Source organism: Quercus suber, unplaced genomic scaffold (genome assembly GCF_002906115.3).
Source record: "Quercus suber isolate HL8 unplaced genomic scaffold, Cork oak 2.0 scaffold_249, whole genome shotgun sequence".
NCBI lineage: Eukaryota > Viridiplantae > Streptophyta > Magnoliopsida > Fagales > Fagaceae > Quercus > Quercus suber.
This window is the reverse complement of record NW_027069705.1, coordinates 567082-639170: the sequence shown is the minus strand read 5'-3', so window position 1 is coordinate 639170 and position 72089 is coordinate 567082. Positions and strand designations below refer to the sequence as shown.

The 72089-nt window shown below is 35.1% G+C and overlaps 4 protein-coding genes and 1 pseudogene across 7 annotated transcripts in view; 3 read left to right on the top strand and 2 right to left on the bottom strand.

The window, feature by feature from the left end:
* Positions 1–11919: 11919 nt before the first annotated feature.
* Positions 11920–12399, bottom strand: LOC136070652 (glycine-rich RNA-binding protein RZ1A-like). Its single transcript, XM_065780880.1, has 2 exons — positions 12303–12399; positions 11920–12257 (listed from the first exon to the last, which is right to left on the bottom strand). Exons 1-2 carry the CDS (start codon positions 12397–12399, stop codon positions 11920–11922), a joined length of 435 nt encoding a protein of 144 aa, XP_065636952.1.
* Positions 12400–24413: 12014 nt separating this feature from the next.
* Positions 24414–27305, top strand: LOC112035104 (probable nucleoredoxin 2; annotated as a pseudogene).
* A 6197-nt stretch (positions 27306–33502) lies between these two features.
* On the bottom strand, positions 33503–37790 carry LOC112035105 (NEP1-interacting protein 1). Of its 4 annotated transcripts, none has more exons than XM_065780863.1 (5): positions 37006–37790; positions 35026–35204; positions 34836–34925; positions 34572–34742; positions 33503–34451 (listed from the first exon to the last, which is right to left on the bottom strand). In XM_065780863.1, the coding sequence occupies exons 2-5, from the start codon at positions 35191–35193 to the stop codon at positions 34329–34331; spliced, it is 552 nt and encodes a 183-aa protein (XP_065636935.1). In that variant the 5' UTR covers positions 35194–35204; positions 37006–37790; the 3' UTR covers positions 33503–34328. The 4 variants fall into 4 exon arrangements, with proteins under 4 accessions (XP_065636935.1, XP_065636936.1, XP_065636933.1 ...); XM_065780864.1 differs by lacking the exon at positions 37006–37790 and adding an exon at positions 35551–36016 and having other exon boundaries at positions 34577–34742; XM_065780861.1 differs by lacking the exon at positions 37006–37790 and adding an exon at positions 35551–36012.
* Positions 37791–46573: 8783 nt separating this feature from the next.
* On the top strand, positions 46574–46969 carry LOC112017738 (uncharacterized). The gene has a single exon (XM_024050194.1). It carries the CDS (start codon positions 46574–46576, stop codon positions 46967–46969), a length of 396 nt encoding a protein of 131 aa, XP_023905962.1.
* A 24197-nt stretch (positions 46970–71166) lies between these two features.
* Positions 71167–72089, top strand: part of LOC111988197 (calcium-dependent protein kinase 6) — a 1180-nt gene continuing 257 nt past the window's right edge. Inside the window, exons 1-2 of the mRNA XM_024019978.1 lie at positions 71167–71388; positions 71920–72089. The exon at positions 71920–72089 is cut by the window's right edge and continues 98 nt beyond it. Of these exons, the coding sequence (XP_023875746.1) occupies positions 71167–71388; positions 71920–72089 (392 nt within the window). The remainder of the gene's footprint in view (positions 71389–71919) is intronic.

The following is a 72089-nucleotide window of genomic DNA, read 5'->3' as shown; positions in this document are numbered from 1 at the left end:
CTGAGTAGGGGCCAGGCGAAAATGCCTAAGGTAATTGAGGGTCACCGGCCTCATAGGGATTCTCATCCCTCCTTCTACGAAGAAGCAACTATCGGGATCACAACTTCACCCTCTCTCCTTCTAAGGTACCACTCACCCTCTTCACAGTACTTTAAATTCACATTGTTGGGTATTCCATAGTCAACAATGAATTTGTTCATCATCTCGTCGGACTCGACCAACTTCCTAAACTTACCCATTCCCAAAGACAACCAAAAGTTCCAAAAAGAAAAGGAAGAGTGAAATCAGGAAATTTGGGGTCGCTAGAAAAAGAGACTTACAGAAATATGACGATACTCTTCAGGTGGTGTGCAAGTCGAACCAGATTCAAACTATATGCGTCAATAATTGTAAGCGCGAAAATGATGAAACCAGGCGGTTCAAACAGGTATTTATACTCCCCCCCTAGGTTCCCCAAATGTAACCGCTTGCTCATAAAAGCAAAAGATCATGCCGTTGAAAGTGGGAAACGTGGTGCCGCCAAAATTTAATGTGGGCGCCCACTAAGTTTTGAAACGCTAAAAACGCGCATCGGGCAGTCAAAAGCCGCCAGCATCAGTACAAACCGAAGCGGGGCAATTCGTTCAAATGACTAGCAGGTACCTCAACCCTCCTCCGTCAGGAGCGGACGTGCAGCAGAGTTTTGAGGGGCTATTGTGGGGCCCATGGGCCTGATGCCTCGGCCCATCATGTAGCAGGCCGAGGCCCAGGCGAGGAGCACAGGCTATTCAGGGCCAAGGTGAGGGAAAGCCTTTTTTTCCAATCCACACCGAGGACCACCTTATCATCGGCCTGACGAAGGTGATTTTGGGAGAGACTAACCCCAAAGTAAGCTGTCATTCTCACATTTAATGCATTCAACTAACTCCCCCTGGCCGCATTAATGGGGAGGTAACCCTTGGCAGGATTAACATTGATCAGAGTGAACCACTTGAGTACCGATAAGGCCTCTGATGGGACGGACGGCCAGAAAAGAAAGCAAATAGATGATCAACAGATGGAAGGAAGGGATAGAAAGATGAAAACTATAAAAGAAAAGTGCTAGTAAAGTAAAGAAGGGGGGGGGGAGAAAAAAAGGGAGAACAATAAGGCCTCCTCGGCCACAGGCCGAGGAGCATCCCCCCATTGGTAAAGAAACTCTTAGCATTTTTCTTTTTTATGAGAAAGTTCATGTTGGTGATCGACGGCCAGCACCTAAACCTTTCACCCCACTCTCTATAAATGTATTGTTTGGGCTTATTGGGCTGAAAACCCATCACTCAGGGTCAACCCAAATTGAGTCCTTACAGTAACTTTTGTAACGCTTAGTGCTTCCAAAATTTTCATGTTGGATTTGATATTTCACATGTGATGCACACAACATGTAAATCAGCTTGAGATAATCCAAGATACATACTGCATGGCTACAACTAATAATTCGCACATAGGTACGTAGCAATTATTGTTGTACGCTCCTATTGAGCCACATCATCGGCCACATCACTATTTATATCTTTATTTTTTGCTGACTTGATTTGGAGAAAAATCATATTATAATATGTCCTATTTTGTGTTGTTGTCAAGTTTTAGTTTATTTGGAAAAGAACAAGATAATCTGGACAATATAATGAAGAATAGTTTGTGCAGTTGAAGAAAATGGTCTTTGTGTAGTTTCCTTTCACTATTTGTAAATATTTTGTTTAACAAATTAGTAGCAAATTATTATTTCTTTGTTATATGATGTTCCTAGATACTAGAGTAATTGTTTTAAGTGTTTACGAATATTTGATATTACACTTCATCTTCCTTATCTCATTGGTGTATTTTTAAAGATTTTTAAGAAAAAAAATTCAATTTTGTATTTAAAATTTTGTATTTATCTATTTATTATTCACATATTGGATTAGATTATGGCAATATTTACACAACACTTCTTCTTTTTGTCAAAAATTTTTCTCTACATTTTCCTCCGTTGGAATTGTAGTCTCGATTTATTGATTTATTTTTACATTTTTATTTATTTATTTATTTTAATATTATTAACAAAAGAAATTTTAAAATCATTACATATAAAGCTACAACCAGCACTTTTGCTTAGAATCAACCACCTATTTATATTGTGTAACTTCAAAACCTTATTAAAAATTTTAAATTTGATTGTGCATTTGATATTTGGCCTGATTACATCACATTTGATACGTTTTACATATTGGGAAGGAGTTTGATTATGATGTGAGTTTTATTTTTCCCTTTATCTTTTATTTTAAATTGTAGATTTGTTGAGTTTTATTAATTTTTAGATATATTTTTTGGTGTTTTTGGTGTGTATGGTAGAAGAAATTGGGTTTGAGAATTTTCTTTTTAAACCTAAAAGAATAATTTCTAAATTTTATATACCTTTTAATGATATACAAATTGTTATAAATAAGTTTTATAAAAAAAAAAAATGAATATTTTCGCTAACTTACCTTTTGAATTTCTGGGAAAAATTGTATTGTTTTCATTTTGATACAACAAAAACTATATATTACTTTAGTGATTTTTCCTATATCAAATGAAAATATGATTATAAAATATGTTATTCTTAATTGAATTAGTCCAATTTTCCCAAAAAAAAAAAACTTAATGAGACCTCCCTAAAAGGATTATCATGCGCAACGCGCGGGGCCGTGACTAGTGGGATATAATAGAAGGAAACTTTTTAGATATTTCCTCATTTCACATTCGTGGTAGATTTTATCATGAATTTAATTATTGGACCACACTATAAATATGAGAAAAGAGAACACTAATCTCGGTGTTCCAAGAACATCTAGGAGTTACTTATAATAGAAATATTAATTACATGGTAAACTAGCATAAAAGAAGAGAGAAAAAGTTTACAAATAAAAAGGAGAGAGAATTATGCAAGCCAGGACATATTGTGAAGGCTAAATAAAAAGATTCAACCAAAGGACAAAAAAGAAAAAGTTTTGGAATGCCACTCAACGAGAGATGATCCAATGGTTAACAGTTTGACCTGCTGATGATCTTATGGTTAAGCAGCCAACCTGGCAATGGAATACCTACAAAACATAAAGATCAGCTTTGGTAGAATTGGCCCAAGCTCTCTGATACTTAAGTTGGCGGTGATCTTACTAGAGCAAGCATTATTTCTTAATACCTATCTCTGATCGAGAGAAACTAAATCATAGACTTGCTTATCAGTGGCGGAGCCAGGAATTTAGGTCAGGGGGGGCAAGATTAAAAGACAAGATTGGAAGTAAAAAATTAATCTAAAAAAATTAATCGGTATTAATAACAAAATAAGTAAACAACTATATGATTACGTAATTGTTATACAGAATCTAACATAAAATGTAAACTTAAATTTATTTTTTCACATCTAGCTTANCTGTTTTTTCTTTGATGGCATTCCTTAGTTCGTCCATTTCCCTCCTCATTTCCCGAAGAGTTTCTGAATTCTGCTCGGCAGGAGTGTTTAGCCTTCGATGGTCACTTCTTCCGTTGCTATCTCCCTCATTTTCCTGGTTACCCCTCGAACGATTTTCCTCCTGCTGAAGCCTCAGCCTCATTTCTTGGTTTTGCCCGGTCAGTTCTTCAACTGTGGCTGCAAGGGTTTGTACTTGCTGAGCTAGAGCCGTAGAATCTTGATTGGACTCCATCCCAGAGAAAATAAAAACAAGGAACTACTATTTCGAGTTTGAACAAGAAAATGTCGTTCCCCACAGACGGCGCCAAACTGATGAAGTGTGACTTCGTCAGTCAATGAATGCGACCAGAGACGATCTTAAACCTCGTACAAGACCGTTTCCTGAAGGATGGTCACCGGTGTGGTGCCTGCCACAACGTCTCCGATGCTAAAGTTAGTGTCAAGAATTATATGAGAGCAAAACAACCAAATAGCATCAATGTAAGAGAATGTTCATACCTCTCTCGTGGGGGGATGTGAGGGATTTATATATGTTGTTGCAGTTTTTAGCCGTTGGGTGATTTATGGTGCTTTAACTTCCCTCTGCGTAACGCCTGCTGGCATTATTAAGTGGCTTTAAGTTGGTCCCAACGGTCTGTTCGTCTGGATGTGTAACCGCCCCTGTCATTTACTGATGGTAATGATGGAGGAGCTTTCCTCGTCATTAACGTGTGTTCTCGTCACTAAAGACTTTCCTCGTCGTCAGCCTTACCTCTTGCAGGATCTACTTCGTCAGTCCCATCAATGGTCATACTCATCCCTTGGGTTGTGTTCGGAGCCCGAGTCTACCTAGATGTTGAATTATAACTTCATTCAATGGTCATCAAATTGCTCAAATGGTAAGGATGACTGAGCTATATTCCTGTATTTTGAATGTTGTAAAATCTTCCATGTCATGTATGGTTGTTCAAACCACCATATCGTGATGAACAATCTAAAATGGTTTGAATTCGTTTTAATTAATTATTTAATTTTAAGAGGAAATTGCAAATTTAATTCTTTAAGTTTGGTATCATTTTTACTTTGCCTCTTAAAGTTGAAATTTTTTATATTTAAACTTCTAACATTATATTAGTTTATGATTAAGACGCCTAATGTTGTATAATCTTTTTATTTTAAAAAAACAATTTTTTATAGTTCTCACTATAATCTTTATCATCTATACTCACTACAATAGATAAATTTGGGACTATATTTAAGACTTTTTTGGGGACAGAAAGTGTAGTAATGCACTAAAATCGCTGCGACAATATGGGGTGTGTGATGAGAGATATTGCTTCCTTCGTGGAGCTCCTCACCCTTAAAAGTAGGGCATGGAAATTTTTGGCAATGGAAAGGAGGCTTTCTTTCTTTCAAGGCACGCAAATGGAGAATATAGACTCATATAGTACTTGCTCCTCGACCGGTGTATAAAACGTTTTCCGCAATTGTGTAGAACAAATCGTTGTCCAATTGAGACCACGCACGCAGCCATGATCACGTGATAAAATCTGCAAAGAGTAAGTGATGTATTGAACTTTTTAAATCACAAAAGTGCATGCATGTGTGAATGTGTTCAAGGGCAGAAAAGAATAAAAGTGGTGTTAAAATAACAAGAAAATTGAGGATTATTCTTCACTCCCTCTGTTGAGTGCTGTTTGATTTTAGAATTCGATGAACACCAAAAATAATATAGATATACTCTCTTTTTTTTTTTTTTTTTTGGTTGAGGAAATATAGATATACTGTTAGTCTTTGACTATCAAAATTTTTTATTCCTTTTAGAGATGGGTCCTTTAATATACGTCTTAAATTAAAAAAAAGAAGAAGAAAGAAATTAAAAGAAAAAAAAAAGGTCAATTGAAAAATATACCCCAAATTTTGGAGGTGTTTGAATTTTACACCTTAAAGTTTTAGAATTTGGATTTTACCTCCTGAAGTTTGAAAGTGTTTAGATTTTACACCTTAATGTTATTTTACACCCCAAAATTCTAAAACTTCAGGTTGTAAAATCTAAACAATCCCAAACTTTAAGGAGTAAAATTCAAACATCCTTAAAATATTGGGGATAAAATACAAATTTCGAAACATCTGGGTGTAAAATCCAAATACCTCCAAACTTTAGGAAGTAAAATACAAATTTAGAAACTTCAGTGTATAAAATTTAAACATTTCCAAACATTAAAGGAATAATTTGCAATTTATCAAAAAAACGAGAAAAGAAAAGAGCGTCAGTGTGCTTGTCTCACTAACATGTGGCCTAGAGTCTACATATTAGTGAGACGTAAATCTCTTGTGCTCGGCCCGTACAAGATTTTTGCCATTTTCCTTATTCACACAATGATTACGTGAGCTTGTCTTGTTTAATACAATCCATTACCATTACTATTATCTATGTGGCTTTAATTAAGGTGGTAGGACATATGTGTTCTCACTTGTTAAGAACATATGTCACTTATTTATGTAAATTAGCTAATCCTTTGACAAAACGCACTCTACTTGTAATTGGGTAGTTCTAGGTGTTTTTAATACTTCAAGAAACAAGATTTCAAGATCAAGTGTTGAAGTCATCAAGTCTGTCCAAGAAAAATCAAGCTGAAGTGCAAATTCATTAAAGCTCGACACCTGCTCGATAGCTACCTCAACACCTGCTATCTGTCGAGATTTATAAAATCAGTTTTTCTGATTTGATTTCCTTGGGATCTGTGAATATGCTTTTGGGCCTTCTTTTCTCCAAACCCTAAACATATAAAAGGATTGTTTTAAGAGCCGTCAAGATGTGCACAAGTTCCAAAAGTATTAAGCAATCTTTGTTCAAGCAAATTGTGATAAAAAACGAAGTTTTTGACCTAGTTCATCTTCTTTAAAGAAGTTGCTGTGTATTTTGCACCAAAGGGTTTTATGACCAAACATCTTCCTGATCTTCATCGTGTAGGATGAACTGAAGAACTTTGCAGCCAACCTCTCCTTCTAAGTTGGTGTTTGAAGTCGCGTACTGGGATCCGCGCATTGGTTAGTCACGTACTTGGGAGCCGTGCATCAAAGGTGGGAACTGTCACTACAGATCAAGTCCAATTGGATATTGGGGTAAGAGTTCAACTGTAGGTTGGTAAGGTAGTTGGGATTCCTTTACTTATAACCGCTTGATTTGATAATAGTGGAGTTTCGGGAGTGGTGACCTGAAAATCACTCGGTGGGTTTTTACCGCGAGATTTTTCCCCATTCGTAAACAAATCACCGTGTCATTTAATTTTCGCTGCATATTTAGTTTATTGGTGATTTGTTTGTGCTTCCACGCGTTTGCATGATTAATTGATTAATTAATAATTTGGCTAATTAATTAATTGGTATAATCACAAGGGGTTATTCAGATTATGGCCTATCATAAGGGACTAAAAAAATTATGTGAAATCTTAACGGGTCCATTCACTCCATCACTTTTTATGGGTTTTTTAATGTAAATCCTACCATTAAAATCAAATTAAACCATCATGTAAAACACATGTAAAACTAAAGTTAAAAATGCTTCTCTTTGAGACAAAACATAACCAAACACTGCATAGCCCAGACTGTTTCTCTGTGCCTCTCTCTCTCTTCTTAGCAAAAGCATCTAGCTCTGAGCAAAAGGAGATAGAAGAATGATGCCTAGGACCATCCAAAAGGCAAAAGCAAAGCACAAATAGAGAGAAAAAAAAAAAAAAAAACAAACAAAGGCAACGTAGAGCAGTTGAAATCAACTTATGCTCTTTCAACTAAATTGAAGATTATAAAATTCTCAAAAGCACTACATGATGGAAAATGGAAGAAGAAAATGATAAACTAAAAACAAAGGGAAAACAGAGTTGGACTAAAATTCTACTACTTCATTGATAAGGAAATGGCCATAATATAGGCTAAAAACAAATGGTTACAAACACAAAAATAGGCACCACTAACATCATGCTAAACAACTCCTACAAACTAGGCAACAAACAGAAACAAACTATTGAACTCCTGAAGACTAGGACAACCCAAATCAACACATTCTAACGTGCTGCTACTAATTTATTCAACAATCCCTCCCTTAAATTGATGTTCCACACATAACATCAGTTTAATAAGACTCAAACTTTGAATCGCCATCCCTCAGATAAAGTCCTTTGAACTGCAAACACCAAGTAGCTCCCTGAGCTTCTGAAATGCTAGAAATTTGAAAGGCTTTGTTAGAATATCAACAATCTGATCTTCACTTTTGCAGTAAACTAGATTAATAACTCCATCATTCATGAGATTCCTCAAGAAATGATACTTCACATCTATATGCTTGCTTCAACCATGTAGAATAGGATTCTTTGAGAGCTTTATTGCTGAACTGTTATCATAATAAATAAGAGTAGACCCATCTTCTTTGAACTGCAGCTCTTCAAGAATCTTCTTCAACCAAATAGCTTGACAAGTACAAGTTGTTGCTGCAACAAATTCAGCTTCAGTGGTTGACAATGTGAGGATTGGCTACTTTTTTGATGACCATGAAATAGCTCTTGTTCCCAACATGAAAACATACCTAGATGTGCTTTTTCGATCATCAGAATCTCCTGCATAATCACTATCTGTAAAGCCAAACAAATATGACTTTTCTCCCTTTTTGAAGAACAACCCAAACTCCTTAGTACCTTGCAAGTGCCTAAGAATTCTTTTTGAGCCAAAAGATGTATCTCTGTTGGACACTCCATGTATCTACTAATGACACTAATAGCATGCATTATATCAAGCCTTGTTGCAATCAAATTCATTAAGGTCCTCACAATCTGCTTGTAAAGTACTGTTAACCTTCTTTCCTCCATCATCCTTTTTTAGATTCAAACCAAACTTAGACAGTGTATTCACAGGATTACAATCCTTCATCTGAAACCTGTCCAAGATTTCTCCCACAAACTTCTTTTGAGAAATAAGAATGCCAATAGAGGACTGCAACACCTCTATGCCAAGAAAGTAATGCATCATGCGAAGATTAGACATTTCAAATTTAGCCATCATGGATTTCTTAAAGCTTTCAAACATGGCTGTATTACTTCCAGTATAGATTAGATCATCTACATATAAGCAAACAATGAGCATTTTCCCCCCATCCTCAACTTTTATGAAAAGTGTATGTTCAAAAGGACATTTTTGAAATCCTTCCTTCAAAAAATAAGTTTCTATACGATTTTACCAAGCCTGTGGGGCTTGTTTTAATCCATATAGAGCCTTCTTTAGTCTATACACTTTATGCTCATTTCCAGATTTCACATAACCAGGAGGTTTATCGATAAATACCAATTCCTTCAAATCTCCATAGAGGAACGTCGACTTCACGTCCAGCTGGAAGATAGGCCATGAGTTATGAGCTGCTAATGCAATCACCAATCTAATTGTGTCATGCCTTGCAATTGGAGCAAAGGCTTCTTTCTAATCAACACTGAACTCTTGCCTATAGCCCTTTGCCACCAAGCGTGCTTTGTACTTGTTGACTTCACCATTCTCCTTCAACTTTGTCTTATATACCCACTTCACACCAATTGTTTTGTGCCCTTCTGGAAGATCAGATAACTCCCAAGTGTCATTCTTTTTTATGGTTGCAATTTCAGCATCCATAGCCTTCCGCCATTTTGATTCTTTGACAGCACTTTCAAACACTGCAGGATCACAATATGAAAGTTGAGCAAAATGAGTGAGTGGGTCTTTAGATTGATCAATTCCGGTTACCTCATAATCTGACACCCATGCTGGCCTCCTTCGAACACGATTAGAATGTGATTCAGTTGCTGCTTTTGGTGTTATTGGAATGACTTCAGAGGCTATAGAAGTTTCATTTTGAGGATTCTCAAATTAGTTGCTAGAGCAAGGTGTTGCTACGGCTGGTGTGCTTCATCACCATCTTCTCCATCAAAACTAGTTGGAATTGGCTCTCCAATTACATTTTTGATCCATTCCCAGATTTGATCTTCATCAAAAACAACGTCTTGACTGATAAGTATTTTCTTATTGTTAGGATTGTAAAGCTTATAAGCTTTTGACTGATCACTAACACCAAGAAAAATACATTTTTCTCCTTTGTCATCCAACTTCTTCCTTTTCTAGATCTAGAATATGGGCATATGCAACACACCTAAAAATTTTGAAGTGATCAATAGCTGGTTTCGGTTTGCTCCATGCTTCCTCTGGTGTCATATTTTGAATAGCAAGTGTGGGACTTCTGTTCAATATATGAGTGCTCCAGTTAACTACTTCAGGCCAAAAGCTCTTTAGAATGCAACTCCTTATTAATAGACTTCACACCATATTTAAAATAGTACGATTCTTCCTTTCACAAACACCATTATGTTTGGGCGTGTAAGTTGCTATAAGCTGCCTCTTTATTCCATGAGTCTCACAGAAACTTGCAAATTCATGTGAATTATATTCTCCACCACGATTCGTGTGAATAATTTTTATGGGATTGCCAACTTCTTTCTTAACCAGCGCTTTATAGCTTTTAAAGACTAGAAAGGCTTTAGACGTCTCTTGCAAAAAAGAAACCCAGCTTTTGTGACTAAAATCATTAATGAAGGTAAGTATATATCTCTTACCTCCATTAGAGCATGGAGTTATTGGCCTGCAAATGTCGGAATGAACAAGCTCCAGTGCAGCCTTCTTCCTCCATGACTTCCCTTGCGGGAATTGATTACGATGTTGTTTGCTAACAACACATTCTTCACAAACTTTAGAAGGAGTTATAATTTGAGGAAGACCATTCACCATATTCTTTTGTCGTAAAGTTTTCAACCCGCTAAAGCTAAGATGCCCATAGCGAAAATGCCATAATCATTCCTTCTCTCCCAATCTTGCAAAAAGACATGAGTGAGTGGTGTCATGGAGATACAATGGAAACATTTTATTGGCTGTCATGTTGACTTGAGCTATCAAGCCCAACTTCTCATCTTCTGCAGACTCCATTTTTGATAGAGATTCCATATCCCTTTTCTTGTAGCTGACCAACACTGAGTAAATTTGTTCTCAAATCTGGAACAAAGAGAACATTAGAAATAGTTTGAATAGAATTTCTGTTGGTTTGAATTGTGTCAGAGACGTTTTTGCGACAAGGGCCGAAAATGCGGGAACGGCCTAAATCTCCCCTTGGGTTCTTTAGAAGTGTTTATTGTGGAGAATCAAGCCCAAAATTCTAAATGTATAATGAGCAAAAGGCTAATGGTGCTTTGACAAGAGAGAATCAAAATACTAATAACAAAAGTGTAGAAAAAGTATAAAAACATAACAGGTCAGAAACTTCAACCCACAGTCACCGAGAAGAGGAAATTGAGAGAGGTTGTGAGGAAGAGAGGGAAGGTTCTCCTGTACCCATATTTCCACCCCTAAGGTTTAGAATTGTGAGAATGTCTCTTGGCTTAGTGGGTTTTTCCTTTCGAGTTTCAGCTCTATAGCGAAAACGTGGTTCAACTGGTCTGAAACTTTAACCTACAGTAAGCGAGAAGAGGAAATTGAGAGAGGTTGTAAGGAAGAGAGGGAAGGTTCTCCTGTACCCATATTTCCACCCCTAAGGTTCAGAATTGTGAGATTGGTGACTGGCTGAATGGGCTTTTGCTCTGACGTTTTAGGTATGTAGGTAGAACGTGGTTAGTTGATTTTGAATCTAATTGAAGCCTTTTGTATTGAACTTGAGGTGATCTAAGTTACTGTTTTTGATCAATAGAAGAGGCTTTGAACCCTAAGGTATGAATTAACAAAGTTATGGTTAGATTTGATTTAATTGGGTAAGAGGGATGCCTTGCTTTTTGCATAATTTGGGAAATAAAGTAGTCTAAATTCATGGGCTGATGTTTCCTAGACATGGCAGGTTCTTGGAGATTGCATTTGGTTGTTGTAACAGACTAGGCTAGCCACTTAGGGTCAGCTACGTGTTTTAGGCAAAAAATGGTATAGCAAAAAAGTTGGGCCACAGTCACCCAGAGCATAAAAGCTGTTTTGGGGTGGAAATTTCGGGTACAAGACCTCCTCCATAAGCCAGAGTTGCTACTAGTGTCCCCTGCCCACTTGGTAGCATGCATGGGCTGGGCTCATGTAAAAGGTCTGAAAGGAACTGACCTATACCCTCCAAATCACACTTTCTTAATTTCCCCTAATAAGTCGTATGGGCTTGGGCCATGTTTAAAATAATAAAATATAATATAATACATAAATTGAGCCCACAAGGAAGTTGGGCTTGGTTGAATCAGGCTCGTAGAAAATGTGTCGCAAAAATGGGTATCAACAAATTGCTACCTTCCCTTTTCCCATAACAAAGACTGTAGAGCAATCACCGAACTTCACAACATCACGAAAAGCTTCATCCAATTCAAAGAATACAGACTTCTCTCCACTCATATGGTTGCTACTGGCAGTGTCTAAGTACCACAAGAATTTCTTGTGGGTTTCCTCCTTGCCGTGACAAACCATCAACAAAGACACTTCTTCTTCCTTCTAGCAAAATTGGACTGCTTTCCACCATCTCTCCTTAGATTAGTATGGCACTCTGACTTGTAGTGGCCAAATTTGTGACACTTGTAGCATTCAACTCTTGATTTGTCTGCTGACTTTGACTTGGAAGGTGTTGAATGAATGTTGTTGTTGTCGTGGCCTTTTCCTCTCCCTTGAGAATCAGAATCTTCAAATTTCTGATTTGAGTGTCTACCATCATAGCCGCCTTGCCTCTGCCTCTTCCTCGTCCTTGACCTGCTCCTTTTGATGTCGAGGCTTGTAACGGTTGCTCCTCCTTGTCTTGCCGATTCATTTTCTGCTCATGACCCAATAAAGAACTACAATTCATCAATGGACATACTGTCAGTGTCTTTAGATTCCTCAATCAAACAAACAACATAGTTGAATTTTGTTGTCATCGAACGAAGAATCTTATCAATGATAGTGACATCTGCCATTTTGTCGCTATGGATTCTCATCTTATTTGCAATTGCCATCATCCTGGGGAAGTAATCTGACATGGATTCTCCAGACTTCATGTGTAAAGTTTCGAAATTGCCTTGAAGTGCATGAAGCTATGCCCTTTTTGCCTTTGCTGTCCTCTTATACTTCTTCTTCATAAAATCCCAGATCTGGTTGGAAGTTTCTTTACAAAGAATGGTTTCCAAGATGGAAAGATCAATTGCCTAGAAGAGATAATTCTTTGCTTTGAGATCCTTCAACTTTTTCCCTTCAAGCTCCACCTTCTGTGCATCTGTCAGCACAACACTGAGCATACTCCAGAAACAAAAACTATCCAATATTCTTTGGACCTCAAAACATTCTCCATGAGCATGCTCCAAACAGAAACAAACTAGGCAACAAATTCTATGACAACCCAAATCAACACATTCTAATGTGTTGCTACTAATTTATTCAACACTACAAGCTAAAAATCTCTCTCTCTCTGAGACCTTCCTCTGTTTTTCTCAATGGGAAATTGCTTTAAGAAATCTCATGACATCCCAATCTCCTTAGGCTCCTCCGACGATACACCACCTCCACAACAATTTCCAAAGAGTACCCAAGGAAGGTTTAGCCCAACTCCATCAGAAAGGGCCACTCTTTCTTCCTCTTCCTCTTCGTCATTCCCAGTAGAGCCTACTTCTCTTGAAGATGAACTTGGAAAAATTCTTAGTAAACCTTACGTTGATATCAACTCACTCTATGTTGTTGAAAAAGAACTGGGTAGAGGTCAGTTTGGGGTTACTTATCTTTGTACAAAGAGAGCCACAAGACGAAAATACGCGTGCAAGTCCATTTCAAGGTGAAAGCTTGTGAATTCTAAAGATATTGAGGATGTGAAGAGGGAAATTCTGATACTGCAGCACTTAACAGGGCACCCCAATATTGTGTGTTGGTGCAAAATACAATAATAATGGAATTAACACAACAAGAAAATGAATAGTACTTGTGAATATTATTTATTTAAAGAGAAAAATTACACAATATTATTTAAACTAATGCGCGACACTCGTTCTTTTTAAGGAGATTCAAGCTCTTGGTTGACTAAACTTTGTAACTGGTGCAGACATTCTTTGACTTATCTTCCCCAGGATACAACAGTCCAATAAGTGTCGTATGGAAGAACTAGGGGTGTTTGTGGTGCGGTGCGGTTTTCGGCAATTTTTAGCACCGCACTTTGTGGTGCGGTTTAGCTAAAACCATAACTGCATCGCACCTTATTTTTGCGATCACATGTGTGGTACTATGTATAAGATTCGGTTTGAAATCAGTATATTTTTCAAATTTTGGGCTTTTCCTTACCTAGTCCAAAACTAATTTTCCTCTTTTTTTTGGGTCAAGTTTTAAATTATTGAGCTAGTTTTTCTTTATTTTGGGTTGACTGTTCTAGTCAACACTTGTTAGGATTATCAATTTTTTTTTTTTGAAACTAAGGTTATTAAATTATTAATAATATATTTAATATTAAAAATAAATAAAAATATTTATATATAGAAAGGGTGCGGTGCGGTGCTGTTTTCTTATTATAAAACAGCAAACCGCATTGCATCATGCGGTGTGGTGCGGTGCGATGTGGTTATGTCATTTTGCGGGCAGTTTTGGTGCGATTTTTGTGATTTGTGCGGTTTGGTGAACACTCCTAGCTAGAACAATCTCTGCACAAAGTATTGAAGCACAAAGCTCCACCATAAAGAACACCATTCTTTGCCAAAAACCTTTCTAATTTTTTAGTGTATAAATAACTCCACCATTCACCTCCCCCTTGCGCATGTATCTAACTCAATATCTGAGACAATTCATATTAACCCATTAATCACCACAATTAAAAAGAACAAAATAGTCTCTCTCCTTTTCAATGTGAGATTAAACATTCTCACTAACTTCTCATCTTCCATGTTCACTCTCACGTCTTTACCTTTATGTTGTAATATTTATTCATTTTAATTAATTAATATTAAAATGCTCCAACATTGTGGAATTCAAGGGTGCTTACGAGGATAAGCAAAATCTGCATTTGGTCATGGAATTGTGCACTGGTGGTGAGCTTTTCGACCGGAGCATCAATAAAGGGAACTTTTCAGAGCGTGAAGCTACTTCGATTGGTAGGCAGATTGTGAATGTGGTTCATGTGTGTCATTTTATAGGGGTGATGCATAGGGACTTGAAGCCTGAGAGTTTCTTGATGGTTAGTTAATGATGATCATTCTCCCATTAAAGCTGTAGATTTTGGTCTCTTTGTCTTCATTGAAGAAGGTTAGTTATATAGTTTGTTCACTTTGTTGGACTATTTCTATTATTCTAGCAATTGGGCTGCCTTCTATTGCTTCATTTGGTTCGATTTTTAATAATCAACTAGCTGCGAACCCGCGCGTTGCGCATGATAATTATTTTTATGGTGGTTTTATTATTATTATTATTATTATTATTATTATTACAATTTAAACTAATCTAATAATGAGTAATTTATTTCGTAATTATATTTTTATATATTATAGGAACAATCCAAAACACCAAAAAAATGTAAACTAAAAAAAATTAATAAAACTTAACAATGATTAATTGAACCAATATTATGATAAAATTTTGTTTTTGATAATCTATTAAGGTTATTTTCTTTGTAGAAATTATAATTTCGGCAACCCAAAACATATTATCAAATAAACAATTATTAGCAAAATCTAAGAATTAAATTTCTATACATGCATTGTTATAAAATAATAATAATTAAAATAAAATTGCAAAAGTTAAAATTTGTCACCTATCCGATTATTTTCGTTAGGCTAATCTTTGCTTTTCTTTAAATGAATGGCATTAAGAGTACTTTGTCTACCATAAAGGATTAGAGAATAGACAAAAATTAGTAAAATCTCATAGTTTAACATCTAATTTGAGCATTATAAAAAATCATGATATGTAACAAAATAAATACCAAATTATCCAAATGATGCTATGTAACATTTAACAATCAAAGAGAATAATAATAATAAAAAACAAACAATTTAAAAAACAAAACTAAATCGCATTAACCCAAAATATAGTTTTAAAGAATATAAAAAATTATCAACCTAAAGTAGAGATGCAAGAAAAAAAAAATCCACCAAAAAATTTAGAGAGAGAGAGGGAGAGAGAGAGAACCATTTTTTTTTTTTTTTTGTGAGAGAAAACTATGCATAGAATAGAAGAGATAGTGACAAATTTATAGTAAGAGGGTGTGAATAAGAAGAGACAAAAATAAAGAAAGATGAAGGGAAAGAGGAAGAATGATATTAATGTAGAGGGTAGTGGGGAGATAAAAAGGTAAGAGAGGGAGAAAGATTGAAGAAGTAGTGAGGAGATGAAATGGTAAGGGAGAGAGAAAGGTTGGAGAAGTGTAAATATTAAAAAAATAAATGTTAAAAACAATTATAGGAAAATTGGAGGGAAAAAAAAAATCCCTAAAGTGTAAGGCTCATACAAATCCCTAAAGTTGAACTGAAAAGGCTTTGGATTGGGCTTGATAGTGGAACTAAATAAATAAGAGTTGAGTTGGATTAATTATACAGATTTATTATAGAGTGATAGTGGAAGTAAATAAATAAGTAAGTAGTGAGTTGGATTTATTATAGGGTGATAGTGGAAGTTGATGGCCCCGTGGCCATTTGCTCAATGGGGCCTAGATATCTTAGGTCATTTTCCCATTGGAACCAGACAGATGAAATTCTTGATGGTAGGGATAGACTATTTCACCAAATGGTTGGAAGCAGAACCTTTAGCGAGTATCACGCAGTAGAATCTAAAGAACTTCGTCTGGAAGAATATCTTGTGTAGGTTTGGGGTGCCTAGAGTGTTAGTGTCTGATAACGGACTACAATTTGACAATACCCTTTTTAGGGACTTCTGTGAACACTTTGGAATTCAAAATCACTATTCCTCACCCGCCTACCCACAAGCAAATGGTCAAGCTGAAGTTACAAACCGATCATTGTTGAAAATCATCAAGACTCGGCTTGAAGGGGCAAAGGGAGTATAGTCGGATGAGCTACCTAGTGTTTTATGGGCGTATAGAATGACAGTAAGAACCCCTACGGGGAAAACTCCTTTCAAGTTAGCTTATGGGAGTGAGGCAGTTATACCTGTGGAAGTGCACACGGCCAGCTACATGGTGACGATGTATCAAGATAAAGATAATGAGGAACAACTCCGTGTAAACCTTGATCTGATAGACGAGGTAAAGACGGACGCAGAACAAAGGATGGCAAAGTACAAGAACCTCATGGCTAGACCGTATGATGCAATGGTGAAGCCAAGACGATTCAACATAGGTGACCTTGTCCTGAAAATAGTTTCTTTAGCAACCAAGAACCCAGCTCATGTGAAATTGGGACCTAATTGGGAGGGACTCTACAGAGTTATTAACTGGAAGAGACAAGGATGCTACTATTTGGAGGCCATGAACGGGAGGAAATTGGAACATCCTTAGAATGTTGAACACCTAAGGATGTATTACCAGTAGTGCCAACCTGGATGATCGTTATCCTGGACGAGCCTGTTTATCCCTATAAGGAGCTCGTTTATCTATATATCTTCAATATTATTCTATAATGTTATTTATTACTATTATGATGTTGTTATGGACAAAGTTATGAATTTGCTTGTATTTGTTTAACTCTTTAAAAGGCACCAGATCATGAGCATGTGCCTCATCTGTGAACAATATTTATGCTATGTACATAACGTTTGTATGAATTTCTGATTTCCATACTACTTTTGTTCAAATTAACCCATAAGAAGGCTGAAAAGCCCAAGATGAGAAAATTCTCTGTACGTGGAGAATTAACGTCAATAAGCTTTCCTAAAAGTAAAGCAAAGTATGCTCGTCCAAGTGAAGGACGAGGTAAAACTCTAGCTTCACTGAATGACAGTAAGTTCAGAGGATATCCGTTCATATAACGGACGAGGTAAAGTGTAATGCACGTCCAACCTATGGACGAGGAAATGCATGAGCACGTTTGTTAAGATGCCTGTTGACATAATTCATTTTGTGGACGAGGGTGAGGTTGTCTTATTTTCATAAAAGGTGAAAACCAGCTAAGTTTAAGGATGAGTAATGCTGACAATCACCATTTCACAAAGATGATGTTATACTTTGCAAAATTCTAAGTATGACAAGAAAATGCGTGGCATTGCCCCTATGGATGAGTAAAAATTCAACAATATATCAAAAAGAAATCTCATCCATACAATAATAGAAAAGAAAATCCACTATTTAAGGGCAGACAACCAATGTCCAAACACCCTAACAAAAATAATTGTTCAGTAGCTCGTCCTAAAAACCGTGGACGAGTTTAATGTACTTGAGTTACATTTAAAAAAAAAAAAGAAAAAAGAAGAAGAAAAGAGTACAACTTAAATCTCATCTTTAAGGAGGGGCATTGTCCTTAGGTTCGTCCTGGGGAGGTAGGGTGCTAGCGTCATCTTCAATGTTAACGTTTTCTGAGCTTGTCTGGATGAGGGAACTTGTGGTAGCACCAAGATTGAGTTTTATGGAACTAAAGTCAAGGTTAGGGAAATTCTCAATGGCATCTAGCCTGAAGTCTTCAAACCCAGCTGCATAATTCCTGTCCAGCATATCAGTAAATTGCTTGGACGCCTGAAATTCTACAACTGCGTCTCCCTTGGCCTTCTCAAGAAGGGCACTCAGTTCGTTGTTCCTCTTTTAGAGGCCTTCAAGACGAGTATCCTTCTCAAGGATGTCACTCCTTAGCCCTTCATTAAGATTCCTCAGCTTCTTTGCCTCGTCCGTAGCTTTAGCAACCACCTCAGCCCATTTCTTGTTCTTGTCCTTCCCCTCTTTAATCCTCTTCTCCAACAAAACCTTCATCTTGTCTAGATCAGTTACCTACCTAGACGTAGCAATAAACTTGGACATTGCCTACAAGGGTTAAAATTTGGTTAGAACCAAACAAATACATATTCTAGTGGTTGATAAAGACGAGACGAAAAATGTCTACTTACTTGGAAAAGATCATGAACACCAGAGTGCTCAAAATCCTTTAGGGACATATTGTAACAGGCTGCCATGTCCACGCCAGTCACTGCTACTGTAAACCTCTCCTAAGCAAGGTTCTTATTCCCAAGAAGGTGCTGAGGAACCTCTTTCAAAGGGTGAGATGAGGAGGGTGTGTGAACTATGGACGGGGTCTTCTTAGACAGAGGATCCTTAGGCTTTGAGCTAAGTATTTGCACTGGGGCTATGGATTAGGGATGAGAGGAGTAGGTTGAACGTCTTGATGGTTGGACGACTTACTTTTCTTCTCCCTACTGTGCCTACTTGGGAGATCACCCAAATCAACCCTCGACGATATATTTTTCCGTTTTTTGCCTGCCGATGGACGAGTCTAAGGATGCACTCCCTGCTTAGTTACCTCGTCCATCACCCCCTTGTTTTTGTTTTCTTTCATCGTTGCCATTCCTAAAAGTAAGGACGTCAATTAATAAATAAAAAAAAAAGAAAAAGAAGAAAGAAAGAGAAAGCTTACGTTTATGGGTTGTAGCCTCGTGTGCAAGAGCTTCAACAGAAGGCTCAGGACGTAAACCCCAAATGGCAAGACATTGAAGACTTACTAGGGAATGGAATGCACTATTAGTGTACAGACGAACCTTCTGGACGCGTTCAATGTAAAGCCTACTTAAATGAGGTTGTCTGGCACCTGTAAAAAAAAAAAGAGAGAAGAAGGAGTGCTTAGAGTTAGAATTTTTAAACAATTGCAAATAAGAATGAAGACAATGAATAACAAAGATAGGACGAGCATACCTTCAGGACGAAGGTTCCCTAACTCCCCTGTGTAGGGAGGAAATACAAGGGATTGGTTAATTTCAGAGGGCTTGTAGCAATAAAGGAACTCGTCCACAGTAAGAGGACAGTTCCCCTCAAACACCTCCCTCCATAAAACTTGCATGGAGACGACTAACCTCCATGCGTTAGGATTAAATTGACAAACTCCTAAACCTAGCCTAGTCAACAGCTCCCTAGCAAAAGTATTCAGAGGTAACCTAAGATCCCCTAGAAGATAGGCCTTGTAAATACCTATTCCAAGACGAGGCTAACAACACCACTCTCCTTCAAAAACCAACCTAGGGTTAAGCTCGTCTGGGATTTGGTACCATTTCTTAAGTAAATTTAACTTACTATAAACTACCTCATCCTCGTCTTGATTAGTGGACGAGGGAGCACTCGTGCCAGCCTTAGAGCCTGACTAAGATCTCGTCCTAATCTCTTCCCGAAAAACTTCTAAGGGAATTCCAGGGATGCTAAACTCATACTCATCCGTAGTGTTCCCTTCACTACTGCTATCACTATCACTATCACTAGAACCACTAAAACTACTAGGATCTTTATCCTCGTCTATAGCCTTATCCACACTATCACTGGATGAGGAAAGCACAACCTCAGACATTTTAAAAGAAAACTTAACTAAGGACGAAGATAAGGAAAATACCTGGATCTAGAACGAGGGAAGGTTATAGATGTAGGAAGCTTCTAGACAAAGATCTAGGACAAGGAAGGATGAAGAAGGAAATTTCAGAAATGGGGAGGGTAACGGAAGTGTTCTACTATTTATAGGTAGCAAACCCTGGCACCTGAAGCGACGTAACCAATCAACAAAAGACACGTGGCATGATCCTTGGTTAGATCAATCGACGTGATTTTTCACCAATGAGCTCATAACACGTGGCATATCAATTCACAGATGAAGACATACACGTCCTACATTTCCTTGGATGACCTATGGATAAGGGGGCAATTGATGGGACTACAAACACTCCAGATTCGTCCATGAGGCTCGTCCACACAACAGAGCATGCCCGTTAAAATGCTTGTCCAGGAAGAGATCGTCATGGTAGTGTCCTGGCTAATCTCATCCTAAAGAGCACGTCTTGGACAAGCTCGTCTTGGGAAAGATCATAACTCTCCACTGTGAACCGTTGCCAGCAACGGTTAGAGAAAATAAAGCCAAGCAATATAACCTCCATGACAGTTACGGAAGTTATCTCCAAGTTTTCTGGACTCCGTAACAAAGGGGGAAGTTACATAAAAAATAACTGTTTATACACACTATATAAGCATTCTACGAGAAGGTAAATGTATTCATTTCTTCCTTCCAATATACTTGGAATTGCACAAAATACTGACTTTGCTATCGGAGGTTTCTTGGCCGGCCTCCATCGGTCTCCTCTAATTTTCTTGTTTGTTTTTTCAGAATTCGCCAACAGCCTTTAGATTGTTAGCACCCGAGACTTTCAGCCTACTGATTTTTGAGGAATTATCAAAAGTAAATAAATAAGTAGTAGGCTGCATTTATAGGGCTGAAAATTGTAAAAACCATTTTAAAATTGTAGGACAAATTATAATTTTTTTTAAAAATGACGTGGCAGTTGATGTAGCGCAACGTGAGAGTAGAAGAATTAAACGCCACGCTTCAGCTTTTAGTAATATATATAAATAGATTCTGCAAAATGAGTGTTTTTTGTTTGTTTGCATATTCCTTATCCATGGTTTATCTGTAAATTTGTTGGGGGTGCTTTCATTAATTTTTAATAATGGGTTAGCTTGACAAAGTCAATATTGAAAGACACTAGTCAACCACGTAAACGGGTCTTAAACTTTTAATAATTAAAATGAGAAGGTTACAATCTACAATTTGTTTGTTCTATTTATTCTTATATTTGGTAATCCATGTCATTTATACCCAGCCTCTTATACCAAACTGCCAAGTATAATAGCTGTTTTTAATTCCCTGCAAGCTTTCATTTGCCAACAGATCCAACTATCCAAGGGTCATTGACACAGTAATTTGAATGCATTGATGAAGTGAAACTAAGTGATCAAACTGCCTCTTCTAAAAAATAAAAAAGTTATCGAACTACCATGCAACAAACAATTATTTTTATTTTTGTGTTCTCTTTTTTGATAATATAATATTTACATGGCGGATTGAATAATTTGATTTTGGTTCTCTTCGTAAATGAGAGGATGCAATACCACTAAGTTATAAGACTTTTTTTTTACTGTGTTACACATTTTCCTGGTTGGATAGGATCAAATTTTTCCACAGTTATATCCAGGGTTGGCTCAATGAATTTAGGGGCCCTAGGCGAAAGCTTTAAACGAGGCCTTTTATTATATCTAATTATAAATTTATATATTTTTTTCAATTAAAATTTATTTTTCTTGCTTTTTGAGAGGCAAAATTACTAATTAAAATTTTGCATTCGAGTTCCGTTAACATTTCATTTTCAATTGATAATATTGCTAATCTACTTAATCTTTCTTGTGACATAGTTGATCTTAAATAGGATTTTATTAATTTTAATTTTGAAAAACTTCTTTCTGCGGAAGCAACTGTAACATGTATAGTTAGTAATATTCTGAAAGTAATACATGCATTTGGAAAGGATTCTAGCCTCTTTAAAATTTATATTAATACAAAGTAAATTATTCTAAATTTATAATTTTGTTATCAATATTCTTTTTTTTACGTAGCAGTAAACCATTTTTTTTAGCAAAATGTATAGGACTCAACTAAATTGGATGATTGGATTTAGATCCACTAAGAAGTAAGACCAGCCCACTAGCAAAATGGGTAGGACTCAACTTGATAGTTGATCCACTAAGACTAAGACCCTTGGGCTTGCCTACTATCCCTCCATCACAATGGCTCCATCCCACTAAATTTGATTTCTTTAAAAAAAAATTAATTAAAAAAAAAACCGTGTAGCACTAGGATCACTGGATCAAAAACGTGTAGGGCTAGATCTCACTTATCAATACAGTACTTTAACTTCCATCCACATCCACTAAATTTGACTTCTTAAAAAAAAAAAAAAAAAACAAAATTAAGTGCCAAGTGGGTCCATTTGGATCATTGACCATTCTAGAAAAATCTAAAGAAATAAAAATGTAAGAGAACAAACTAAATCTGACTTCTTAAAAAAAAGAAAAAAAATTAAGTGCCAAGTGGGTCTATTCAGACCATTGACCATTCTATAACATTCTAGAGAAATCTAAAGATATAAAAATGTAAGAGAACAAACAAAAAAAGAGTGAGGTGTAAAGCAATGCCAGTAAAGAGAAAGAGTACAAAAACAACCAAACTCAAGTTAAGCAAAAAAGAAAGAACAAAAACCTAGTAGGGCCAGCACTCCAGCAGCAAACAATGAAGAAGACGAAAGAGGCAAAGGAAGAAAAAACAAAAAACAATCTTGAAATGAAGCTCTGTGAACACACCAAGTCTATTGCCAACACCAATTGATGAGTAAGCCAACTAAAAAGAGTTTTTTTTTTTTTTAGAATCAAGATGGAGAGAGTCAGAGAGTGAGTGTTTTTTTCTTCTTTCTTTTTTCTGCCTTTTCTTATTTGTCTCTTCTTTCTGCATTTTTTAATATTTTTTTCTGTAAGCTAAAGATTTCTGACGTTTGTAATCTTTCCTTCTGCAAGCTAAAGATTTGGCGATGGCCTGATGGGATTAGCCTTCATGTTATATTGTCACTTTAGCTTTCTTCTCTGTGAGGAACGGGCTTCTGTGAGAAACGGGCCTTCATGGCCTGATGGGATTTGGTGATGGCCATTTGTTTTTTTTTTTTTTTTTTTTGGTGAGAAACGAGCCTTTATGGCCTAATGGGATTTGGTGATGGCTGTTTGTAATTTTTTTTTTTTAGATGAGAAAGCAATATTATATAATATATTATTAGTATTTGGGGCCCTCTTATAGGTGGGGGCCTTAGGCGGTGGCCTAAATGGCCTATAGCTTCAGTCGGCACTAGTTATATCAAAGATATCTTTCTGGTTGTTGTCTTGATATTTTTGTGCAAAGCTGATAATTATTAAAAAAAAATGTATTAAAAAAATTCTATAGTTGAGAATAGGGAAATTTGAAATTTTGAATTTTTGATATCTCTGTTGGAAGCACTATAAGATTTTAGTTAGATTGCAAAAATTAGAAAAGCATTATTGAACTGTACTTTATTTGTACGCCCATATCAAATTCACCAGTAGTTTGTTGATGTCTACACAATGAGCATTATTCAGTTGTTAGGACAAAAGATAAATTTTCTAAAATATATAGTATCTTCTGTTTTCAACATATGACTGCATTGATTAATATAAATATATATAAAATATTTTAGAATTAAATTCAATACAAACTATGTATTTTTTAACTTAATTTAAAATTTTAAGATAAAAAATAGCTTCTTAACATATTTACTATATTAGTGTTAACAGGCTAGGTAAAGGATTTGAATCTTTTCAATAACTAGCATATTGTTTGTTGTTATCAGAAAATATTTAAGTACTTCGAAGTAAAGTAAAATGGCGTTCGCTCCTCTTACATTCATGATGGATCTTACTATGAATTTAATATGATTTTACCATAAATGTAAGAGGAAAGAACACCATTCATCATGCTCTAGAAATACTTAAAAATTACTCGTCTTCATTTTCTTTTGGGGGGGGGAAGATGTTTGAGGGCCAAAGTGTTTGTTTTGTTCACTCAACCGTGAAAAGAAAGAAAATATTATTAGTACTTGCCTTTCTAAGGTTTTTTTTTTTTTTTTTAAGTATATTTTTTTTAAAATCTCTATATATATATATATATATATGTATATGTATATTGTATATGTGTGTGTTATATATATATATATATATATATTTTAAATTACAAGTGTAGTTAAAGCATATTTGATTGTATTGTAACATTAAGCCATTGACTTTTAGGTTCAATTCATCTCTCACGTATTGTTTTGTTGCTATTGTTGTTGCTACTTTTTTATTTTTATTTTTTTATATACCATTTTTGGATGCTCTAATGATATCGACATCTTAAAAAGCTAATGCATAGTAACTATTTTTTGAAGAATAAAATTGAAAAAAAAAAGATAAAACAAATGAGGGTTGGGTTTGAGAAATTACCAAGATGAATGAATAGAAATGGATAGAAGGAATATTGTTTATGGTACATGGTATACAATTAGCAAATATACGAATTTTTCTGAAATTTTTTTGTCTTTTTTAAAACTTTATCTTTTTTTTTTTTTTTTTTTTTCAGTTTTATAAGTATTGTTTGGTGTCTTCTGACATTTTTTTTTGTCTTTTTTGCGCTGGTGCTTGTTAACATTTTCCATTATTCAATATGAAATTTGTGTCATCTGCACATTTATTAATTAAAGCATAAATGAAAACCAATCCTAATTAAGTAAAAAGGCACATGCATCTATATATACTATGTATGGAAGAACAGGCCACAAAAGAGGACAGAAAGGAAGATATTCCTTTTTGAGTTGGACGTTACAGTACGAAAAAGAAATGGGGAAGTGGACTTTATCATTATGATTTATGGGGTCACACACTGAAAAGAATGTGAAAGAGAGAGAGAAAAAAAAATGAGTTCTCACATCTCAATTCAAATCAACTTCTTTCTCAAAAAAAAAAAAAAAAAAAAAAAAATCAAATCAACTTTACTCCATATTTTGGATTGTGTTAGATATATCATATAAGGCTCAAATATAAAAATATATTACAAATTTTATTCTATAATTACTAAATATTGATGTATTAACTTTTAAACTCTAGAGGGTTTGTTGTGTGTAGTTCAATATACTACATCTTCCCTTAAAAGTTACTATAATTTTTTAGTGAAGTTGTGGTGTGTATTCATGTTAGAATCATTTTCCTTCTCTCTTATGTGTTGGTGCGTGCGTGCATGTGTGTTTGTTTTCTATTAAAAAAAAAAAAAATCTTTTAAACTGTTGAAAAATAATTATCAAATATATTTATTAAGTTAGCTTACAACTTACCTTTTTTTTTTTTTTTTTAAACATATTTCTCTGGCTCTTGATTGATTTTTTACTGGTACTCTTCGTGGTGTAGGTGAAAGTATCTGATCTTGAAGGCAAGGTTGTAGGGCTCTACTTCTCAGCCAATTGGTACCCGCCATGCAGAAACTTCACCCCAGTCCTAGTTGATATGTACGAGCAAATTAAGACCAAGGGGTCTAATTTTGAAATTGTGTATGTGTCATCGGATGAAGACTTGAATGCCTTCAACAACTATCATGCATTGATGCCTGGGCTGGCTATTCCATTCTCTGATTTGGAGACTAAGAAAGCATTGAACAGGAAATTTGATATCGAAGGTATTCCTTGCTTAGTCATTTTGCAACCTAACAATAATAAAGATGATGCAACATTGCATGAAGGTGTCGAACTCGTTTATCAATGCGGGGTCCGAGTCTTTCCGTTTACTAAACAGAGGTTGGAGAATTTGCTGGAGGAAGAAAGGAAGAAGCATGAGAGGCAGACCCTTACCAATTTAATAACTAACCACGATAGAGACTATCTTCTGGGTCATCCCAGTCCTAAACAGGTGAGTCACTGCACTACCTAACTCAAATTAGACTCTGAATCACGGTTGAGACAGCTCAATTTTGATGTTTTGCTAGTGTCCAAAATCATAAAACCATAAATTTTTTTTTTCTCTCTTAGAGAAACTTGTTTGAGATACGTAATTTGGACGATGGGATATGGTCACACACATTTAATTGGTTGGCAAACACGTCTCAATAGTCATATATTAACATGTGTGTAAAGATTTTGGGATCTTGGAAATGGTTCCATTAAGTTTTGTTAGCTTTATACAATCCTGTAATTGGTTGATCTTATCTGTTCACCAAATTTTCTCTCCTAACCGGTATTTGATGCTGCCTGTACGACCTATACAGTTAGGGCTACGTTGATTTCACGGTAGTGTATATAGTCACCAATTGCGGGGTGAAGGGGCTTCTTTATGTGGTTGCGCATTAATAAAGAGTCAAAATGAGCATAGAGGCTCATGAATGTTTCTCTGTTGTGCAGGTACCTGTTGCTTCATTGGTAGGTAAAACAGTTGGGACTGTACTTCTCTGCCCAATGGTGCGTTCCATGTGTTAAGTTTATTCCGAGGTTAATCTCCATCTACCAGAAGATTAAGCAAATGCTGGTAGAAAATGGAGATCATGAGGACTTCGAAATAGTGTTCGTGTCAAATGATCGCAACCAAGAGTCATTCGACTCCTATTTTAATACCATGCCTTGGCTAGCTTTGCCTTTTGGAGACCCAACTGTGAAGGAGCTTGCTAAGCATTTTGATCTACGCGGGATCCCTTGTTTGATAATTATAGGCCCTCATGGTAAAACTGTGACCAAACAAGGTAGGAACTTGATAAACTTGTACCAAGAAAATGCATACCCTTTCACTGAAGCCAAAGTGGAGTTGCTAGAGAAACAAATGGATGAAGAGGCTAAGAGCCTTCCAAGATCGGTGTACCATCCAAGGCATCGCCACGAGCTCAATTTGGTGTCTTAAGGCAATGGAGGAGGGCCTTTTATATGTCGTGATTGCGATGAACAAGGGTGTGGTTGGGCTTACCAGTGTCTGGAATGTGGGTACGAGGTGCACCCAAAATGTGTGACAATTGCAAATAGCGCCTCTACTGGGCAATAGTCGATTGGCAGTGCTCGTGTTAATGCTAATTACTTGGATGCTACATGTTTGTGCCTTGAAATTTAAATTATGTGGTTCTGTGTGCGGATTTAGAATATTGGGATTGGGTATCCTTTAGATCATCTATATATCTAATACAAGTTCCAACGCGGATCTTTTATCTATGGTTGCAATGATTTTGGGTAAAAGCCAAAGCCCACTGGGCTACTATGCAATGTGTCTAGTGTTCGGTTATCCAGAGGGAGCTCCAGCAAGCTGTAATTAACCAATGAATGAGAACTATGAATTGATGACTTCATTTGGTGGCAATTTATTAATTAATCTTACCATTTGCTATCACAATTAATCTTAGTTTACAGATGAGAATAAAGAGATTTTTGCTCAAAAATACAATATTGATAAAGAATTCACACACACACATACACACATATATGCACTACCAAGATCTTACCGTCTCACTCTCAATGTGCTCTAAGGTAGTAAACTTTGAGTTTATCAGATTCTCAAATAGCAGTATCCTCCAGGCCAAGTTAGGGATATATACCCGAACCACTATGTTTCCTATCCATCAAAATTCCAAACCAAATTACGGTTAGATTTTGATTTACTCAAAATTTTAAAAGCAATACATTGATACTCTTATCTTGCTTTAACATCACAATGCATTGATCCAATCAAAGAATTGATATGTGAAGAAGCATGCAAAGAAGACTACTCACACACAATATTATGATCCTATCCTAACTATGCCATCCGCTCATAGTTTCCTACGTCAAAGGCTTCTTCTAGCTAGGACTTCATATACTTTTAGGAACTCTTGAGCTTTTGGGACCATTGCAGTCCATATATAGTCATTATTTTCATAAAAAGGAGTATTTGTATCAATACTGTTGGAAGTAAAACTATGTCAATTGACATTGCTCTGCATTTGCCACTATCCTCTAATTCATCCTCGCGGACACGACTATTATACCTCTAGGTTTTGTTGAGAAACCAGTTACATTTATTTATTATGGTTGATTTGGAGGCACTCTTCAACCAAGTTTTATTTCGCCATAATATTCACTCATCTTTTACTCTTTCAATCACATTAGGTAATTCTTCTTGGCATGTGACTTCTAATTCCTCCACTATCTCTCACAAATCTGTGGTCTCTAATATTCCTTTTATTCATATTGCTAATGGATTCACCATGTGTATCACCCACTCAAAATATATCATTATTCCACAAATGTCACTTCATGACACATTTCTTTTTCCTAATCTTTCTCACAACTTACTCTTTGTTGGTCAAGGATCCAGATCAGAACCATGTAATTGTGAAAGGAAAAAGTTGAGAAGGAAAAATGGTAAAAAAGTTAAAAGTTTTGACCCAAGAATTGAGATTAAAAATAAGTATTTTAACTTTTAATCTTAGCCATCAAAAATGATATTGCATGGCTATTGCACTATATCTCAATCCGTCTGTCAATTATGTGAACTTGGAAGCACTCTCAACGTTTCTCAAAATGATTGCAATGTGTAGGATTCTCACAGAGAAGATCATTTGGATAGGGCGTTAAGTATGATGTTTGTTTGAACTTTGCTCCTTTCACCTTCTATGCCACTTCTCGCTGCTACTGTTACTTTGGCCTTTGTGTCTTTACAATTATGGCGCACTCTTATCAAAAAAAAAAAAAATTTATGGCGCACTTCAGATTAGGTTACGCTACATTGTCTTGTATTCAGCTTTTAATTTCTTGTCGTCATTTAGGGCCTGTCATGTCCTAGATTTTTCATTATATTGCTTGTCAATTTGGAAAACAAACTGTATTATCCTTTAATGACAGTGAATCTTTTTTCATATGCTCCATTTGATTTTATCCATTCTAATGTTTTGGGGCCTTCTCCTGTCTTCACTATGCAGACTCACGGTATTTTGTTGTGTTTGTGGATGACAATTCTCGTTATACACGAATTTATATTATGAATCATAAATATGAAATTCATGATATTTATAAAAATTTTACAAAACTGGTTGATACACATTTTTCTAATTCGGTCAAAATCTTTCATTCTTTTAACATGTATAATGTTTTGTGGGCTTTAGGCCTAGTTAGGTTACCTGTATAGTACACATATTTACTTGTATTGCACACATATACCTCCTATATAAAAGGCACCTATGTACGTTCTTTTATGATGAAATACAGTACAATTACATTCAGTATTTCTAACATGGTATCAGAGCCACTGCTCTGACATTTTCTTAGCAATCTTGTCCTTATTGGTGTGACTCCATTCTCAACATCGCTTCCGCCATCACAGCAACCGCCGCAACCTCTCGCCGTTGAACCTCCGACGTCTTCCAGCCGTCGTCTTTGGGTTCCGGACCTGCAGCCGTTGTTGTTGAGGAGTTTCACGCTACAAAGACCACTGTTGTTGCATCACTGTCGCAATATTGCTTTGATTACGTTTGTGAAGGTACCACAGAGATCGTCTTGCACCGATCTACACACTCGTGGAAGCCTCGAAGCCATCGGACACTGCACGCACCCCCACGCGTCGCTCAAAGTTCTGCGTCGCAATGCATACGCTCCACGTGCCTCCCACGTGCCATTGCACAACTGGGTTCCTCCTCACGCGCTCCCACACCCCGCATCTATAGTGCCACGTGCCCTCACGCACTCTCACGTGCCTTGACTGCTCTCTCACGCGCGCCACGCGTTTCACGCGCGAAATTTGCTCTTCCACATTAGCCCTAGCTGACATCAGCGCCTTGTCATCTGCTGATGTCGTCTCATAGTCAGCCTGTTTACGTCATCTGTTGACTTTGACACCGTTGACCGTTGACTTCCAAAATTGACTTTGACTAGGTTGACCGTTGACTTTTTTGAGTTGACTTTTGCAGTTCAGGTGCTCCTTACCCAGTTTTTCGCGTAGATTTCATTTTTGCAGTCCATTTTTGCATATTTTGCTACTAAATGAAGAATAAGGACATGTCTTCTTCTTATTGCAATAATTGTTGCCACCAATCCATCAAACGTTTTTGCAAATTTTGCAAACATTTTGGTCACAATATTGAGACTTGCTATCATCTCAACAAATTAGTTGTTTCAATTTCTCTTGCTACTGTTGCTAACACTGAGAGTGTCCAACCAATGGCTCCTGTCTCTGCACAGTCTCAGTCTTCTGGATCTACTTTCACCATTTTCAGAGATGACCTTATAAATATCATCGCCAATGTCATTCGTATGGTTGGTAATGCATCTTATTCCTCTTCTCTCTCAGCTTTATCTGGTATGTTTCCTACATCTTGGCTTATGGATTCTGCTTGTTGCAATCACATGACACCTCACTTGTCCTTATTTTCTGAACTTAAACCTACACCACACCCTGTTAATATTCGCACAGCAAATGGTTCCACAATGTCTACTCATAATATAGGTTCCGTTTCGACCTCCAACCTTTCAATTCCTGGGGTCTTTAATGTTTCTAACCTTTCTTGCAATTTATTCTCTGTGGACAATTAGCTGAGTTGGGTTATCGCATTATCTTTGATTATTCTGGGTGTGTTGCGTAGGATTCAAGGACGGGACAGAAGCTTGGGACCGGTCCCAGAGTTAGGCATATGTTTCCCGTGAACAACCTTCGTCTTCCACTTGTTGCTCCTGTTTCTGTTGTTGCAGCTGCTGTAGTTTCTTCCACTCCTTCCTTTGCACTTTGGCATGCTCGACTTGGTCACGCATCTTCCTCTCGGGTACAACAATTGGCTTTTAGAGGTTTGTTAGGTTCAATGTCTACAGAAAATTTTGATTGTGTTTCATGTCAGTTAGGAAAACAACCAGCTTTGCCTTTCAATACTAGTGAATCAATATCCACTGATATCTTTGACCTTATTCATTCTGATGATTGGGGGCCGTCCTCTGTCTCTAGTATTGGTGGGTCTAGATATTTTGTTGTCTTTGTTGATGATTACTCTCGCTATAGCTGGATTTTTAATATGGAACATCGTTTTGAATTATTGGAAGTATATTCTAATTTTGCAAAAATGGTTGAAACTCAATTTTCTAGATGCATCAAAATTTTTCAATCTGATAATGCTTTTGAAAATACTCAATATGCTTTCCGAGTTATTTTGCATTCCTATGGCATTGTTCATCAACTAACTTGTCCAGGTACCTCTCAGCAAAATGGTAGAGCCAAACGAAAACTTCGTCATATTCTTGACACTGTTTGTGCTTTCCTTCTCTCTGCCAAAGTTCCTGCTCCTTTTTGGGGTGAAGTTGCTCATCATGCTGTTCATACTATTAATCGCATTCCGAGTCCTGTTATCCAAAATCAAACTCTATATGAGCGCCTTTTTGGGTCACCTTCAAACTATCACTACCTTCGTTCCTTCAGTTCTGCTTGTTTCGTCCTTCTTTAGCCACATGAACATAACAAACTTGAGCCTCGGTCAAGGCTTTGTTATTTTCTTGGCTATGGCGAAACTCAAAAGGTGTATAGGTGTTATGATCCTGTCTCTCATCGTCTTCGTATCTCCCGCAATGTTGTGTTTTGGGAACATCGCTTTTTTGTCGAGCTCTCTCATTTCAGTGCTTCCCTGTCTTCCTCCTCTGTCTTAGATCTTTTTCCAAATGAGGCACATATTCCTTCTATAGCTGCTCCTGATCCTCTTGTAGTTGCTCCTGATTCTGTTGCTGTAGACTTCTTTGTCCAACCACCAGATATCACTGATCCTTTTCCTAGTTCACCCTTTAATGAATAGGTGGAAGATGAACAGGTTGAAGACAAGTTAGCCAACCCCAATTTTGAGTTTGGGTCTCCTGCTCCTGGTCCTGCTTCGCTTGAAGATCTTGCACAAGACATCCCACCTCGTCACTTAACTCGGGTAAGATCTATTCCTACACATTTACTTGACTATCATTGTTACATTGCCATTGCTACACTACATGAGCCCCACACCTATCGTGAGGCTTCCACTGACCCTTTATGGCAGATTGCAACGAAAGAAGAACTTAATGCATTATCTAAAAACCATACTTGGGATTTGGTGACACTTTCTCCTGGAAAATCTGTGGTTGGTTGTAAGTGGATCTATAAGATTAAGACTCGCTTTGATGGGTCCATTGAGCGCTACAAAGCTTGTCTTGTTGCAAAAGGTTTTACACAAGAGTATGGGATTGATTATGAAGAGACCTTTGCTCTGGTTGCTCATGTCTTATCTGTTCGTGCCCTCTTAGTTGTTGCTGCTACCAGTAAATGGGACCTTTTTCAGATGGATGTCAAAAATGCATTCCTTAATGGGGATTTAGTGAAGAAGTGTATATGCAACCTTCTCCTAGTCTCTTTGTTGACTCAAACAAGGTTTGTCACCTTCGACGTGCACTTTATGGCCTTAAACAAGCTCCACGAGCTTGGTTTGCCAAATTCAGCTATACCATCTCTCGCTTGGGTTACATGGCCAATCATTATGATTCTGCCTTATTTCTTCGTCGCACTGACAAAAGAACTATTTTACTTCTCCTATATGTGAATGATATGATCATAACTGGTGATGACCTCAGTGGCATTCAAGAACTCAAGGCTTTTTTCAGTCAGCAGTTTGAGATGAAAGATCTTGAACATCTCAGCTACTTCTTGGGTCTTGAAATCACTCATTCTATAGATGGACTTTATATTACTCAAGCCAAGTATGCCTCTGAACTCTTGTCTCGAGCTGGACTTACTGGTAGTAAGACTGTTGACACTCCAGTTGAGTTTAATGCACATTTAACTCCCTCAGGGGGGAAACCATTGTCTAATCCCTCTCTTTACAGATGCTTGGTTGGCAGCTTAGTTTATCTCACTGTCATTCGTCCAGACATTTCCTATGCTGTTCACCAGGTGAGCCAGTATCTATCTGCACCACGATCGACTCACTATGCTACTGTTCTGTGCAGTCTTCGATACCTAAAGGGCACTCTCTTCCATGGTCTTTTCTACTCTGCTCAGTCTCCTCTTATTCTCCGTGCATTTTTTTGATGCTGATTGGGCAGGAGGTCCTACTGATCGCAGGTCCACCACTGGTTATTGCTTTCTTCTTAGTTCTTCTCTAATTTCTTGGCGAAGTAAGAAACAAACTCATGTGGCTAGCTCCAGTACTGAAGCAGAATATCGTGCCCTTGCTGATACCACATTTGAGCTCCTTTGACTACGATGGCTTTTTAAAGACTTAGGTGTTTCTATATTCTCTGCTACTCCTCTTTATTGTGACAGCTAGAGTGCTATTCATATTGCTCACAATGATGTCTTTCATGAACGGACTAAACATATCGAGATCGATTGTCATTTTATTCGTTTTCATCTTGTCCATGGTGCTCTCAAGCTGATCTTAGTCTCCTCTAAAAATCAACTTGTAGATATCTTCATCAAGTCACATCCTAAGGAACACCTTCGTACTTTGATTGACAACCTCAAGCTGGTTTCACATTCACCTTGAGTTTGAGGGGGGCTGTTAACGTATATAATGTATTATAGGCTTTAGGTCTAGTTAGGTTACTTGTATAGTACACATATTTACTTGTACTGCACACATATGCCTCCTATATAAAAGTCACCTATGTACATTATTTTATGATGAAATACAGTACAATTACATTCAGTATTTCTAACACATTCTAATATTGCCATGAAATAAAAAGCAATTGATTTGTTAATCTCTTCAGTGCTTATAGGACCTTGTCTCATTACGTTGGTCTTGCTACATCCCAGCAAAATGGTCGAGCCAAGCTTAAGCATCAACAAAGCCTTAATTATGTTCACGCTCTGCTCATTTGGGGCGAACCGTCCCTAACTGCAGTGAATGCAGTCTATACCTTGAATTGCATCCCTTCATCTATTCTTGATATGAAGTCTTTCGAATGAGCGTCTATAATATGCCTCAATTCCAAATTATTCTATGCTGAAAGTCTTTGGTTGTGCATGTTTCGTTCTTCATCGACATCATTCCAGTCGCTTGAATTGGCATGAACAGTGCTTCATATCTTCCCTGGTGAGCTTCTCCACCACAGTGTCCCTTTGATTTTTTCACAATGACAAGGCTTATGTTACCCCGTCTGTTCATCTCAATCTTTGTCTAGTTTCTGCGGTGACGTGTGGGATTTGTCTTTGATTTGAGAATCCACAAGCGACTGACTCTTTTGTATAATAACTTATATTTTGTTCCCTTATGTTTGTTGACTTGTAGCTCTTCTTTGAAACACGTGAGAATCAATACAGAAGAAACGTGCAGGCTTCCAGTAAAGTGCTCATATATTTTATCAATATTCTTTTTGTCCTTCCTGACTTGAACCAATGTGGAATCATGAATGTGAATATTGTGGAATTATCAATTGGTGTGAGTTATATTTCCCTTCTGCACAAGGGACAAGAGCTATGCCCCACAAGCCACTTATCTATACATTGCAGATGAAAAATGTGGTGACAAGGTGGCAAGCTACGAGCCATTTCCTCCAGCTGAAAGTCCTAACAAACAGTAAGAACATTGAACAGAGTGAGTCAAGGTGAAGTTTTTAATAAACTAATGAGTATTTTCTTGGAAGATTAAAATAGATGGTAATAATAATAGAGCTAAAGGCATGAAACCTGACGGCAAATTGAGCAGGATGTTCCATTCCCTGAAGAATCTAAGATGTGTTTATATGTGATTTGGAACCTGGGGATCTTCTCATCTGAATATCTTGATAACCCCATGGTGGTTCTCATTGGGACCTCCTCAGAAGTTGTAATGGAAGCATGTACCTGATCAGTCACATTCTGATTTGAAAAGGGAAGAGAAAAATTCGGGAATGGGATTTGTACTATAGTTTAAGACATCTATAATTCTTTAATTTGCGAATAATCTCTTACCTGTCTTTGCATTTGCACTGCGCTTGGCATGGTTGGTGTAGATGGTTCTACGACGGGTCTTCCACTCAAAAGTTTTGCGATTATGTCAATCTACAAACGCACTGATGATTAGAATGTATTTTACAGAGTCCAAGTTATAAGAATGAAGTGACTAATGAACCAATGGCGATATGGGAAGCTATTGACTTACCAAGGAGAGGAAAAACCTTGAACTACTAATATTAGAATTCCATAGATCAAGTATAATTCTGAAAAGCTCAATGGAGAAAATGCCACCCTTGATCGCTCCAACCGCAGTCCCATGGAACACGTTTCTCTTTGTTTTTATGGCAATTAAAGCTCCGATCATGGCCCCCATTTCTGCACCAACTATAAACAGGAATTCTGTGATTTTTAGCTATACACAATGTACAATCTATTCAATTATTACCTCAATTTTTTTACATGTACATGTACAATACTTTAAAAATGACATTTTCTAAGATAAAACTATAACACAATAGTAAAAAGTAGATGCCCATTAATAAAATCAACTCTGAATATACCAATATGAAGTTATGAACCCATTGGAATGACTTAGAATTCATTAAAAAACTTTAAAGCTTGTTAATATGAATGCAAAAACCGAGTGTATTCCTGGGATTTTATTTATACAACTTGGTTGTACACTCAAATGGAACAAAATTACAAAATGCCTCATAAAAAATTTACTAACCCAATGCAAATAAGAAATTGAAAATCACACAGAAGAGGATGCATAAAACTGCAGAAACTGCGGAGCAGCACAACTCCTCCATATCAATTTGGCAAATATCTAGTCTAGAAAACAGGAAGAAGAAGAAGTAGAAGAAGAGGGCAAGTATAATTCCTTATGCTCGCAAAATATATCAAAATTAGGCTCAAATAGCTGCTACTTTATGTAAACTTGCAAAGCTATATTACTACTCTACGTGCCAAGAACTTTCACGCCAAGAAGTAAGAAGTTGTCTAAAGTTGGAAAATAGGGTTTGAACGAGGAAATTCCATTCCACGTGAGAAAAAAGAACTCGCCGCCACAGAAATCAACGTGTAGTAGTGTCTGCTTGGTTTCTAATCCAGTCAAAGTCGTCTAAACTCCAAAGGAAAATACGAGATTAATTACCAACTATCAAAGAAAAGTAAATTCTATTCATTCCCCTATATGTGGTTTTTTTTTTAAATCACAATTGAGATTTGTTAATGAACAAGATCAAATTAATTAATTTATACTTATAAAAAGACCTCAAAATTTTCTAATATCATGCGACTACGTAACCTCTCCTAGCTGCTAGCACTAATACTACCTGCTACCTGTAGTCATCGGTCTTTTGAAATTATAAAGTTACTGTGTGTACAGTTATATACTATTTTCAGTTTCAATCACTAATGTAAACTGATAGTGACAGATACTAAACTTTGAATAATTAATTTTATTTAACTACTAAAAGGACTTTGTTAGTTGTTTCACCCTCCTCAGATCCCTTTAATTCTAAGATAATTGTTGTCTATAGGTCTCACCTATTGATTTTTTTTTTTTTGTGGTAAATAATCTCAACTATTAAACTTAAGGGCTATATCTTAGGATTTCTACTTAAATTTAATCATTTGGTTATATTTATTAATATATTTGTCCATAAACTCCATACAAGTACAACCCACATTGTTAATCAGATTGCAAAACTTAGAGGGCGTTTAGTTTGTTGTGATGTGCCTTTAGTGTGATGTACATTACAATGATGTAACATTAATATTTTTGATTTATTTTATTTTTTTCTAACATTGCCATATTCTAAAATTACAAATATATTACATTACCTTAATTTTATCACATTTTTAAACAATGTGTTCTTGTATTGAAATTACGTTAATGTAAGATTACAATAATGTTATATTACGGTGTAATGTCACAGTGAACTAAGCGCTCCCTTAGACCACATAAAAATTGTATCTAATTAAGCTTTGTGTTTACCAAATTTTTGGTCAACGTCCTTGGGAGGATAGGAACTAATCTACAATTACAAGTCCATGTCATTTGAAGAACATTTAACACATTAACAACAACCAAAAAGAAAGAAAAGTAAACAAAAATAATTAGGCAAACATTACAACTTCTCAGTAAAGGTGCATAAATGGATCAAGAAAAGTTACTAACCTACTGCAAAGAAGATAGTGAAGATCACATTAAAGATTTTGCATATAAGTGCATAAAGTATGTTGCAGCAGAACTCCCGTACACTTTCGCCAGAGACCTAAAATGGGAAGGAAGAAACAGGATAGGTGCAAATGCCCATTGTAATGATGGGGGGATTATATTCTATCAAACTAGGCTCAAACAGTTCTTTTCTGAAAGTGAAAAATGTAGTAAAATAGCGGAAGCTCAAATTACTCAGATTGATTGAGAAAATATTTTAGGCTTTAAAAAGATCTTAAAACAAATAATAGGAGCGAATAGAATCAACTCAAAAGAAAAGAAAAAAGAAGAATAACACATGAGCACCAAAATTTACGTGGTTTGAAATTTTTTTGTCCAAATTCCACTATAACAAATTTGGAAGAATACGTATAGATGACTGAGGACCCAAATCACAAATACACACTTTTTTACAAACACAAAGATTAGAGATTGCACCGTCAACACCCTCAAAGAGATTTCTCTCTAACCAAACCAACAAACCAAAAGTTCACAAATAACGAATACAATACCAAAGGCATGAATCAAAGAGAGAACTACAAAACGAATTTGCACCGAATTACAAAAGCCTCAGCACTGCCAAAGAGAACTCGCAGCTAGCTGCAACTCTCTAACAAAACCAAAGAGCAAAGCCAAGTCGTACCCTCTCACAAATTAATCTGCCCGAGACTTTTTATATATAAGTGCTTGGTTAATTAGCTACATGTAAATCCAAAAACCAAGTAGTTGAGAGAGTCTGAATTGCAATAAGCTTGGAAAGCAAAGTCAAAGCATCTCCACTGAAATTCCGGGAAAAGCCCATGTGGCTTTTTTATTTTATTTTTTCAAATTGCATGCGGTAAAAAAGAAAAGGGTATTTCCTCTGCGGTTCATACCTTGTAGTCAACTTTGCTCCATGGCCCATTAGACATCAACCTTACCAAATACCAACCCTTAATTAATTACGTATTAATTTAACATACACAAAAAAAGAATTATGAAAATGATCGATTGTGCGTGATTTGCATGCTCATCTATTCTACCCAAAAAAAAAAAAAAAGACTAATTAGTTTATTTTTGTGGTTGATCTTTAATGTATAATTCTACGCAATTGACAAACATTGGATCTATAAAGTTCTACGAATACTACTTAACAGATAAAATAAATCCAAATGACCTGGATGTGATTGTTAGAAAATTCATACTCTCTCTAATCTCATATAGACTGTGCGGGGAAAAAATATTGATAAATTCCTTTCACGCAATAATACTTTGGAAAGAGTGAGAACAAAAGTTTGAAAATCTATATATATCTAAAAGCTAAAGCATAGCAATTATTGTTGCTATGCTCCTATTGAGCCACATCATTGGCCACGTCACTATTTATTTATTTATTTATTTTTGGTATACCAACTCTATTAATATTCTATTGCAAAATTAATTCTTTGTGGCCAACATGATGCACTACACTTTACCATAAACTCTATTGTCTATATTCAAAGCTCCTTTCAACATTGGGTGTTAGTTTTAATGTAAATAGCATGGGATACAATGTGGTCTTTTGCACTACCACCATAAGTTAATTAAAATTTCTTTTATATCTTAAAGAAAAGAAAATACAACTATAATCACTTCTACTATGATACATATCATTTCTTCTTAAAGAGAAAATGATTATAATCACTATTTTTTCATTTTCAAGGAGCTGTTAATTCCGTATTAATGTAAAAATGGTCTTTTGATAGATTTTCTCTTTTGTGTCCCATTACTACTCAATTCAATGAGCATAAAATGCTCAGATGACGGTTTATAACTTTATGGCCATACATTTCTGTCCTTTGGTCTAACGTTTTAATACATGGATCTTATCTTTTTACAGCTCATGTAATTAAGTTCTAAAATTTATTTTGATATCAGGTATCAAATGAAAAGGCTGTCCGTGAACTTTTTATATAACTGGTGTAAGTAATGGGATGAGATACAGATTTTTCAATCTCTAAGCCATTTACATAGTTTACACTTTGACAATCAACTTTCAGCTTTTATAAACGTGTGATCATTTCTTCTTCTTCAATCATTTCCTTTGTAATTTAATATTATACCAAAATGTTTTCTTTGCTATATGTAAACAAACAACACCAATCTGGTGTGGTGCCATTGCAAATGATGCCTTCAAGTGTGAGAGAGCAACAATGTTTAGTGACTTCAAAGGTGACAATAACAACTTGGAGAAGGATGCCCCAAGTGTTGAAGAGAGCCTTGCCATAGGAAGGATGCCGATGTCAAGGGTGATGACATTTCTTTTTATATTAACATATTCTTTCTTTACGTAGATTTCATGCTTGATGAGAGCTATACACTGAGTAGGTTCTTCATTCCCACTGGCAATGGTTTCCAATAAAATAAAATAAAATAAAATCTCTAATTTGTATAATACACCTATTACATTTTGTTGGTAGTATTCGAATTGGGACCATGTTTGACATTAGCAGTAATTTATGTCTTTTTTTTCCCTTTTTTTTTTTTTGTATTTTATTTGTTACCATAAGTTGAACAGTTGTTTTTTTGCTTTTGTTTGTATTAATTCTGTCTTGCAATAAGAAATTAGAAATATAAGAAACCAAAAAATTTATTTTTTGGCATATGTTTTTTCATATTTTAGGGTAGGGACGGACCCACTAAGGGGCTGAAGGGGGCCATGCCCCCCCCCCCCCCCCCAAATTTTTTGAAAAATTTAAATAGTATATAGGATGAACAAAAAAATCTCCAATTCACCAATATCATAATTCAATCATTCATAATAAAAAAAATCTCATAGAAAAAAAAAATTCCCTTACAGGGGTTACAACAATTTATATGACTTTTTTAATTGATTTATAAACTATGGGAAAGTGAATTACAATATTTATATTTTTTTTTCAAAAGATAAAATGCCAAAATTCTTTTAGAAGCCAATATTGATGACGTAGCATTGCCAACTCTTAATTTTGATATCTCAATTTTTTTAAATCCTCAAACAAAGTGAAAAACTTTATTAATGTGATTTTTAGTTGCATCCAAAAGTATGTGATTATCATATTGGTGAGTTGGTCAACATGATAAAATCAACATATTAATTCCGATTACCCAAAATCTGGAGATCTGAAGTCCTCTTCTTCTTCAAAAAAGGTTAGAATATCATGTTATAACTTTCAATTTTTTTGGTTCATATTATATCCTTCTTGATTGAAATATTTAGGTAATAAAATGCAATTTTTTATCTACCATGATTTTTTTTTTTTAATAAACCATGTCACATGAAATTTTTTTGGTTCATGCTTTGGCCCCCCTTAGGTTCAAATCCTGGTTCCATCCCTATTTTAGGGCAATTTTTTCTATGATATGTCCAAATAATAAAACAAAGTAAAACTCAATTGTCTTCCTTCTTTCTTGGCCATCATGCTCTTTACCCTTTTTTCTGTTTTGTATATTGTAACTTTTGTAATGCTTGGTGCTTCCTAAATTTTCATGTTGGATTTGATATTTCATATGTGATGCACACGACATGTAAATCAGCTTGAGATAATCCAAGATACGTATTGCATGGCTACAACTAATAAAACTCAATTGTCTTCCTTCTTCCTTGGCCATCATGCTTTTTACCCTTTTTTCTATTTTGTATATTGTAACTTTTGTAACACTTGGTGCTTCCAAAATTTTCATGTTGGATTTGATATTTCATATGTGATGCACACGACATGTAAATCAGCTTGAGATTATCCAAGATACATAATGCATGGCTACAACTAATAATTCGCGCATAGGTACGTAGCAATTATTGTTGTACGCTCCTATTGAGCCACATCATCGGCCACGTCACTATTTATTTATTTATTTTTTGCTGACTTGATTTGCAGAAAAATCATATTATAATATGTCCTATTTTGTGTTGTTGTCAAGTTTTAGTTTATTTGGAAAAGAACAAGATAATCTGGACAATATAGTGAAGAACATTTTGTGCAGTTGAAGAAAATGGTCTTTGTGTAGTTTCCTTTCACTATTTGTAAATATTTTGTTTAACAAATTAGTAGCGAATTATTATTTCTTTGTTATATGATGTTCCTAGATACTAGAGTAATTGTTTTAAGTGTTTACAAATATCTGATATTACACTTCATCTTCCTTATCTCATTGGTGTATTTTTAAAGATTTTTAAGAAAAAAAAATTCAATTTTGTATTTAAAATTATTTATTTATCTATTTATTATTCACATATTGGATTAGATTATGACAATATTTACACAACACTTCTTCTTTTTGTCAAAATTTTTCTCTACATTTTCCTCCGTTGGAATTGTAGTCTCGGTTTACTGATTTATTTTTACATTTTTATTTATTTATTTTAATATTATTAACAAAATAAATTTTAAAATCATTACATATAAAGCTACAACCAGCACTTTTGCTTAGAATCAACCACCTATTAATATTGTGTAACTTCAAACCTTATTAAAAATTTTAAATTTGATTGTGCATTTGATATTTGGCCTGATTACATCACATTTGATACGTTTTACATATTGGGAAGGAGTTTGATTATGATGTGAGTTTTATTTTTCCCTTTATCTTTTATTTTAAATTGTAGATTTGTTGAGTTTTATTAATTTTTAGATATATTTTTTGGTGTTTTTGGTGTGTATGGTAGAAGAAATTGGGTTTGAGAATTTTCTTTTTAAACCTAAAAGAATAATTTCTAAATTTTTTATACTTTTTAATGATATACAAAATGTTATAAATAAGTTTTATAAAAAAATGAATATTTTCACTAATTTACCTTTTGAATTTCTGGGAAAAATTGTATTGTTTTCATTTTGATACAACAAAAACTATATATTACTCTTGTGATTTTTCCTATATCAAATGAAAATATGATTATAAAATATGTTATTCTTAATTAAATTAGTCCAATTTTCCCAAAAAAAAAAAAAAAAATTTAATGAGACCTCCCTAAAAGGATTATCACGCGCAACGCGCGGGGCCGCGATTAGTATTCATTAAAAAATGCATTCAATAGTTTGTTGAAATCTACCTATCATATTCATTGTCACATCAAATTATAAAAGTTATGAAGACTACCACGCACCCTTGGTGCAATGATTACTCCACAAGTATAAGTTCTTGTGGGGTGTGGAGGACAATGGTCGAGATTTAAGTCTCTAGAAAAGAGTTTCACACACATATACACTTAGATTAGGTTAGAGTAGTAGAACTTTTATCTTGTATAAAAATAATTAAATAAATAAAAGTTATGTAGTAAAATTTATAGTATTTTTAACATTTTCCTATTTGAATTACTTATGATTAGTAACACGTCTATTTGTATGACCTATTTATTTAAATTTGTCTTATCTCTATCTCTAGCATTACTTAATTCTTTGAGCCTTCTTAATAGTGAAAAAAAAAAATGTAAACTAAAATGTTTTAATATCTCCCAAAAATATTTATATATAAAAAAAAAAAAAAAATTGTCCTAAATTTGGGGCCTACTCTAGTAAGGAGGCCCTAGGCAATGGCCTAAACCTAGGGCCTTCCCTGTATGCTCAATTCTTATTGGATTTATTAAGGAACACAAATGACTGAGCCCGAGTTCATATTCGGTATTGATAAATTATAAGGGGTTTTTCCCCCTGTGGGTGGGTGTCATAAACTCTTCAAATGGCTAACTAGAATATGGATCACATGTAGCCCAGTATGTTCATTGTATTGCACATGAAAGGACGGGGAACTTACTGTAATCTTTTACTAATGAGAGTAAAATTAGTCTATCATTTTACCTTAAAAAATACAAATAGACGGTGCAATGGGTCTAATAAATAGGCTTTGACATAAAATATTCTAACACATATTATGTTCTAACAAATATATACGTAATGGGTTCAAACACAAATAGACTTTGATGTGAAATTTTCTAACATATTGAGCCCGTTTGGATAAGCGTTTGCACCACGCAAACACACATTTTTGAATCAAAACGCAAAATTTCCATCATTTGGCATTGCGATTTTTCGATTTGGAAATGAAATACAGTCGAACTTTTTCAAAACCACAATTTTAAAAACTCATCACAATCCAAATTTGAAGGGTGTCAATACCTAAAATATCCTCAAAATTTTGCTTAATGACGAAATTATTGTTTAATGACAACTTGTACCTGCTACTTCTCGTTGTTCTCTATGCAAGTTGCAGAACAACATCACAACAAAGCTCCAATGGTAGCTAAGACACACTGGGTAGAGGCTTCTAGACCTAGTGTACCCAAATTGCATGTAGCATTATATATTGGAAGTAGAAAGAAGACGCACTGGCAGAGCCTCAATTGCACCATCTGCAAGCTCAATCACCACAAATAGAGAATGCCATTGCTGCAAGCTATTTCTTTCTCCCTCTCCCGTTAGTTTTTCACTACGTTATTTGTGATTTGGGTTTCAACTTTTCAACTCTATTTTGTTTTTGTGGTTTAGAATAGATGGTGGGCCTGATTTGGGAAAGTTATATTATTATTGAGTGGTGAACAGCTATAGTGATGGGGTAACTATAATTTGACTAAAATTATTTTATGAGTGTACTTTGGTGTTAGAGTTGTGTCCTATTTTGGTAATTTACGCTCAAACAATCATTTTAGACAAATATAGATCAAATCCGTAGTTGACAATAAAAAACTTCTTTCTCAATGTTCTCATAAGTTTTGCCAAACACATAGAAATGGTTTTAAAAATTGTTTTTTAAAAATGCACATTTTAAAAATGCTCATTTTTAAAAACGCACTTTTTAAAATAGCTTATCCAAACAAACCCATTATATTCTAACAAATTCAAGTCCTTGTAAGGCATTATTAGACATGGCCTCTTGTGGCACTGATAAAAACACCTGCCAGTATGGTTATAATTCATAAGGAGACCAATCATTCGATTACGATGATGTTGGTGTTGAAACCTTAACCATTGGCTCAACTACTAGCCATCAAGTCACAAACTCACAATGCCAAAGATTGTGTTTGGGTGTGGGCACAATAATGATGGTACATTTGGTGAGGCAGGATCAGGGATAATTGGCCTAGGAGGGGGCCCTCTTTCTCTAGCCTCTCAACTAAACAAGTCTATCGGTGGAAAATTTTCTTATTGTTTAGTTCCCACAAAGAATTCAAATGTTACAAGCAAGATTAATTTTGGTAGCAATGGCTTGGTTTCTGTTACAAGCTTAAAGAGCATGTTGTGACAACGCAATACATCACAGTTCATATTTTTAACTACTACTTTACGTGGTTACTTTCAAGAGTTTTAATCAGATTCAAAGAGTTCTTGATACCTTAGGAAAATTTCAACAACAAATTACTCAAATTGAACTTGATTTCTATCTTTTAATTTGTAAAAACAAATTGACTTACATTTCTACCTTATTTTTTAACAACACTAAATAGTAGTTTATAAGGGAAAAAAATGTGAACTCTGAACCAATTCAGGTGTACTACTTGCCTTCTAATGGCTGTCTTTCAATGGTAGCATTTTAAATCATAACCATCTTCTTCCCAAAAAACTTGCTCAGAAATGGTAAAACGGAAAACACATGGAAAAACATATCAAGCTTCCTCTGTGATGTTGCTCCAATTTCCATCCATGACCACAAAAAAAATTTATATTTACATTACAAAATGAATATAGGATAAAACAAAGAGTATAGAATTTTTGGAAAATTTGAAAAAAAAAAGGAAAAGAAAATGTCATAAACACACCATTGATGACATTAAATTAAAGCAAAAGCAAATGAGTAGTTGTAACCAAAACTATGGCTGCGCTGCTACTAATAGCTAAGGTTCTTAGTAGAAAAACAAATCAAAAAACCAAAATGTATTGTTTCATCATAATTAACAACATAGGTCCTTAAACATTTATATTCTAAGCTACTTGGACTCAATATGTATCTCAATTCCACCAAGCAAAGCTCATTTTGTGATTCTCTTTAGCCACGTGTACCTAAAGTAGAAAAAAAAGGTATAAATAAATTTGAAACATGAGATATATTATTACAATCAAAGTTTTTTTTTTTTTTTTTATTTTATAAAAGGGACTAAAAAAATGTAATGAAAAAACTCAGTTTATGCTAAATCATCAATATTATTGTCATCAAATGTTGTCATGTTTTCTTCATCTTAGTAATCACTTCCTTCGCCATTATATTGTTTACAAGTAAGACAATTATGACCATAACCCCCACAAAGTTGACAAGATTGTCTTTTTGTTGTAGCATGAGCTTCCTCTGTGATGTTGCTTCTATTTCCATCAAGGTTTAAACATAGATGCAATAGAATAAATATTAGTGATAGAGAACGATAAAAGCAAAGTCTAAAATCAGTGTAACAAAGTCTAATATCAGCGATTCACATGAGAAAATAAATTAAACAAATTTCACAATTTATGCTGCCACATAATTCAACCCTCCTCCAATTAAACATTTCTTATTCAGTCTTTACTCACTATCAGAAGGATAATCTCAATTAACAATAAGATTTACTAGAGGTGCTCAAGAAAAAATAAGTGTTGTTACAAGGTAAAAAAAAAAAAAAATACATGAGTGTCAATGATTCAACTTGGTTCTCTTTCTAGGGCAGGAACCTTGTCTCTCCAAGTTCCTTGAGCTGTTTCTCTATATGGTAGACAACAGATTCAAGGATCCAAAATCATGCTTGGAACTGGAATTTTAATTTCCTCTGATCTCCCACAAGCCATCAAGGATAGTATTAGAGCGACTCCTATTCAAATTTTTAACCCAGGGGAAGATTCAATTATTTGGTCTGAGTCTAAGGATGGTGAGTTCTCAACAAACTCTGCTTATCACTTAGCCAACCCGAAACAACCTTCAGATAACTCCTTTCAAGGATCCTGGATCTGGAAAATTGATATGCTCCCAAAAATTGTACACTTCATGTGGCTTTGCCACCACAATAGCATTCTGGTAAGAGGAGTTTTGGCTTCAAAGGGTATTAATTGCTCTGCACACAATGCCCCGTATGTAATGATCAGGAGGAGACAATAATTCACACTCTAAGGGATTGCAACTTTGCTCACATGTTCTGGGACAAGATCCGTGTGCCCCCAATACTCAAATATACTTTCAATACAAGTCTGGTTGACTGGTTCAAAGCTAACTGTCAAAGCAACACTGCCCATCATTCTGCTATACCGTGAAGTATACTGTTTCCCTTCGCGGTTTGGTTCCTTTGGAAGCGTAGGAACAAGGTTTGTTTTGGCAATACCCCTTTCAATCTTGTTCTCCATAAGTCGTGTTTCAATCAGGCCTTGGAGTACTTTTATGGAGTGGGGAAAATCAGAAGCCAAAACCTGAGGGTGACAATTCCTATAAGGTGGTTAAAACCTCCTATGAATTGGCTAAAGCTTAATACGGATGGGGTGTCGCTTAGGAATCCAGGAAAGGCTGGTGGGGTGGTGTTATCAAAGATAGTGCAGGAAGATGGGTGAAGGGATTTTCATGTTCTATAGGGCTTGCAACGAGTGTGATGGCCAAATGTTGGGCTCTTAGAGATGGACTAAGCCTGGCAACCCAGTTGGGTATTCAAAATATTGTAGTCAAACTCGATGCCAAAACTATTGTTGATATATTGCAATCTAACCAAGAGACTAACAACTCCTTCTCTCCTCTACTTATTGACTGCAGATTACTCCTAAGGAATTTTCTTCAAAGCAGGGTGAGACATGTTTTTGGAGAATCAAACTTCTATGCTGATGCCTTGGCTAGAAGGGGTGTGTCACAACCTGAGGGTTTTGCTGTATTTGATAATCCTCCTTCGGATGATGTTAACACTTTTGTAAACTCAGATATGTATGGTTTGTACTATGGCAGACTCACAACTGCTACTACTGCTACTTTGGCCATTTGGCTAGTTAATCTTTAATGAAGTTCCTTTTAACCCAAAAAAAGAAGAAAAGAAAGAAAAAAAGAAAAAAAGAAGACAACAGATTCAGCTTGGTTCTTTGTGTCAATGGCACCTCTCTTCTCCTTGTAATCCTTTGCAAACCTCTCTGCTTCATTAACCATCCTTTGCATTTGCATATTTTGACACATTTAGCTTTGTTCCTTTTCATCTTTTGACCTAATGCTGCAAACTGAAATAAAGATAAAACATTTATCCAAACCCTATATATTTTAACAGACCTCATAATCATTAGGAAAATTTATAATGGTAATGCCTTGCTTCTTCCCTGTGCCATTGTCAACCGCAGTGATCGAAAGAATACCATTCAAATTAATGCAAAACTTCACTTCAATTTAAGGAACCCCACAAGGTGCAGGTGGGATACCATCCAAATGGAAGCTGCGAAGATATCTGTTGTCCCTAACAAATTCTCTCTCTCCTTGGAAAACATTAATATCAACACTAGTCTACCCATCTGTGGCTGTGGAGAACACCTCTGACTTGGACGTCGGCAAAGTAGTATTTCTTGGGATGATCTTTGTCATTACACTACCCAGTGTTTCAAGACCTAGTGACAATGGTGAAACATCCAACACGATAGCGCACTGAAAATAAATTGTCACACATGAATCAAACAAACAACAGAGTTATTTACACAATATCAACTAGAATTTAACAATCCAGCCCACACCTAACCAAAGTTTACCATATCCAAAACCTCAAAACTATCATTTAAGTTTTTTTCCCTTTTCATCTCCTTCTCCTACATTTACTAACCAACCAAGCATAGCCCAAAAACAATAACTTCAATAAGAACCCATTACCAAAAACTAGAAACCAAAGCACAAATACAGCATTCATAAACCAAATACCGTCATATTAAACCAATACAAATTAATTAATTAATAAAGCTCTCGCTTTAACAAAGACAAAAACTTTTAACAAACCCATTACTAAAAGAGTAGTTCTAGGACCACAAATTATTCCACAACTATTTTGCCACAACTCTAACGGGGCAGATTGTTAGTGGTTAACTATCACTTACACATAGACCCACCATTTTTTTCTTTACTAATCACAGTCTGCCACGTCACAGTTGTGGCAAGAAGTTGTGAAAAATTACGTCGTCCTCGACATTTCTTTACCAAAAACACAAATCCAAACAAAACCCATCACCTGATTTCTAAATTCTAAAATGTCACAATTTCCGAAAGGTAAAAACTTTCACAAACCCATTACCCAAAACACAAAACCAAAACCCAACCGAGAACCCCAATTCTAATTTCCTTCCTCTCTCAACATAATTTCAATTTTCAATGTCACAAATCACAATTTCCAAAAAAAAAAAAAAAAAAAAAAAAAATCAATTGGCTTCGGTTTCTCTAAAGCGTTTTTCTTTGGACACAAAATGACAGGGTTTTACCTGAAGCTAAGAGCGAAGAGCGTGGTGTTGAGAGTAGTGAACGAGAAAGTGGATGGGATTGATTTAGGGGCGACAAATTTGGCCATGGAAGGAGGGAAGCCTAACGCCGAGTTTTTCTAAATATGTTAAAGAATGATGGTCTAGTGACGAGTTTGTTGTCTGATGCGCATCTTATGCTTGAGGAGATTTGAGCACTGGTATGAGGGAATTGAAATTATGAATTTTGTTTTTGTTTTGTGTTTTTTGGTAATGGGTTTGTCAAATTTTTTGTTTTTTGGTNGTTGGTGATCGACGGCCAGCACCTAAACCTTTCACCCCACTCTCTATAAATGTATTGTTTGGGCTTATTGGGCTGAAAACCCATCACTCAGGGTCAACCCAAATTGAGTCCTTACAGTAACTTTTGTAACGCTTAGTGCTTCCAAAATTTTCATGTTGGATTTGATATTTCACATGTGATGCACACAACATGTAAATCAGCTTGAGATAATCCAAGATACATACTGCATGGCTACAACTAATAATTCGCACATAGGTACGTAGCAATTATTGTTGTACGCTCCTATTGAGCCACATCATCGGCCACATCACTATTTATATCTTTATTTTTTGCTGACTTGATTTGGAGAAAAATCATATTATAATATGTCCTATTTTGTGTTGTTGTCAAGTTTTAGTTTATTTGGAAAAGAACAAGATAATCTGGACAATATAATGAAGAATAGTTTGTGCAGTTGAAGAAAATGGTCTTTGTGTAGTTTCCTTTCACTATTTGTAAATATTTTGTTTAACAAATTAGTAGCAAATTATTATTTCTTTGTTATATGATGTTCCTAGATACTAGAGTAATTGTTTTAAGTGTTTACGAATATTTGATATTACACTTCATCTTCCTTATCTCATTGGTGTATTTTTAAAGATTTTTAAGAAAAAAAAATTCAATTTTGTATTTAAAATTTTGTATTTATCTATTTATTATTCACATATTGGATTAGATTATGGCAATATTTACACAACACTTCTTCTTTTTGTCAAAAAATTTTCTCTACATTTTCCTCCGTTGGAATTGTAGTCTCGATTTATTGATTTATTTTTACATTTTTATTTATTTATTTATTTTAATATTATTAACAAAAGAAATTTTAAAATCATTACATATAAAGCTACAACCAGCACTTTTGCTTAGAATCAACCACCTATTTATATTGTGTAACTTCAAAACCTTATTAAAAATTTTAAATTTGATTGTGCATTTGATATTTGGCCTGATTACATCACATTTGATACGTTTTACATATTGGGAAGGAGTTTGATTATGATGTGAGTTTTATTTTTCCCTTTATCTTTTATTTTAAGTTTTGTTGAGTTTTATTAATTTTTAGATATATTTTTTGGTGTTTTTGGTGTGTATGGTAGAAGAAATTGGGTTTGAGAATTTTCTTTTTAAACCTAAAAGAATAATTTCTAAATTTTATATACCTTTTAATGATATACAAATTGTTATAAATAAGTTTTATAAAAAAAAAAAATGAATATTTTCGCTAACTTACCTTTTGAATTTCTGGGAAAAATTGTATTGTTTTCATTTTGATACAACAAAAACTATATATTACTTTAGTGATTTTTCCTATATCAAATGAAAATATGATTATAAAATATGTTATTCTTAATTGAATTAGTCCAATTTTCCCAAAAAAAAAAAACTTAATGAGACCTCCCTAAAAGGATTATCATGCGCAACGCGCGGGGCCGTGACTAGTGGGATATAATAGAAGGAAACTTTTTAGATATTTCCTCATTTCACATTCGTGGTAGATTTTATCATGAATTTAATTATTGGACCACACTATAAATATGAGAAAAGAGAACACTAATCTCGGTGTTCCAAGAACATCTAGGAGTTACTTATAATAGAAATATTAATTACATGGTAAACTAGCATAAAAGAAGAGAGAAAAAGTTTACAAATAAAAAGGAGAGAGAATTATGCAAGCCAGGACATATTGTGAAGGCTAAATAAAAAGATTCAACCAAAGGACAAAAAAGAAAAAGTTTTGGAATGCCACTCAACGAGAGATGATCCAATGGTTAACAGTTTGACCTGCTGATGATCTTATGGTTAAGCAGCCAACCTGGCAATGGAATACCTACAAAACATAAAGATCAGCTTTGGTAGAATTGGCCCAAGCTCTCTGATACTTAAGTTGGCGGTGATCTTACTAGAGCAAGCATTATTTCTTAATACCTATCTCTGATCGAGAGAAACTAAATCGCACACCACTCCCTCCGCCCCTAATGCTTATTGTAACCTATTTTGCTATTAATTTAATTTAGTCATTACCTTGGTTGTGGCCATCAAGGGTGAGATTGGGGCAATTGCTCTTGTTGTTGGCCAAATTCTAGGCTTACGGTTATTAATTTCCGTGAATGGAGGTTATAGGTTACAATTTTCACATTTTCTTTTCTAAATTCTGGGCACAAATTTGTCAATGATGGTCATACTCATCCCTTGGGTTGTGTTTGGAGCCCAAGTCTACCTAGATGTTGAATTATAACTTCATTCAATGGTCATCAAATTGCTCAAATGGTGAGGATGACTGAGCTATATTCCTGTATTTTGAATGTTGCAAGCTCTTCCATGTCATGTATGGTTGTTCAAACCACCATATCGTGATGAACAATCTAAAATGGTTTGAAGTCGTTTTAATTAATTATTTAATTTTAAGAGTAAATTGCAAATTTAATTCTTTAATCTTGTGATCATTTTGAGTTTGCCTCTTAAAGTTGAAATTTTTTTATTTAAACTTCTAACATTATATAATTTTATGATTAAGGAGCCTAATATTGTATAATCTTTTTTATTTTTAAAAAACAATTTTTTATACTTCTCACTATAATCTTTGTCATCTATACTCACTACAATAGATAAATTTGGGACTATATTTCAGGGAAGTCAGTTTCGTACCGTATTGGCCGGTATTTACCGTTCTGGTATCTTGGCTGTTACAGAAACAAGGTTGTTTCATGCCGGAAAATATACCGGTCCATACTGGGTCATTTCGGCCAGATCGGAGGAAATATCGAATTTCGGCCGGTAAATGCATACCGGACCGGAAAAAGAAAAGTGTTTCTTTCTCACTCTCACCTTCCATCGGCTACGATCTCTACATTCTCAACCTCAAGTCGAGGTCGTGGACTGATTTTGGCTGTTGCTACTTCATCTTCATCTTCATCTTCTTCTCCTCTTTGTCTCTCTCTCTGTCCGTCTAACTTTCTCTTTCTTGGTTTTTCAAACCTCTCAAATGATATTAGGGTCCGTTTTGATACAACTTATTTTGTTGAAAATTGAAAACTGGAAACACTGTAGTAAAATAATTTTTAAATGTGTGATTAGTGCCATGGGACCCATTTTTAATGAAAAAGTTGTTGAAAAAAAGAGGTTTGTGGGTCCCATGAACAATGCACGGGACCCACTAAACAGTACCATTCCAGTGCAAATTTTGGTTGTCAACGAGGTGGTGGGTCTCGCGCACAGTGCACGGGACCTACTGGCAGGTATGTGTTCACGTGCTCCTCAATTAAAAAAAAAAAGGCGTGAAACCATTGAAACGCTAAAAACGCAGACACGTGCACAGTGCACGGGACCCACTAGCAGGTTTGTGTTTACGTGCTCCTCAATTAAAAAAAAGGTGTGAAACCACTGAAACGCTAAAACCGCAGACGCGGGTAGAAATAATTTCTACCCAAACGCACACTTAGCATGCACAAGAAATAGACTTTATAGCTAGCATGTTTTGACTTTTGTTACCAAATGAATTGAAATTTTAAAAGCCCATGTGATGGCGGATTGGTTCTTATTTTTAATAAAATATAATATTAATTTGATTGTTATTATTTTTTAATAAATATATCTATTACTTTTTATTGGGCTTGAATTAGAATTACAAGTTAAGAATTGAGTCATTGACAATATGGTTATATAATCTATATTTATGAGATCTAATCAATAAAACTTAAATTAATGAATATGTATTTATTTATAGTGGTAATTTCGAAACGGTACACCGGCATTGATTGGTACCAAAATATTTCATTCTGAAGGCCAAACCGAAACGGCTTCTGGTACGAAATTGACTCGCTTGCTATATTTAGGACTTTTTTGGAGACAGAAAGTGTAGTAACGTTCTAAAATTGTTGCGACAATATGGGGTGTGTGATGAGAGATATTGCTTCCTTCATGGACCTCCTCATCCTTAAAAGTAGGGCATGGAAAGTTTTGGCAATGGAAAGGAGGCTCTCTTTCTTTCAAGGCATGAAATTGTGTTGGATTGTGTGGCCAAATAGCCCACAATATGGATGTTGAACTATGTGGCTAAATAACCCACAATGTGTATGTGTGTAATTCTCAAAAGAAATTACCTTACATAATATTGTATATAAGATGATTATTAGTAGTAAAATTGTTTAAATAAACGTTAGAGACTTTAACATTCATATCCTAATTTGTAGGAACTGAAATGAAAGTTGGCAACTTTTGTGGGTCTTTAAATATCCCACTTGAGATCACTAGATAAGATAACCACACAAAAATCCTGCAGAGTAAAAAACCCACTGCAACCCAAAACACTATTTCACTCTTATTTCTCCATTTTAAATATACATTTAAGATATTTACTGTTTTAGTGTTTTAGTTGAGTAAGAGTTCTATTTCAATTTTGCTTCATTGGTATTAGAGCTTTGAAGCAAGTCCATTTTCCTAGTAAAGCCGTGCAAGTATTTTATTTTTTGAATCCAACTTCTTTTCATTTGGATATTTGCTCTACTCCACTCCACGCAGTGGCGGAGCCAGGAATTTAGGTCAGGGGGGGCAAGATTAAAAGACAAGATTGGAAGTAAAAAATTAATCTAAAAAAATTAATCGGTATTAATAACAAAATAAGTAAACAACTATATGATTACGTAATTGTTATACTTTTTTTTTTTTTTTTTTTTTAATTTAAGAAGTATATTAAAGGAACCATCTCTAAAAGGAATAAAAAATTTGATAGTCAAAGGCTAACAGTATATCTATATTTCCTCAAAAGAAAAAAAAAATATATCTATATTATTTGTGGTGTTCATCGGATTCTAAAATCAAACAGCACTCAACAGAGGGAGGGAAGAATAATCCTCAATTTTCTTGTTATTTTAACACCACTTTTATTCTTTTCTCCCCTTGAACACATTCACACGTGCATGCACCTTTGTGATTAAAAAGTTCAATACATCACTCACTCTTTGCAGATTTTATCACGTGATCATGGCCGCGTGCGTGGTCTGAATTGGACAACGATTTGTTCTACACAATTGCGGAAAGCCTTCCATACACCGGTTGTGGGGCAAGTACTAACGAGTCTATATTCTCCATTTGCGTGCCTTGAAAGAAAGAAAGAAAGCCTCCTTTCTCTTTAATATCTATTTATTACCAATTGCTTTCCTATTTTTAGGCAATTCCACTAATTCCCACACATCATTTTTAATTATTGAATCTAAATCTTCCTTAATGAATCTAAATTTTTAATTATTGAATCTAAATCTAAATTTTTTTCATTTTTAATAGCTTCTTTCCATTTCAATGAGTCTAAGGCAAACAAAGTTTCTTAAATTGTTAAAGGGTCTTCAACATCCCCTTCACTTATAAAAGTGAAAAAATCTTTTAATTAGGTAGGGGGATTTCTTTCTCTTTGAATCCTACTAAGTATATCATGAGGATTTTCACTATTAGGAACAATATCATATTCATTATTAACAGTGGCGGCTCTAGAAATTTTGTTTAGTGGGGTCATTAAGAAATTTAAATTAAAAAAAAATTAATAAAAAGAGAACTTGAATATATCAAGTTATAGACAAAATAAATAAATAAATAAATAAATTTTACAATTTCCTTCTACAAGTTTTCAAATTTTGAATTTTTTTTTTTTGAAGTGAAATTTTGAATTGTCACACAATAGTTCATTATGAGAATTTATTGTCAATATGGGTAGCTATGACAAATTTATTTTGTTAAGTTTGTCTAAATTTTTATTTTTATGCAATTAATATTATATATTTGTCATTGTTTTTATAAAATATTTTAAACTAAATGACTAAACTCAACTCATTGGCTCTATATTAATTATTGACACATATAACCACACTCATTCATACATAAAATAATTCACTACATGTGTTACTTAACCAATCAAATGCTTGAATAATCACTAACTTTGCAATTTTGTTTCTTCAATTTTTCTAACTTTATGACAAAAAATTATTATACCATGATAACTATACGCACACTTTTTTTTTTTTTTTTTGAGAGAGAGAATACACACACATATATATAACAAATCCTCTCTATTTTCTAATTATTAAACTATATAAAGTTATATTATATTTATATTGTACACACAAACATCCATGAACACATCATTATTCACACAAATGACATTATAAAAAAAAAAAAAAAGTTTGCACACAATCAATATTAGACACACTCATACACATATAATAAAAATTTATAATAAATAGTTGTACTTACAATTCACAACACTTACTATTACTTTAGAGTTAAAAATACTTGTACTACGGGTGCATAAAATTTAGTCAGGGTGTGCAAAAATATTTTTAAGAAAAATTAATGTATTAAATTAAATAAAATTATATATATATATATATATATTTTTTTTTTTTTGAAGTCAGGGGTTCATTTGAACCCTCTGACAAAGAGTACCGTCGCCCTTGATTATTAACCAATTCCTTCTCCTTAGAAATTTCAAATAATTCTACTAATTTATTGGATCTCTTGTATCTATTTCTTCTTCTAAGAATCTTGCATCTCTACTTTCAGTTACACTAATAGTTCCATCACTATAGTGAATAACAAATCTATACCCCTTAGAATTTTCAGGATATCCAATAAATGTACCTTTAATAGTTTTACTATCTAAATTATTCTTAAATGTGATGAGATTAATATATGAGCTAAAGAACCCCAGACATTAAATTTTGTAGATTGGGTTTTCTTCCAGTCCATAATTCATGTGGTGTTCTACTATGAATTTTTGTAAGAACTAGATTAAGCAGGAACATAGCAGTTACAATAGCTTCTCTCCAAAAAATAGAACCTAATGAAGAGTGGCTTAACATAGACCTTAAAATTTCCAACAAGGTTCTATTACGTCTTTTAGCAACACCATTTTGTTGTGGTGTATAGCTCATGGTAAGTTGATGTATTATTCTATTTTCTTTTAAAAATCACTAAATGGATCTAACATATACTCTCCCCACGATCTGATCTTAGTATCTTAATATTTCTTCCTAATTGATTTTCAATTTCCTTTTTATACTCTTGAAATTTTTCAAAAACTTCAGATTTTTTATGCATCAAGTATATGTGTCCATATTGAGAAAAATCATCAATGAATGTGACAAAATATAACATACCTCTATGAGTTTAATATTTAATGGACCACATACATCAAAAAGTACAATAGCTAATAATTCATTCGATCTTTGTCCTTTAGGAAAAGGAAGTCTAGCCATTTTACTAGATATGCAAGGTTCATAAGTAGGAAAAACAATGTTCATGTTTGGAATTAATCCCATATTAATCAATCTTTTCATTTTATTTTATTAATGTGTCCTAATCTCATATGCCATATATAAGGATCATTCATACATAAAAGCATAATCATAAGCATAAGAATGATTAATAGACATATCAAAGTAAGCAAAAGAACCAATTATCGCATTATTATTAGCAAAGGAAATGTCATTAAGACGATACAAACCATCAATCTTAATACCCCACATTAAGATTCTACCATGTTTTCCAATTGACACTTTTCCAGAATGAAAATGAATCTCAAAACCATCCAAGCAAGGATAGAAATGAGATTACGTCTATGGTGGGTGCAAAAAGTACATCTAACAGATAAAGATTTCTTTTTCCAAGTATCATGATCTTCACCGTTCCAATACCTAACACATCACAATATATGTTATTTCCCATGTACACACGATGATCACCGGCTTTAACCTCTTTCATGTCAACAAAGAAATCTCTCGTCTTTGCCACATGGCATGATGATGCAGAGTCTACCCACCATGCTCCAGAGTCAACATCAGTTAACAAAGATTCAGATACCACACAAATTATATCCTTGGAACCTCCATAATTAGGTTTGTTATTGTTTTTATTTTCGTGACAATTAGCTTGATAATGGCCAATTTTTCCACACTTAAAAACACTCTCCCTTACTCCTTTTATTCTTATCATTGTTCTTGAAATTCTTTCCTTTGCCTTTGAAATTTTTAGAAAAGTTTTTCTTGTCATTTTAGAAGTTTCATTCTTTGGGGTTGACTAGTGGAAGCAATTGTTAAGAGAGATTTAGATGTATTCTTTTTATTTCTTCTTTCCGCTTCTATTCCCAAAAGAGTTGGTAAGTTTTCATGTTCACAAGGGTTGCAGAATAGTTTAGAGCTACCACTACAGAATCCCATGAGTCAGGCAAACTATACAAAATAGTAGACACTTGCATCTTATCAAGAATTGGATTTCCTAAGACAACTAACTCTTTTGCAATTACTGACATTTTATTGACATGTTCAATGATATCATCACTTTCATTTATCATGGTTCCATTAAATCTCTCAATTAAAAGTTGAACGTATGTTTCAAAAGATGCACAATATGCTTCAGTAATAGCATCAAACATGGTTCTAGCATGTGTATATTCTTCAAAAAGAATTTCAATTTCAGGTTCCATGAATGTAAGCAAAATATTTCTAGCAGTTTTATCATCTTCTAAATGTTTTTCATACATTCTTTTTGCAGCAACATTAGAATTTTCAGGTGGTGGAGCTAGAACTGGAATGCCGATATCAATAACATACTCAACCTTGTCTTGAAAGAGTATGTGATGGATATGACGTTTCCAAACAGAATGATTAGTCCCATTTAATTTTTCATTTTTGCTTAATTCTTGACTTACAGCTTTACTAGTCATTATCAATCAATAAGAATTAAAAGGATTTTAGTTTAGAGCTGACCGTGATGAAGAAACCCAAAAAATAAATTTGTGTGTACCAATTCTGTACTGATGTCTGCTCCAATACTCCCTTTTTAGCCCAGCCAAGCTTTCTCGTTAATTGAAGAAATACTTTGTACGTTGGACTAATTTCAATGGCCTTCCACCACGTAGCAAGAGTCCCACCCAATCACAAAATCTACACATCCACGGCAATGCAACCTTTTCTCTAACGAACTTCTTCTTCACAATAGTAGCAATATTCCAACAAAAAATTGTTGATGAGATTTTCCTCCGTAGTAGGCCCGTGGAGTCAGGGGCGGAGGGAGGGGGGCGAGGGGGGCACCTGCCCCCCCCCTGAACTTTCACATGTTTTGACCCCCACCCCTCTCCTACAAAAAAAAAAAAAAAAAAAAAAAAAAAATCCAATTAAGTGAATTCACGTTACTTTTTTCAACTTTTCTAGTAGTAGTAGACTTCTACTCCTAGTACAATTCTATATATAAAATTAATGAATCACACTTAGTAAACTTGATGGACTAGACAAAGCCACTTGTAGAATTTTTTTATGTGTCAAGTTTTTTTCTTGGATAGCCAACTTGAGACATACATTCATGACATGCAGTCCATTAAAGAGTTTTCAGCAGTTAAAAAAATTGGATAGCTTGCTAAAAAGATGGTAAAAATGAAAAAGAATGTTTCATATCTATTGGTTTACTCATTAGTGACTTTGGCATTGATCTTACCAGTTACAATAGCTACTGTTGAAAGAGCCTTTTCAGTAATGAGCANTCTAAATGTTTTTCATACATTCTTTTTTCAGCAACATTAGAATTTTCAGGTGGTGGAGCTAGAACTGGAATGCCGATATCAATAACATACTCAACCTTGTCTTGAAAGAGTATGTGATGGATATGACGTTTCCAAACAGAATGATTAGTCCCATTTAATTTTTCATTTTTGCTTAATTCTTGACTTACAGCTTTACTAGTCATTATCAATCAATAAGAATTAAAAGGATTTTAGTTTAGAGCTGACCGTGATGAAGAAACCCAAAAAAATAAATTTGTGTGTACCAATTCTGTACTGATGTCTGCTCCAATACTCCCTTTTTAGCCCAGCCAAGCTTTCTCGTTAATTGAAGAAATACTTTGTACGTTGGACTAATTTCAATGGCCTTCCACCACGTAGCAAGAGTCCCACCCAATCACAAAATCTACACATCCACGGCAATGCAACCTTTTCTCTAACGAACTTCTTCTTCACAATAGTAGCAATATTCCAACAAAAAATTGTTGATGAGATTTTCCTCCGTAGTAGGCCCGTGGAGTCAGGGGCGGAGGGAGGGGGGCGAGGGGGGCACCTGCCCCCCCCCTGAACTTTCACATGTTTTGACCCCCCACCCCTCTCCTACAAAAAAAAAAAAAAAAAAAAAAAAAAAAAATCCAATTAAGTGAATTCACGTTACTTTTTTCAACTTTTCTAGTAGTAGTAGACTTCTACTCCTAGTACAATTCTATATATAAAATTAATGAATCACACTTAGTAAACTTGATGGACTAGACAAAGCCACTTGTAGAATTTTTTTATGTGTCAAGTTTTTTTCTTGGATAGCCAACTTGAGACATACATTCATGACATGCAGTCCATTAAAGAGTTTTCAGCAGTTAAAAAAATTGGATAGCTTGCTAAAAAGATGGTAAAAATGAAAAAGAATGTTTCATATCTATTGGTTTACTCATTAGTGACTTTGGCATTGATCTTACCAGTTACAATAGCTACTGTTGAAAGAGCCTTTTCAGTAATGAACATAATTAAAAATCAATTTACGCAATCGAATAGGAGATCAGTGATGAATGATTGCTTAGTCACATATATTGAGAAAGATATATTCAAGACTATTGAGTGTGAATAAATCTTGTAGCGGTTTCAAAATATAAAAAATCGCCAAGGGCAATTGAGTAAAATAAGCTAGATGTGAAAAAATAAATTTAAGTTTACATTTTATGTTAGATTCTGAAAGAAAGAAGAAAAAAAGTCAATTGAAAATTATACCCCCGAAGTTTGGAGGTGTTTAGATTTTACACCTTAACGTTTTAGAACTTGGATTTTGCCCTCTAAAGTTTGAAGGTGTTTTAATTTTACACCTCTAAATTCTAAAACTTCATGTTGTAAAATCTAAACAACCCCAAACTTTAAGGAGTAAAATTCAAACACCCTTAAAATATAGGGGTAAAATACAAATTTCAAAACGTCAGGGTGTAAAATCCAAATACCCTCAAACTTTAGGAAGTAAAATCTAAATTTAGAAATTTCAGTACGTAAAATCCAAACATCTCCAAACGTTAAAAATGTAATTTGCAATTTATCAAAAAAACAAGAAAAGAAAAGAGCGTTAGTGTGCTTGTCTCACTAAGAGCATCTCTAGCAGTTTATCTAACTTTTTGTACTGGTTGGACAATGAACAGTGACATTTAGCTTTTACCTAACAACTTTTTCAAATACACTTTCCAACATATTCTTGTTAGAGCATTTTAATATTAAATAATTAAAATGAATAAATGTTACAACATAAATGTAAAGATATGGGAGTGAATATGGAAGATGAGGAGTTAGTGAAAATATTTAATTTCACATTGAAAAGGAGATATACTATTTTATTCTTTTTAATTGTGGTGATTAATGGACTAACATGAATTATCTCAAATATTGGGTTAGATATTTGCGCAAGGGGGAGGTGAAGAGCCATTAACCCACATAATGGACTATCCGTTTGAGCCTCTTCATTCTTCAGAAACTCCTTATCTCACCATTAATTATGTAACTCCAGCCCATTAGATTAATATCCAACAATTAATCTTGTAACACCCACTACATCAAAATAATGGACCTAATTAATCAAATTAATTTGGGTAGTAATTTCTGAGGCCCATTGAGCCTATAAATACACTCATTTAGACTCAATTCAAGTTACTGCAATATACACTAAAAAAAATAGAGTGGTTCTTGGCAAGGAAGGGTGTTCTTTCTGGTGGAGCTTTGGGCTTGAACACTTTGTGCAGAGGTTGTTCTAACCATACGACATTTGTTGGGCTGTTGTATCCTGGGGGAGACAAATCAGAGACGGTCTACATCCGTTACAAAGTTTACCCAACCAAAGGCTTGAATCTCCTTAAAGAGAGCGAGTGTCGTGCCTCAGTCCAAATAGTTTGTCTAATTCCTTTCTTACATTAATAATATTCAGAAGTATTATTCAGTTTCTCATTGTGTTATTTCCATTATTATTGTGATTGCACCAACATTTTTAAGGAGATTCAACACATAGAGCCAGCACAAGAGAAACCAAATGAGCTTGTTAAAGATCTCAACAAGCCCTTTCGCTTTAAGGGAGATCACTTCAAGAGGTGGAAAGGGAAGGTCCTCTTTTACTTGAGTTTTCTCAAAGTTGCCTACATCCTCACTGACAAGAATTCAACAAAAGTTTCTACTGATGAGATGAGTGAGGAAGAATATATTCTCCATCAAGAAAAAATAGATAAGTATACAAAAGATAAATATAATTTTCGCTCTTATCTATTAAATTGTCTTGCCGATCATTTCAATGATTATTATGATACAACTTACAATTCTACTAAATAATTTTGGAAAGCTTTATAAAGCAAGTATGATATCGATGAGGCAGGTGCAAAGAAGTATGCTGCTAGTAGTTGGCATAATTGATTGGTGGTGGATCATGCACTAGACTTCCAAATGATTGTGGCAGAATTAAGATCCGAAAGCATAAAGATTGGAGACAATTTGGTGGTAGTTGGCATAATTGACAAACTACCACAATCTTGGAGGGAGGGAGTTCGAAAAGACTTTGCGGCACAAACAAAAGGAGACATCCTTGGAGACTTTGATCACACGCATCCGTGTGGAGGAGGAGGTTAGAGGACAAGAATGAGGAATTCAAGAAAATATCATCCATAGAAGTTGCCAAGGAAGCATGGACCATTCTTGAAATCACCTATGAAGGTACCAAGGCAGTAAAAACTGTGAAGTTTCAAAGACTCACTAGTAGTTTTGAAGAAATAAGGATGGAGAAGGATGAGACATTTGATGAGTTCTATGCCAAACTCAAGGATATTGTGAATTCTGCCTTCAACCTTAGAGAATGTATTGTAGAATCCAAAATTGTTAGAAAATCCTTAGGTCCTTACTTGAAAGATTCCATGCCAAGATCACTGCCATTGAAGAAGCAAAGGACATTTGATCAAATTCCTTTGACTGAGCTTGTAGGGAACCTTCAAACCAATGAGATGGGATTAGGCTTAATGGGAAAATGTGGAAAGAGTAAAAACTTGACTCTTAAGGGTATAGAGGAAGAGATTGAGGACTCTGAAGATGAAGAAGAAAGTGAAGATAATGATTAAGATGATGATGAGGATCTAACTTTCATAATTGATGAGATTATCAAGCTTCTTCAATTTAGGAAAAAAGATAAGGGCAAACCTCCTAGGAAATCTAAATCATCTAGGAAGAGTAAGAATGAGAAACCCCTCATCAAATTCCATGAGTGCAAAGGTTTTGGTCATATGAGGATAGAGTGCCCAAATTACCTTATGAAAGAAAAGTTGTTCACTAAAGCTGGACAGATATCTCGACACCTAGCTTATTTGTCGAGCTCTTAAGCTGTTTTTTATCGCAATCTCGACACCTCTTGACAGCTAGGTGGATCAATCAAGAAAGCTCCTGTCTTCTCGATAACTTCTCGATCCATCGAGGTTGGCTTGATAGAATCTCGACACCTCTCGATCGATCGAGATCCTCTTGCATGCATTGTTTTTCACATGTTTTGCATCTTGCTTTTATCTTGTCATCCATAGCATCTTGTTTCATTACATTCATGCTTTTATATGAATTTCTTGTGCCCCCTTGATCATCTTTATGTTTCTCGGGTGAAGCTTTCTAGCTTCTTGTACCCTTTGTCAATAATGACAAAAAGGGAGAGAAATACATGCCTCTGTAAGTGGGAGTTATGTTTCATCTTGTTAGGGGGACTGCTTACCTCTTTCTTCGTGTACACCGGTCTTATGACCATGTTTACATACATTATGCTTATCTTTGATATATATATATATATATATATGATGTATGCTTTCTTCACTTACCTTTACATGTGTTGTTTCTTTTCTATCTTTATACACATGTTTCTTATTACTTGTATGCAATCTATTATTTCTATTTCACACAAAGATGCCTTGATGAGTTTTGTTTAAAGTGTTTCAGAAATACAGGTTGTTAAAGTCGACTTGCCATAAACTCTCTTCTTGCAAAATTTTTCTAGAGTTTGTGTTAAGATAGATTTTATTGTATTCAACAAGTGAGTATAAGTTGAGTGATTTATGACTTCTCTCATATGTTCATTTGTTTGTTGTAGTTTTGTCACGGATTGTCAAAGGGGGAGATTGTTAGGACATATGTAGATCATGTTAGGAACATATGTCAATATGTCAATATTTTATATAGTTGGTTAATCCTTTGACAAAACGCACTTTACTTGTATTTAGGTAGATCTAGGATGTGTTTAATACATCAAGAAACAAGAATTCAAGTCTAGTATCGAAGCCATGCAAGTCTGTCCAAGAAACAAGTGAAGAAGTGTTGATTTTTTAAAGCTCGATAGTGTTCGACATCTCTCGATAGCTATGCTATCTATCGAGATCTTCAGTTGTTTCTTATCGTAATCTCGACACCTTCTCGACAGTTAGTAGATTGATCGAGAAAGCTCCTGTCCCCTCGACACCTCCTCGATTGATCGAGAATTACTGAGCCTTATGAAATTCAGATTTTTAAATCTGATTTTCGGCCCATGCTAACATGTATGTGTAGGGTTTCTTTTCTCACAACCCTAGACCTATATAAGGCTTATTTTAGAGGCCGTCACATAAGAGAATACAAGGAGAACATATGCAAAAGGTGACTGATGCCTTATTCTCTCTGGCAGAAGCTACTGCGTCTTTGCGCCTTAGGGTTATGTAACCAAGTGCTTCTTGATCTTCTTGTTGATGAAGTGAAGAACTGTGTAACTAACATCTTCTTCAAGTTGGTGTGTTAATTACGTATTGGGAGCCGTGCATCATGGTTAGTCACGTACTGGGATCCGTTCATCAAAAAAGGTGGCGTTTATATATTGAAGAGTTCAGAGGTTCTGAAGCGGTAGAAGGTTTTTACTGTGAGTTCATCTACGAGATTGTAGATTCTAGAGACAAAGGTTTTATACTAGATCTGAAATTTCTCTTTACTATAGTAGATTGCTTTTCGGGAAGGTTTCTCCCCAGGTTTTTATTGTGAAACTAGTTTGTTTCATTAGTTTTCCTGAATCATCATATTTTGCCTTATTTACTTTTCTGTTGCATTTATTTTTGACATGATATTGAAGTTTATTTGTTTTAACAAGTTTTATTCATAATAAATCTAATTAACAACTTGGATTTAAAACTTGTTAATTCTATCAACAGGGGTCTAAATTTCCCGAAATTTAGTTTTTTTTTTTTTTTTTTTTTTCATTCATACATTTTTTTTCTTTCTTTTTTTTCTCTTGTTTTTCTCCTCCACACATGTACACCTACCCCTATATCTATCACTCTTTTTTTGACTCTTTGTTTTTCTAGTTCTTGAGCCCTAGACTCCAGAACATATCTCCACTTCTCCCTCCTTTCTTTCAATTTCTCTTACACACACACAAATTTCTCTCCCTCTATCTCACACAAACAAATTCTCTCTTATACACACATAGATCACCGGCAAAGAAGTGGAGATCGGTGTTCTACATTTTTTTTTTTTTTTTTTTTTTTGTTCTAGTTTGATTAGTTTTATTTTATTGTTAAGATTTTATTAGGCTTATGAGAAAGATTGTTTTTGTGTTTCAAATCTTTCGATTGGGTTTTGTGTTTTGTGTTTTTATTTTTATTTATTTTTATTGTGGTATGTTTTAGTTTGTAACCGTTGAGATAGAGAAGCACAAGAGAGTGAAGAACGAAAGAGAAAAGGAATGAGAGAGAAAGAATTATTTTTTTATTCAACCGGGTATTATTTTAAGGGATAATATTATTTAGAGTTGCAACAGTGTTTTCTATATCTAGAGAAGCACTGTAGCAACTTTAAAAAATATTTGGAAAATTTTTTCATTTAGAGAATCTGTTAGAATGTGAAAAGTGGGATTTTTTCTCAAAAAATAGATATAGATAAGCTATTGGTGTTTCTCAAATTAAAAAAAAAATGAAGAAGAAGAAGAAGAAGAAGAAGAAGATAAGCTATTGGTGATGCTCTAACATATGGCCTAGAGTCTACATATCAGTGAGAGTAAATCTCTTGTGCTTGGCAACATACAAGATTTTTGCCATTTTCCTTATTCGCACAATGGTTACGTGAGCTTGTCTTGTTTAATACAATCCATTATCCATTACTATTATCTATGTGGCTTTTATTTAGGGACCAAAAAATTATGTGAAATCTTAACGGGTCCACAATCCAACGGGTTGCAAGTTGGGCTTCCAAAAGATAATACGCCTTGTATTTAGAATTAGATACACAACCATAACCAGAATGTAATTCTGCCACGTTAGCTGGGAAACTTAAAAAAAATGCTGTGGCCTACTGGGCTTGGAGAATTTCAATCACTTGGCATTACTGGCCGTTAATAATAAAATTTAGGAAAATTATTTTTTTAGATTATTTTTTTATATATAATAATTATAATATAGCTTGAACTATTTCCTCTTACATTTACATTATTAATATACAAAAATTGGGAAATGCTATATATATATTTGCAAAAAGTTCATGGTACTTAACTTCTTTTACAAATATGTATAACATTCACTCCATCACTTTTTATGGGTTTTTAAAGTAAATCCTACAATTAAAATCAAACTAAGCCATCACGTAAAACACATGTAAAACTAAAGTTAAAAATGCTTCTCTTTGAGACAAAACATAACCAAACACTGCACAGCCCAGACTATTTCTCTTTGCCTCTCTCTCTCTTCTTAGCAAAAGCGTCTCTGAGCAAAAAGAGATAGAAGAATGATGCCTAGGACCATCCAACAACAAAAAAAAACAAAAACAAAGGCAGTGTAGAGTAGTTGAAATCAACTTATGCTCTTGCAACTAAATTGAAGATTATAAAATTCTCAAAAGCACTACATGATGTAAAATGGAAGAAGAAAACGATAAACTAAAAACAAAGGGAAAACAGAGTTGGATTGAAATTCTACTACTTCATTGATAAGGAAGTGGCCATAATATAGGCTAAAAACAAACGGTTACAAACACAAAAATAGGCACCACTCCTACAAACTAGGCAACAAACAGAAACAAACTACTAAACTCCTAAAGACTAGGACAACCCAAATCAACAGATTCTAACGTGCTGCTACTAATTTATTCAACAATCCCTCCCTTAAACTGATGTTCCACACATAACATCAGTTTAATAAGACTCAAACTTTGAATCGCCATCCCTCAGATAAAGTCCTTTGAACTGCAAACACCAAATAGCTCCCTGAGCTTTTGAAATGTTGTTAATTTAAGAGGCTTTGTTAGAATATCAGCAATCTGGTCTTCACTTTTGCAGTAAACCAAATTAATAACTCCATCATTTGTGAGATCCCTCAAGAAATGATACTTTACATCTATATGCTTGCTTCAACCATGTAGAACAGGATTCTTTGAGAGCTTTATTGCTTAACTGTTGTCATAGTAAATAAGAGTAGACCCATCTTCTTTGAATTGCAACTCTTCAAGAATCTTCTTCAGCAAAATAGCTTGACAAGCACAAGCTGTTGCTACAACAAATTCAGCTTCAGTGGTAAACAATGTGACGATTGGCTGCTTCTTTGATGACCATGAAACAGCTTCTGTTCCCAACATGAAAATATACCCAGATGTGCTTTTTCGATCATCAGAATCTCCTGCATAATCACTATTTGTAAAGCCAAATATATCTGACTTTTCTCCCTTTATGAAGAACAACCCAAACTCCTTAGTACCTTGCAAGTACCTAAGAATTCTTTTTGTAGCCAAAAGATGAATCTTTGTTGGACACACCATGTATCTACTAATGACACTTATAGCATGCATTATATCAGGCTTTGTTGCAGTAAAAAACATTAAGCTCCTCATAATCTGCTTGTAAAGAGTACTGTTAACCTTCTTTCCTCCATCATCCTTGTTTAGCTTGAAACCAAACTCAGACGGTGTATTCACAGGATTACAATCCTTCATCTGAAACCAGTCCAAGATTTCTCCCACATACTTCTTTTGAGAAATAAGATTGCCAGTAGAGGACTGCAACACTTCTATGCCAAGATCAGACATTTCAAATTCAGCCATCATGGATTTCTTAAAGCTTTCAAACATGGCTGTATTACTTCCAGTATAGATTAGATCATCTACATATAAGCAAACAATGAGCATTTTCCCTCCATCCTCAACTTTTATGAAAAGTGTATGTTCATAAGGACATTTTTGAAATCCTTCCTTCAAAAAATAAGTTTCTATACAATTATACCAAGCCCGTGGGGCTTGTTTTAATCCATATAGAGCCTTCTTTAGTCTATATACTTTATGCTCATTTCTAGATTTCACATAACCAGGAGGTTGATCAATAAATACCAGTTCCTTCAAATCTCCATGGATAACGCCAACTTCACGTCCAGCTAGAAGATAGGCCATGAATTCTGAGCTACTAATGCAATCACCAATCTGATTGTGTCATGCCTTGCAATTGGAGCAAAGACTTCTTTATAATCAACACTGAACTCTTGCTTATAGCCCTTTACCACCAAGCGTGCCTTGTACTTGTCGACTTCACTATTCTCCTTCAGCTTTGTATTATAAACCCACTTCACACCAATTGTTTTGTGCCCTTCTAGAAGATCAGATAACTCCTAAGTGTCATTCTTTTCGATGGCTGCAATTTCAGCATTCATAACCTTCCACCATTTTGATTCTTTGACAGGCACTTTCAAACATTTTAGGATCACAATATGAAAATAGAGCAAAATGAGTGAGTGGGTCTTCAGATTGATCAATTTCGGTTACCTCATAATCTGACATCCATGCTGGTCTCCTTCGAACACGATGAGAACGTGATTCAGCTGTTGCTTTTTGTGCTGTTGGAGTGACTTCAAAGGCTACAGAAGTTTCATTTTGAGGATTCTCAAGTGCATCAGCTGCTGGAGCAAGGTGTTGTTGCGACTGGCTTGCTTCATGACCATCTTCTCCATCAAAACTAGTTGGAATTGGCTTTCCAACTACATTTTTGCTCCATTCCCAAATTTGATCTTCATAAAAAACAACGTCTCGACTAATAAGTATTTTCTTAGTGTTAGGATTGTAAAGCTTATAAGCTTTTGATTGATCACTAACACGAAGAAAAATACATTTTTCTCCCTTGCAACACGCCCAAAATTTTTGAAGTGATCAATGTTGGGTGCACGTGACACCCTTGGAGTCCAGCCCACTTGCTTCCCACATGTCTTGTCAAAGCTCATTTATGAGCTTGCTTCCAAAAGTCTTCAAGTCAGCCATGCCTCTTAATGAGACTTGACTCAGGCGTGTCTAACATGCTTAAGGAAGAAAGAAAATTGGGTGAAGCCAAAGGCATGGGAGTGGTCTGACTTGTCTTAATGAGAAGTGATGCCAGGCATGTGGGACACGCTGAAGAAAAAGAAAAGAAAGAAGCTAAGGCCATTCGACCTTGTGCGAAAAAGCTAAAGCAAAAACAGAGTGCCATATTCTGCCATTGTGTGTGAGTTCCAGAGAGAGCAAAAACACAAAGAGATCTTCAGCCATTTGAGAGGTGCAGTTCGTGTGAAAAGATAGAGAGAAACACAGTGAGAGTGTGAGAGAGTGAAAAAGAAAAAGGAGACATATTTCTTTGCTCAAGACACAAGGAAGATAAATTGGTGGAGTTCTCATGGAGTTTTTAAGTGCTACAACCATGGAGAGTTGGAAGATTTTGCTACTGGCTTTGTGGTGAGATTGTATTTACTCCTTGAGATTTATTTGTTGTATATCCAATTTATTGCGGACTCAAGTTTAGCATAAACTTGATAGTTGTAATCTCTATTTCATAGTGGATATTTTTCGAAGCTACCCCGTGGTTTTTTCCTCTACACTAGAGGGTTTTCCACGTAAGATTTGGTGTTCTTATGTGGTTGTGTTTATGTGGTGCTTGCTGAAATTTTTGTTTCTATAGTATTGCTATTGCTTAGTAGTTATATATTTTAATTCACACATAGACAAAGAGGGGATTAGTATTTTTCCCCAACAATCAACAGCTAGTTTCGGTCCACTCCATGCATCCTCTGGTGTCATGTTTTGAATAGCAAGTGTGGGACTTCTATTCAATATATGAATGCTCTAGTTAATTGCTTCAAGCTAGAAGCTTTTTGGAATACAACTCCTTATTAAAAGACTTTGCAACATATTTAAAATAGTGTGATTCTTCCTTTCACAAATGCCATTATGTTGGGGCGTATAAGCTGATGTAAGCTACCTCTTTATTCCATGAGTCTCACAGAAACTTGTGAATTCATGTGAGTTATATTCTCCATCACGATTTATGCAAAGAATTTTTATGGGACTGCCAACTTCTTTCTCAACCAACGCTTTATAGCTTTTAAAGGCTAGAAAGGCTTTAGACTTCTCTTGCAGAAAATAAACCCAGCTTTTGCAACTAAAATCATCAATGAAGGTAAGTATATATCTCTTACCTCCATTAGAGCATGGAGTTGTTGGCCCGCAAATGTTGGAATGAACAAGCTCCAGTGCAGCCTTCGCCTATGGTGTTGTTTGCTAACAACACATTCTTCGCAAACCTCAGAAGGAGCTGTAATTTGAGGAAGACCAGTCACCATATTCTTCTGTTGTAAAGTTTTCAACTTGCCAAAGCTAAGATGCCCATAGCGAAAATGCCATAGCCATTCCTTCTCTCCCAATCTTGCAAAAAGACATGAGTGAGCGGTGTCATGGAGATATAATGGAAACATTCTATTGGCTGTCATGTTGACTTGAGCTATCAAGCCTAACTTCTCATCTTCAATTTTGTAGACTCCATTTTTGATAGAGATTCCATATCCCTTTTCTTATAGCTGACCAACACTGAGTAAATTTGTTCTCAAATCTAGAACAAAGAGAATGTTAGAAATAGTTTGAATAGAATTTTTGTTGGTTTGAATTGCTACCTTTCCCTTTCCCATAACAGAGACTGTAGAGCTATCATCGAACTTCACAACATCACAAAAAGCTTCATCCAATTAAGAGAATACAGACTTCTCTCCACTCATATGGTTGCTGCAGCCAGTGTCTAAGTACCACAAGAATTTCTTGTGGGTTTCCTCCTTGTCGAGACAAGCCATCAACAAAGTCACTTCTTCTTCCTTCTCAGCAAAATTGGACTGCTTTCTACCATCTCTCCTTAGATTAGTATGACACTCTAACTTGTAGTGGCCAAACTTGTGACACTTGTAGCATTCAACTCTTGATTTGTCTGCTGACTTTGACTTGGAAGGCGTTGAATGATTGTTGTTGTTGTCATGGCCTTTTCCTCTCCCTTGAGATTCAGAATCTTCATATTTCTGATTTGAGTGTCTACCATCATTCCCGCCTTTGCCTCTGCCTCTTCCTCATCCTTGACCTTCTCCTTTTGATGCCGAGGCTTGTAACGCTTGCTCCTCCTTGTCTTGCTGATTCATTTTCTGCTCATGAACCAACAAAGAACTCTACAATTCATCAATGGACATACTGTCAATGTCTTTAGATTCCTTAATCAAACAAACAACATAGTTGAATTTTGTTGTCATCAAACGAAGAATCTTCTCAATGATAGTGACATCTGCCATTTTCTCACCATGGATTCTCATCTTATTTGCGATTGCCATCATCTTGGAGAAGTAATCTGACTCCGATTCTCTAGACTTCATGTGTAAAGTTTCGAAATCACCTCAAAGTGCTTGAAGCTGTGCCCTCTTTGCCTTTGCTGTCCCCTCATTCTTCTTCTTCATAAAGTCCCAGATCTACTTGGAAGTTTCTTTACAAAGAATGGTTTCCAAGATGGAACGATCAATTGCCTGGAAGATATAATTCTTTGCTTTGAGATCCTTCAACTTCTGCACTTCAAGCTCCACCTTCTGTGAATCTGTCAACACAACACTTGCTGTTGTTTCTGCTACTCCAAAAACAACAACTGTCCAATATTCTTTGGACCTCAAAACATTCTCCATGAGCATGCTCCAATGGTCATAATGACCATCAAAGCGTGGAATGGCTGGTTGCACAAAAGTTTTAGAAGCCATTGTGGAACTTTATCCAAGCTCTGATACCATTGATGTAAAATGGAAGAAGAAAACGATAAACAAAAAACAAAGGGAAAACATAGTTGGACTGAAATTCTACAACTTCATTGATAAGGAAAAGGCCATAATATAGGCTAAAAAAAAACTGTTACAAACACAAAAATAGGCACCACTAACATCATGCTAAACAACTCCTACAAACTAGGCAACAAACAGAAACAAACTACTGAACTCCTAAAGACTAGGACAACCCAAATCAACACATTCTAACGTGCTACTACTAATTTATTCAACACTACAAGCTAAAAATCTCTCTCTCTCTCTCTCTCTCTGTGAGACCTTCCTTTGTTTTTCTCAATGGGAAATTGCTTTAAGAAATCCCGTGACATCCTAATCTCCTCAGGCTCCTCCGATGATACACCACCTCCACAACAATTTCAAAAGAGCACCCAAGGACGGTTTAGCCCAACTCCATCAGAAAAGGCCAATCTTTCTTCCTCTTCCTCTTCCTCTTCATCATTCCCAGCTGAGCCTGCTTCTCTTAAAGATGAGCTTGGAAAAATTCTTAGTAGACCTTACGTTGATATCACTCACTCTATGTTCTTGAAAAAGAACTAGGTATAGGTCATTTTGGGGTTACTTATCTTTGTACAGAGAGAGCCACGGGACAAAAATACGTGTGCAAGTCCATTTCAAATTACACAACACTATTTAGACTGAGACACGACACTTGCTCTCTTTAAGGAGATTCTAGCCCTTGGTTGACTAAACTTTGTAACCGGCACAAAGTTTTCATGGCCAAAGTTCCACCAGAAAGAACACCCTTCTTTGCCAAGTACCTTTCTAATTTTTTAGTGTATAAATAACTCCACCCTTCACCTCTGCCTTGCGCATGTATCTAGCCCAATATCTAAGACAATTCATATTAGCCCATTAATCACCACAATTAAAAATAACAAAATATCTCTCTCATTTTCAATGTAGGATTAAACATTCTCACTAACTCCTTATCTTCTATATTCACTCCCACATCTTTACATTTATGTTGTAATATTTATTCATTTTAATTAATTAATATTAAAATGCTCCAACATTAATGTGGAATTCAAGGGTGCTTATGAGGACAAGCAAAATCAGCATTTGGTCATGGAATTGTGCACTGGTGGTGAGCTTTCTGACCGGAGCATCAATAAAGGGAACTTTTCAGAGCGTGAAGCTGCTTCGATTGGTAGGCAGATTGTGAATGTGGTTCATGTGTGTCATTTTATGGGGGTGATGCA

What these genes read in the sequence shown, in the direction of transcription:
- LOC136070652 (XM_065780880.1), bottom strand. Translation starts at nt 12,399, where the DNA reads ATGGCAGATGTCACTATCATTGATAAGATTCTTCGTTCGATGACAACA. An exon ending in GGAATCTAAAGACACTGACA is followed by an intron (nt 12,258 to 12,302) that starts GTATGTCCATTG and finishes GGTCATGAGCAG; the next exon opens with AAAATGAATCGGCAAGACAA.
- LOC112035105 (XM_065780861.1), bottom strand. Translation starts at nt 35,632, where the DNA reads ATGGAGGAGTTGTGCTGCTCCGCAGTTTCTGCAGTTTTATGCATCCTC. An exon ending in CAGTGCAAATGCAAAGACAG is followed by an intron (nt 34,743 to 34,835) that starts GTAAGAGATTAT and finishes TTTTCAAATCAG; the next exon opens with AATGTGACTGATCAGGTACA. An exon ending in CCTGCTCAATTTGCCGTCAG is followed by an intron (nt 34,452 to 34,571) that starts GTTTCATGCCTT and finishes ACTGTTTGTTAG; the next exon opens with GACTTTCAGCTGGAGGAAAT.
- LOC112017738 (XM_024050194.1), top strand. Translation starts at nt 46,574, where the DNA reads ATGGCCAAATGTTGGGCTCTTAGAGATGGACTAAGCCTGGCAACCCAG.